Below are 70873 nucleotides of genomic sequence, written 5' to 3' on the forward strand. Positions count from 1 at the left end.
TGGCTCCCAGATACCTGCCGGTAGATCTCCCAGTGTTTCTGTTCACCAATCATAGAAATGGGGCAACTCAGTGAAGACTTTTTTATCCTAGAAATTCCCTGCCTTGGCTGTCACCTCACTGGAGGTCCAGGAAGATCACAGAAGTCTGCAGAAGACTGTGGGGCCTCCACCCTGCCCCAGCCCCCCACCACACACTCACTCACCTTCCCCAGCCACTGCTTGCATGCAAGTCCTGGGAGAGGCCACACAGAGACTGCGGGGATGGCCTGCTAAATGGTCTGTTACACTCCAAGACCCAAGCCTTCTAGCTCTGTTTCTCCAGGTGGTCTCTTCCTCAGTCTTCCTTCAAAGGCCCTGGGGCCTGGGAGGCAGCATGACCCACAGAAAGAGCAAGGGCTTGAAGCCAGCCAGAGCTTCCCCACTGAAAAGCTGTGGGACCTTGAGAAAGTTAAGTAACCTCTTTGAGCCTCAATTTGCTCATCTGTCAACTGAGGATAGTAATATTCACCTTAAGGATTGCTATGAGGATTAAGTTCTAAACGGTAGCTGTTACTTCACAGGGCGTGGCTTCTGAGCAGTACTTCCCTCTCGTGCCCTGTGTGTAGGGTGACCACACATCCTGGTTTGCCCAGGACAGTCCCAGTTGATGCCTATTGTCCCGGCATATTTATTGCCCCTTTTCACTCTCAGAAGTACCCACTTTGGATAACAATACATGGTCAGCCAACCTGTACCTCCTTCTATTCTCAACTCAGGTCCAGCCTGTGTAAACAGCACCACCCATTTCTACTCTCCCCTTTAAGAGGCTATGTCTTGGTTTGTAGTTAGGAGAATTTTTATACCCTTCTCTCTGAGCCTCAGGTTGTTATTTTTTCCAACAGGGTTAGCAATGTCTATCTGGAAGGATGATTAGAAGGATTAAATGAGATAAGGTATAACAAAGCACATGTCTGGTACAGGCCAGATGTCAGATAAACACGTTCCCTTCTATGACCTTCTCTCCCTCGTTCCTGTCATGCCAACTTACCCCCAAGAGTGGGGCTGTAGAGCTCAACTTCTCCCCTACGATGAGAGTGTTTTTCAGAAGTTCTAGGTGACATATGAGCTCCCAAGCCATGATCTCTCCCGAGAGCAAGAAACGATCTTCACCTGCATTCCCAAGCTCCACTACAGGCTCTGAGGGCGTCCCAGCCTCTCCTTCCTGCATGCATCTGTGTGTTTCTGCCTACACTGGCTGTTTCCAAGCCCATCGCTAGAGCTGGAAACCCTTCAGCCCTCACCTACCTTGCCCACATGAACAGAAGTCACCTTTGAACTCTCTCCCCTCTTCAGGAATCCAGAGGCCTGAAAAGGAGTCTGCTGGGCCTCCAATCCCCAGGGACCAGCTATCTGGGCCAGCAGGCAAACGGTAACCATGTAATCTCAGCAGACAAAGCCACCATGAGACCAACCTGTTGCAGCAAGGGGGATGACATGTTCCCAGATCACACCTGGAGAGCTGCATGTCCTCCAAAGTCCCTGAAGCTCAAATCTCCCATCTGCCTCTTGCCCTCACACCCGCCTACTCCCGGCATTCCTTTGCTGTTAGACAACTGGCAGTTCCTCTGACCTGATCCTTCCCATTGCCTTGCCCCAGGTGGTACCAAACCTGCCTTGAATACTGTAGAATATTTGGCTCCACCAGGAAGCTCTCAGTGTAAACAACCTGTCAGTCACTAGGATCTGACTCCAGGGCTCTTTGTTCAGAGGCAGCTGTGTGACGTTTCAGATTTTCGTGCTGCCCTAGAAACCACAATATATGTATGAAGGAAGCTATGGGAAGAAAAAGGTAATGAAGCAGCTACTAAATTGGGACTAAAAAAAGTGATATTTGGTGGTGGTGGTGGTATGCGGTAGATGGGATGTTTCCACGGATCCCAGGGAAGTGAATGCTAATGAGGGCAGCAGCTTGTTTGGAGGTGGCTGTAGGGCAAAAAGAGAAACTGTGGGGCCGGCCCGGTGGCACAGCGGTTAAGTTCACATGTTCCGCTTCTTGGCGGCCCGGGGTTCACCAGTTCGGACTCCGGGAGCAGACATGGCACCACTTGGCAAAAGCCATGCTGTGGTAGGTGTCCCACATATAAAGTAGAGGAAGACGGGCATGGATGTTAGCTCAGGGCTAGCCTTCCTCAGCAAAAAGAGGAGGATTGGCAGCAGTTAGCTCAGGGCTAATCTTCCTCCAAAAAAAAGAGAAACTGGCTGGGGGACCCTCACCTTCCCGTCTATAAAATGGAATTAAATATACTAGTTGACTCTATCATGAAGCTGTCCTGTTAGGAGGGTGAATTGAGATCAAAGAAACTCTTAGCAATGTAGGGAACACAACACATACACATAACCTGAATATAATCTGGGGCTCCCTATGGCTCAACCCTGCAGAGAGTCGACTCAGAGAAGCACACACTGGCAAAGAAGTTTAAAAGGAACCTCAATCTTTCTTTGGGACTCTTGAAGAACATGAAAGTGTGTCCAAGTCACAATCTTCAGCAACATTCCTCAAAATCCCTTTATTTCCCACCCTCATCTTCCTGTACCCCTTAGCAGCTCAGAGACTCTTTTAAGCCAACCCCCAAACTGTACCCCAACTCGTGGCCACCCTGCATAGCTCTGCTGCCACACCTCCAGCCAGGCTCCTCTCAGGAGTCATTAAGGAGTTAACTGAGTCTCTGCTCCGTGCTTTAATCCCTCACCCCCTTCACCCATTACCAGAATTTGCCACAACAACCCCAAAAGTAAAACTCCTTTCCTTTTTCCTCCTATCTTCTCAGTTCTGTATCTCAATCTGTTTTCTCTAATTCCACACCACAAAATGCCTGGGAACCATGAGGGAAGACTTAGCGATCCTGAGAGAAAACACTGTGGTAAGCAAAGCAAAATTCTTTTTAGTGGGTGGGACTAGGGACTGTTAATAAGTCTTGCACCAACAGGCAGGCACACAATGGTCATGAAGTTCCCATTCCCCCCACTAGCCACAAGGATAGTGGTTTTTACACTTGCTAATCATGCTGATTCTCCTTCACTTCATCCCCAACTTTTGCACCCCTCCCCTTCCAGAACCATGGGTGTGGCCAAGGCCTTCAGCACAACCTGGCTGCCCTGGCTTAGCATCTGGCTTCCTCCCTGACTCCAGCTTCTCAGTTTTCCAATCTGTCCTGCATACACCACGCAGCTGAGCTTTACCACACTCCACACTCACCGTGTGCCTCTCCTGCTGAATAGCTCCCAACTTCCCTAACACATGGAGTCTAAGTCCCCATCCAGGTGTCCCACATCAAGTGTGTGGCAGCGCGTCTTCACCCATGGTACCCACCTTTAACTGCGCTGGTCTTCCAGTAAGCACCAGCCCCAGTTCTGCTCCCTCCAAAAGCCCACCCTGACTGCCTCTCAATTCTGAACGATGGCACTTAGAGTCTGTGCTACATGGTCTCGCTTTTGATTTTCTCTTTCATTTTTTTAATTGTTTTAAATCCTTGAGTCTTATTCCCATAAGACCATTAGCTCCCTGAGATCAGGGACCTCAACGGCTTATAAGGAGCACCCAGGGGTATTCAGAAGTCATCTTCCATTACTAGCTCATGACAAGAAAAACAGACCTGTTTCTACTCCAAAGGCTTTGATGGAACTCTCCAGATGCCCCTGCCAAGTCATTTTTAAGAACCTCCGGATAAAGGGCAGAAGGAACCCTTTTAAAAATGTATGTAATTATTGCTTTTGTGGTAGATAATGTATTCATCTGGCTCAAAACATAAAATGAAGTTGGCCTCCCACCTTTGTTTCTCAACCACCCAGTTTCCCTGCCAAAAGGCAAACAGTAGACTGGTTTCTTGTTTATTTTTCAGTAGGTATTTGATGATATGCAAGCCAATATGAATACATCCTCCTTTTCTCCCCTTTTTTTATACACAAGCTAGCATGCAATACACATTATTCTGCATCTTGCATTTTCTGTTTAACAATGTGTCTCAGACATCATCCCATATCAGTTCCTAGAGAGCTTCCTCACACTGTCTTGTGGCTATGCAGTGTTCCAGCGTAGGAACAACTCTAATTTATTTAATCAACTCCTTACTGTGAGACAGTGAGGGTGTTTCCAGTCTTTTACTACCATATACAATGCCGCAACGAATAGCCTTGTTCAGACATGTCACATACATGAGTGTATTTGTGGGACAAACCCTACAAGCAGAATTGCTGGGTCAAGGGGTAGGGTGCATATGTAATTTTGAAAGACATTTCTAGATTGTTCTCCAAAGAAGTTGTATCCATTTGCACTCCCACCAGCAATGTATGAGGGTGCAGTTCCCCACACCTCGCCAATCTCCTAGGTGAAAACTTTCATTTCAGTGTAGTTTGATTTGCACTGCTCTCCTCATGAATGTGGCTTAGTAGCTTTTTATGTTTCAACGACATTTGCGTATGTGTGTGTGTGTGTGGACTGTTTTTATTCTCTGCTCATTTTTTTGTGTTCTTAGTTTTTTTCTAATCGATGTATAGGAGCTCTTTATATATGAGAGGAATCAGCTCTTTGTTGTACCAGCTGCAGATAATTTCCCATTTGTTGTTTGTCTTTTGGCCTTCCCTTTGGGCTATTGCTAGGTGGAATTGCTTATTTTTCTGTAGCCAAATTGATCAGTCTTTGCTCTTATGGCTCCCAGGTTGTGTCTTGCTCAGAAATGAGCAGGACTGCCCCCCCATACACACTTTTTAAAAATTTTGTCAGTACAAGGAGCTTGGAATGACTTGCTAGGTTTTGTGAGGAACAGGATAACTCCTGCCCCCCAGGAGATCCCAATTTTAGGGGGACACAAAGTAAACTGATGGTTACAATTCTGTGTTATAATAAATAAGAGGAGGCACAATGGGAACCTGGGCAAGGACTACCTAATCCAGCCTGGGTTGGCCAGGGAAGGCTTTCCAAAGGAGGTGGCCCCAGGTACATCAGAGGCATGAGTAGGAGTCAGCCAGGTGAAGAACGTCCTTCCCGTAAAAGTGGCAGCATGTGCAAAGGCAAGAAGCGAGAAGCAACAGGGCTCAGTCAAGGTTGTCCAGTCGGGCAAGAGGACAGGGAGCCCTGCAGGGTTGGTGTGTGGTTAGAGGTGGAGTTACAAAGGTAGGCAGGGACAGATCACAAATGCCAAGTGTGTACTGCCCAGGAGCCAGGGCCTTACCCTGAGGCAGTGAGGAGGCAGCAGAGGGACACATGAGCAGCGTGGAGGAAGAGCTGGAGACAGCCCAGTGTGGAGGCTGGGCTGGGGCTCGAAGACTTCTGCCTCTAGCCCAGCAGCAGCCACAACAGCCTAAAGAGGCTCCAGGGTGCTAAACAAGAGTGCAGATTTCAGACCCAAATGTTCTATTCTGTCAAAATTCCAGAATTCTATAAAAATCATCAGAGAAGCTAGCATCTCCTCTGAGAAACACTCCTACCCAAGATGACAACTTTAAGAGCTCTGACTCGTGGTGGGGAAGGCCATGGTTATCACTCCCACCTCAGCGCCTCTCTGGCAGATGGGGCCAGGTAAATGCTGCTCAGACACTAACTGCCTTCTCCTCTTAGCTCCAGCCTGGCTCAGGGAACAATTGGGCTCTTCAGCCCCAGACAATTCATCCAGACCCCCATTCAAAATGGGCAACAGGGATGCAGGACTGGAATGGCAGACCCCTAGGGATGGGGCCTCCAGCTGACCCTCGTCTTCGGGAACATCTCTTTCCTTCCAGCCAGCAAGGCTCAGTCCCGCCACAGCCATTTGCAGAGGTACCAGGCAGAGGCCTGTGAACTTCTCTGCCTCTGTGGCCTTTTAAACTAGGTATTTTGTAGCAGGTCTCCCGAGCAACTGTCTTCCCTAAGGTGCCCAGCACAGAGCCTTGCACACGATAAACACTCAGTAAATGGTAGCACTTTCTGTGAACACTGGAAAGCCTCACCATTCACTAGCAGTTTGCTGAGAGGAAGGGTGATGTGGACACGAGGAGGGAAGCTGGAAACCATTTAAATGGAACTTTGGGATTGTCTCTGGATTTCAGTTACCAGGCCCTCCCCATGCCTGACCCCCAACCAGCCAAAGAGGTTGGTTCTTGATGCTACTATTTTAGTTATATTTTCTTTAGTGACCTAAGGCTTTTTATCCCAAAGGATCATTTGATTAAGTCAAGTGCTGTAGAGATAAAGGCTCTTGGAGGCTGCTGGAGACCTAGGTTCCAGCAAGCAGGCTTCCTGGTGCCCCTCAAAGGCACCTCTACCCTCAGTGGTCCACAGGTATGCATGGGGTGCCCACTCACCCCTGGCCCAGAAGGCAGGAGGGCAGGAAGCCAGCTTCAACCTCAGCACCAAACAAGCAAAGAAGCCCCTCCCCACCGCAGCCACCAAACAGCAACTGGGTCAAAGGCAGGGCAGTGGAGGGTTTCTAGGGCAGAGCACGTGTCTCTCTGGAATCTACTTCCCCAGTTCACATGGGGGGAGGGGAGAGACAGACACCCAGGCCCCATCTCAGGCACAGCAAAGCTGCTGAGGACAACACCAGGAAGCAAGGGGCCTGGGTTCTAGGGCAGATTCCAACCTTGCTGGCTGGGCACCTATCACTTGCATAAAGGCCACATCAACTAGGGTCAGGATTTTATTTTTCCTAAAATGAGACAGTCTATTTCAGTAAATGTTGAGAAAGCTCACTGGTATGTATACATATCTAGCTTTAACTTCTGTTTATTTGACATCGAGGCACTCAGTGGGGTGTTAATCCTTTCAACACTCCATGAGAGTTGGATGATAACACATATGAGGAAAGTGAGGGTCTGAAAGGCTGAGCTCTGAGCCAAGGTCTCACTGCTAGTATGTGGCAGAGCTGGGACTTGAACTAGGGGCTGTCTGGCTTCAGAGTCCTTTGGCCTTAACCACCACATGACATGGGGACTAAGGAGTGCCAGTCAGTCATCAGCCCAGACCCTTCCCCAGCCATACCTAGCAATGCCTCCAATCTCTGAGACCACAGAGGGGCTATAAAGGAAGGACAGAGTCTCCTAAATGGTCACTTTATTCTCCAGTACCCCTGATCTCACAGCATGGTCTCTGGGGAATCTCAGGGACTTGCCAACTCACAGGCTTCCCTGACTCTGCATGGTACTTGGGCACCCTACCAAGGAGCTGAAGCTCCAAAGGCCTGGCCAGGGGCCCACCATGCTGGGGATCTCCAGCTTTGGCTGTTTCTAAAAGCAGCTCTTGGGCACAATGTAGAATCAAGGTTTTTCAGTCACTCCTCGGTCCCTCTCCCAGAGCACAGGGACAATACAGCAGCTTGCTCCTCTTGCTTGCTATGCCCATCCCAGGACAAGGTGGGGAGGGGCTCCAGAAAGTGAGTGTCTTCTAAGTGGGAAGGAATTGAGACCTGGGCCTTTGGTCTAGTTTAACCTGGGGCAAGTCAGACCCCTCGGGAGGCTCCAGAGCAGGCCCAGGCTGGACCCCTACTCAGCAAATGCAGGACTCTTCATCATATTTTGCCAACATCCATCTTCTTCACCAACTTGGCCTGAAAACACGCTGAGTGCAGAGGGACACACACGACAGAAATCCTGGGTTCAACTCTGCTGGAAGCCACCGTGCAGGGAGAGAATCTCTTTCACTTTGTCCACAATGGTGCCCACCTCAGCCATGGCCCCCAGACCTAGGAGCAAAGTTCTGCTGTGGCCCTGCAGACTGAGGCAGGGGATCATCCCTCCCCGACCCTGCTCAGTACTTCCCCAGTGCTCAGTGCTCCACCCAGAGCCCAGTGCCTGAGAAGGCCAGGACCGTCTCAGCCTGAGCCAGACCCATCAATTCCCCTCAGAGACACCCCCAGGACAGACCCCAGGAATACTTATAGTAGCCGTCATGAACTGTATATGGGCTGTGTGCCAGGGATGATACCAGGCACTTTACATACACTATCTCATTTAATCCTAACACCTCTAAGAGGGAGGAATTAGGACTTCTATTTCCCAGATGAGAAAGATAATATCGGAGGTAAATGGTTTTGCCCGAGGTCACAATAGGCTAGGATCTGAACCCAGAGCCGACTCCAAAGCTGAGCCCTTCCGCAGCCCTGGGCTGTGAGAACAGGCTTTGAGCCTGACCAGATGCCCACCTTGGTCTCCACACACCAGCTTCTTGGCCACACAGGGAATCTCAACATAGCCGAAGGCCTTGAGCTGGCCCACCTGCTGAGCAGTGATGGGGTGCTCCCACATGGCGGTGTTCATCGCTGGGCAGAAGAGCAGAGGCTTGCTGCGGTCCCAGGCCCGGATGACACAGGTCTGTGAAGAAGGGCCAGAGGTAGGGAATAGGTGGGTCTGCTGCTTTGCTTGCCACCCCTCCCCAGCCCTTCCAAATCCTATGCACCGTCCTCTGGGCCGTAGCCAGCCATGGGCTCGGGATGACTGCTATCTGCAGGGAGCTGTCTCATGTCCCTCAGGAGGTAGGGATGTGTCTCCTGGCCCCTCTCCACCTTCCCAAGGCTCTTGCATGGAGCCCTATACAGAGAAGATGCTCCACCAATGCGCACAATGGCCCAGCCACCTCCAAGCAGACCTTCCGTCCTGTGCAGAAAGGTCTCCTTGTGCCCAAGCATAAGGCTTCTTCACAGTGGGCCACACCTCACAGAGAAGCAACCCTGGAGAGCAGAAAGCAGGCTTTGCAGATCCTCACAAAGCTAAGGACCAGAATGCTCATCAGGTGGGGCCCATCTGCCCTGATACTGGCTCTACTTTGAGGCCAATTAAAGCTTGGCAATGAAAATAACATCTTACGCATGACAAAAACCCTCTTGCATATATTATCCCATGAACCCTCGCTGCGACCCTGTAAGCTGCACTCCCTGGAGGTAAGCAGTTATCCAAGCTCACACAGAGACAATCATCTGGGGCTTGAGGCTTTGCACACCACCCATGTGATCCTCCACCACACCGTGCAGCCTCACTACCTCCTAATTTTCAGGTCATCCACTGAGTCACAGACCAAGGCAGCTGTGAAAGGGACTGACCAGCTCACAGAGTCCTTAGTGCTGTGGGCTGTGAAATCACATAGACTGGGGTTCAAATCCCGGCTGTGCTATCTACTATTACTGGCTGTGAGAACTTGGACAAGTTATTTAATGCTTGGAGCCTCAGCTTTCTCTCTGCAAAAGCTCCTGCTCACTGGGTGGTCATGAGGACAGAGGGTAAAAATGCTTAAAGCTCGTCTCACAGGGCCTGGCACAAAATACAGCCTCCAGAAACAGTAGCCCCTGTTATGATCACAGGCATAGACTCCCTGGGCCAGGGGCTGCCATGGGGAGAAATAAACTCTGGGGTCCACAGGAGTGAGCTCCCCCGTGCTCTAACTGCTCCAGCACCTCCTCCTGGGCCGTAGGCCTCTCAGGGAGACAGTAGCTGGCACACCCCTTCCCTGACGTGGAGCCGGTCTAGGAAATGATGGGGGAGTCCAGAGAACAATGCCACAAACAGGCTAGGGCCAATGCCTCCCCTTGGTGCCCTTGCCCTCTCCTGGGGACAGGAAGGAAGCGAGACAGCACACAGCCTCAGGATCTGGCTGCTTGCGTAGTTTCAGACACCAGCGTTTATTTCCCACAAGGCCTCCTAATTTGGCAACCAGGCTATGAGTGGATGGTTTCAGTCATGCTTCCTCTTGGTCCTGTGCCACCTGCTGCTTCTGTAGAAGTCATGAGCGTACCTAGAAGAGCCCCTGGACTACGTGCGGGGTGGGGTGGGGGCTGGGTTGGGGTTTCCAAGTGTCCTCAAAGCAAAGCACACCAATTAGAGCAGAAACCCAACACATCCATGTTCTATACCTCTCTAGCTCTTCCCACCTCAGCTCAGCACTTCCTAGACAAACCACAGCTCTTCCGAACCGTCCAGCAGCAGGAGGGATGAGAGGAGGCACCAGTTCCCATGGTCACTTCTGTTTAGCCAATGTGGTGTTCAGCACCTCAGGCTCTGGCCCTGGGAATCTGCTTTGCGGAGAAAAGGCCTGGATCCCTGTGAGGAGACCAGCTCCCAACTAGACTATGACCCAGGGAAGTCACCTCCTCTTTCTGGATCTGCTTGGCTATTTGGCACAAAGAAGGGGCAGGGCCCGAGTGGGCAGAGGGCAGTGGAGATGCACATCACCTAGGCCAAGGTCCCAGAGGCTGGGTGCACAGGTTCATACCTAGCATGCTGCTCTAACTGCACCTCAAGTTCTGGACACTGGAGAGGGAAAGATCAGAAAGAGGGAGGCAGCAGGGTGAGCTTCTTTTCAGGGATATAAGCATGTTTTGAGAGAGGACAGAGCCACAAACCAAAGATGATGACAGATTAAACTTTATAAGATTTGCAATTCCTTGAAATATTTGTGCTTTCAAGTGAAACCCTTTGAGGCAAATGGCCTAGGGCCTGGTCTTGGGAACATACCCCACTGCTCAGCCGACTCAAGAGGAGGGAACCCCAAAGATTTCATGGAAGGATGGCAGCTTTGAAGAAAAAAGGGAAGCAGAGCTTTCGAGAAGGAAGGAGCCCTCAGAGAGCCGTTCCAGGCCAGGCGTCACCTCCTAGAGGTCAGTGTGCTTCGCCACATCAGCTGGCTGCTGACCAGCCAGTGGGAAGCCTGGAGGTTTGGTGAGATGGTACTGTTACACACAACTCTGACCCTCTTAGGCAACAGCGGCCAGGAGCCTCACCTGTTCCAGCTGCCCTGTCAGCCTGGTACCAGCTCCACGGGGAAGCCTTCTTGGTAACACTGCCCCAAGGCTTGCCCTTCTCTGCACTCCCTACCCTGCTCCTGACCACACAATCTGGGTGTTGCTCTCCTCCTGGTCACCTGTGCTCTTACTCAAACGATGCTTAAATCACCAGGAGACTCTTCAAGAAGTACCTTAAGCACCCATCAATAAACATACGAGGAGACTAACCTCTTATCTGACCTCCAAAAATCATGACCCCGCTTTGCTATTCACTTCTTCACCATATAAAACTCTGAAAAACTCCTGGTTGTTTGCCAAAGTCAAATTACTAATTACCTCATACACATAATAAGTATTTATTGAATGCCTACTATATGCCCAGCTCTGTGCAAGGTGGTGACTCCATTGTCAACTGGGGTCATTTAAGACTGTACCACAAACCAGAGCACATTCCCTTCTCACCTGCATGGGTGACCAAAAACCCTCCCCTTCCAGACTGTGTGTCTTGTGTGTCCCTCTGCCTGGGGCCTGGTTTAGGGTAGGTAAAAGCTCAATGAATGAGGGAAGAGGGGCGAGAGGGAGAGGGAGAGAGAAGAGAGATCATGCTTAAACCTTCCCAGGATGATCATATAAACAAAGGTTCTTTAAGGACAACAGCTCCCTAGAGGTCCCTTAGGCCTAAGACAATCCCTACTTTGTACAGCTGGACTTCTGTTCCTCTCTTCCACATCCATCAGCTTGCACCTCTCACTTTGTCTTTCTCCTCTCTTCCCCTCTAAGCTTTCCATAATATACAGGAAAACCGCATCTCAGCCTTGTGGCTAATGCTACAGGAGAGATAAGTGAGCCTGAGGGATCCATGAGGAAGTAAATACTCTTATCAGATTGTCCATGTGGATATGCAGATTCTGATGAGAGGGCAGGCAATGGGGCTGGGTAGGGAGACCAATAGAAGAGCACGTCAAGGGCAACCCATGAATGAAGGACAACGGAGGAGGAGCTGAGCGTTGTGTGGCAGGTGAGAGGCAGACACCCTCAGAGAGTATCCACAAGTCAAGTCACTCCATCAGGACCAGGTCTTCTGCCCACTTGCCAGAGCGTAGGTGAGACCAAGGTCGGGGTGGGGGCGGTCCAGGGCGACTGTGTTCTAAGCAAACCAGCCCCACTATAAAAGAATTCCAAGGTGAGAACCTTGTACAAAGGCAGTCTGTACTTTAGCAAACTGCGAGTGAGGCCGAGGGAGGGAGGAGGGCACAAGGAGTCACTCACAAGCAAGTTGTCACAGATGCCACTAGCCACCTTCCCCAGAGTATTGGCATCAAGAGGGGCCACCAGCATCAGATCTGCCCACTTCCGCAGGTCAATGTGGAGAACTGGATCAGATCGGCGTTTCCACATCTGGGAGAGAGAAGGGAAGGGGGTCACTGGGCCAGCCACTCTTTCAGTGTAGAAGGAGGAAGGGGGAGGTGGAGGGCCAACGCAGGCCAGGTACACTAAGTCAGGAACCCGAGGGTGACCCTGCATCAATCCACTTGCAGTTGCCTCTCACAGCTAAGCTGGTGAGCATTGACTGTGGAGCCAACAGCCTGAGAGAAACCAGGCCTGAGGAAACAAACGCCCCTTGTCTCTCCAAGCTATTCCCTTTATGGTTTGGTTTTCAAGAGAACTGACATCTGGCAGGGAACTCCTGGCCTGTCTGCTTGAGGCGGATGCTTGGATTGTCTAAGCCAGTGGAAGGGCTCTGGAGCGGTGAGAAATGGAGGGGGTGGGGCGAGGAAGACAAGCCAGCCAGAAATGTTCTAGGCTGAGAATGTTTAAAAATGCCTGGCAGGGCACCCCTGTGAGGCCCACACTCGATGTCTGGTGAATCGGCCCATGCCCGCCCCTCTGCGGGAGAGCAGATGCAGAGCCCAGTGGCCGTGGGAAGTGAGGCGTTCTGGACAGCCCTGACACTGGGAGCCACGTGGACAAGGGTGGTGGGAACAGAGCTCCTCTGTGGTTTCATCAGCCCAGATAAGTACAAGGACACTCAACCTCAGGCACAGGGCCAAAGCTGAGCTTCGCCTGGGGTGGGAGGAGCAGCAGGCCTCCCACAGGCCAGAAGCTAGACAGATGTTTTTCTCATCACCTCTGCCCAGAGGGCCCTGACCACTGACTTGAGCCTGGCCTATCTGCTCCCACCACCAGGACTAGAGGCTGCAGGGAGGACAGTCCTGTCCTGTTGGTAGAAACGCAATCGGACTCAGCCCTAGGGGCCCCCAACACTAACCTCCCATTCATCAGCATCGCTGTAGAGGGTGACAGGAACATCCTGGGGAGTGTAGAAATGTTTGGCTCTCTCAGTTGTCACTACTGCTACTTCCAGCTGTCACCAAGAAAAAGTGGAGGCGGGGGGAGGGAGGGAAAGAAAAACTGTTACCAGAGCCGCCGGGCTAGAGGCCACACAGGGCCAGACCAGGCAAGGGCTTTCTTCACAGCCTAGTTGTGGCTCACCCTTTGCAGCAGTGAGCCACATGTCTGCATAGCTACTTCCGCTGTCACCCAAAGGTCAGGCCCCCCAGGTGCAGCCGTTTCACTTCCCTTTTGAGGGCCTGCTGAGGAATGAGTCAACAACTGCCCAGTGCATATAAAGCTGCAGGCTCCCGCTGCTCAGGCAGAGTGAGACGAGAGACAGATGCAGGCAGGTGATGGGAAGGGAACCCAAGGCAAGAGGGCCACAGAGGCCATGGCAGGCATGAGGAGCCACCCTGAGGAGGGCAGAGGGCCTGAGTTCTGGGTCACGCTTCAGCCCTGCCCACTGCAGGCCAAGGCACTGGGGAGCTGGAGCCCTGCACGTCGTGTCTGCACTCACATCATAGCAAGAAAGCAGGCAGAATCCCTTCACGTACTTCTAGGAACAAGGCCTCATGGGCTCCAGCTGCAGACAAGCTCCAGGAAAACCAAACCTGTGTGCCCTACACTCAGGGGCAAGAATGAAGTTTACCTTCACATTGGTCATTTACTAGATAAATTAATAATACAAACAAGAAGGATGATTAAGGTGCTTAACGAATAAATGGCTGTGAGAAACAGTACCCAGTAGTGTGAATGGCTCTAGAAGGGTTGCTTTCATTTGTAAAATGAGAGGTCAGACTAACAAGCTGGCAGAGTAGAGGGTCCCAGAAGAAGTGGCTGGGAGGGGAAGGGTCTAGGAAATCACACCTTTGGGGGACATTTATCTAGGAGGGAGAAGAGTCCAGAGTGACAAGGACACAATCATTGACTAACCAGGGCAAGGGTCGTGGGTGGCAGTGTCTGGGCCAGATCCAGCCTGCAGAAGTGCCATTTGGCCTGCACGGGGTTACACACATTTTTGAGCCAATACATACAAATCAGGAGATTTCACAGAGGAAATCCAATTTCTTGGCTTCTCTTGAAAAACTGTAAGCTCTGGCACTGCTGGGCCCACATTCCCACTTGATAATGACTTGGTGGCATTGAGTAATGGCGCCTCTTTGGATGCCCTTGGATGGGGCAAACCCATGATAATTCAACCTAGTCCCTGCCCCTCCCTATCATCTCACCAAGTCCCACTCTGCTCATTTGTTTCCTGCCTTGTGTAGGACAGTGTTCTACTCTGCACCCAAGAGCAAAGCTGGGACAAGGGAGTAGAAATCTCAGAGAGGCAGACTGCAGAAGAACTGCAGATGGTCTGGCGTTCCCAGCTCTACTGGAGAGCTCCTGAACCTGTCCATTCTCCCTCTCACTCTTCCTTAGAATCTACCATCCCCAGAAGTTACATAAAATCTCAGAGACCTTTTCTTTTTTTTTTCCTAAGGAAGATTTGCCCTAAGCTAACATCCTCTATTTTTTAGTATATGGGCCACCAGCACAGCATGGCCACTAACAGAGCAGTGTAAGTCCACACCCAAGAATGAACCCAGGCCACCAAAGTGCAGCATGCTGAACTGAACCACCAGGCCACCAGGGCTGGCCCTCAGGGACCTTTTTAAAGGTCATTTAAACCAAACTCCCACTGAGTTTGTCCTAGAGGGATCCCCTCTAGGACAGCCCTGAACAAGCCTTGGTAAAAAGCCCTCCCTTCATAGAACCCAGCCCTGGAGAAATAAATCTGACTAATAATGAGTTCCAGAAAGAGAGGACAGAAAAACAGAGAGGAGAAAATTATGAAAGAAATGAAAAGAAATTTCCCAGAACTGAAGAACTCAGAGGTGGGAGCCATCGCTTCTGCCTTTAGGGGTCTAAGAAGGTGTTGTACCCTTAGGCTCAGGGCACCTGAGTACCAAGTCCCTGGCCCACTGAGTGTCTGTCAATGGAGCCTGAGCCCACATCAACTCTTCTGGAAGCCACATTCTCCTGCTGATATTATACATAGGGTTTGCAGTCAGCAAAAACTCAAAAGGGTTCTTCTCATCCATGTTGCTACTAAGCTACAAGCCCCAACTGTACCTGCCCAGTTACTTTCTGGTCCCAAATGCAGTCCCTCACACTTCCCTGGTAAATTCTACCTTTCCAGGAGTTGGTCCCTGTTTGCTTGGTCTACAGAGAGCTCCTGAGATGTCAATCCTGTTCTTCCTGGCTTGTTCTCACCCAGCACCCTGAGACATGAATCCAAATCATGAACAGAACAAGGTCATGAGCAGAGCCTCCCCATGAGGTCCACAGGCTGGATGTGGCAGGTGGGAAAGAATCAAGAATGAACCCTTTCCAAGTAGGATCTTTCACCAGTTATAAACACACTGACAACATCACCAGGTAGTCCAGGGGGGTGTCCTAAGATTCCATCAAAGGCCTCACCTAAATCTAAAATACTTTGTCTAATATCCAAAAACTAAACTAAAATTGGTATGCCTTGTTCCCAATCAAGCCCCAGTGACATCATTTTCTAAGTGCTTGCAAGCCTGGTCTACAGTAATTTGTGGAGCCCATCTCCTTTGCCTTTTGGATAAATGGACACTAGTCATCTCCAGCCTCCAGCCCCTCTGCTGTTTCCCATACATCCTGTAGGTCACCAAACACAACCTCAGTACCCCAAGACAGAACGTGCCCAGGGCAGGACATGAATCACCCAACTTCAAGTCCCTTCTACCACCATTTGTCCTACTTTTTCAAGCTCAAAAGAAAAAACGAAAACAAAATGGGACTCAAGAGTCCCTCCCACTTCTTTCTGTCCCCTCCTAATGTTACACCATTGGCCTCCAGGACAAAGCATGTTTTCATTGTTCTTTTTCCAAAGTATGTAACAGCCCCTTGGTCATCCTGAGTTTCACGGCAAGCTTCAGCTCACCCTGGTGCCTCTAACCATATTCTACCTTCCTCTGTGGTTACAAGTCCTCCTTTCCATTTAACTGCTCTCCAATTTCCTTCAACAGAGGGCTTCCCAGGTAGCCATATCAGCTCCGGTCACTGCCTTCTGTTCCTCATAGGGATTGCTTTCCTTCATTTCTAAGAGCTTCCCAACCACTTAAGAATGTCCCAGTTCATCCTCTCTCTATTCTGAAATTTAGAAGCTGCTTCCTGAAGAGCTAGTTCCCCTACTCTCCTCAACTCCTAAACTGCCTGCCAGTTTTCAAAGTGAGGACTGTGCCCAGGGCCAGCCTTCAGAAACATTGCCAGTTTGGTAATAGCCCTGTTCAGAGGCTCCCTCCTCCCTCCCAGCTCTACCTTTTCTTTCCTTCTACATCCACCTCATGGTCTCACAGCCTTCATACTGCCTCCCCTGGCCCCTGGGGAGTTCCCACCAGGGGTCCAGGTAGGCCTCCAACCCTGGGCACTAGCCCCTGCTTGAGATCTTCCCTCAAAGCTCCTCCCCCAGTCTCTCAGCCATCCCTCTCTGGCTTCTCTCCCAGGTTAGTCATTGTTAGGGCGCTTCCTGGGGTCAATGTCTTTACCTAAAGAGTAATGTAAAGAGTATGTGATGAGCCATCCTTCCTGATGCCCCTCCCCTGACCCTGATGAAGCAGCCACCTCTCCTTAGCAGTGACCCTGACCCCAGTGCTGTCTGGCAGGCCCAGGCCAGTTTTTCTGGTTTTAGAGGGATGTCACTTGATCTGATTCATCAGCCCTACGGGCTTTGTTCTTTCATTTTCATTCACTATGCCAAAAGGTCCTGGGAGCCAAGGTCTGGGCCCTGGGTTTGCATACATTATACACACACACACACACACACTATGTTGTGCTACCTTCTGACATACTAAATAACTCAGACTATTTACTCATTCACCCTGACCTTTCCCCCAGCAAATGCTAAGGAGCCCTAGTGGGGCCGAAAACTCCCGAGGGCAAGAGCCCTTCTTGGCTTTTTCTCACACCCTCCTGGGTGCTGGTAGAAGCAGGGCTGGGCATAAACAATCTCCCACACACTACAGAGTTCCTGAGAGGCAGCTCTGTGCTTGGTCCCCTGGCGAGACTCCTGCCAACAGTTTTTATATCTAATATGTTTAACCTGAACCTCTTTGAGTGATGTGATCAAGGCTTAGCCAGACCCTGTTATATAAGCTGCCTGCATTTTGCCTGGCATTTATAGAGATTCCTTCCTGAAATCAGTTAGCAAGTCTGGTTTCCTTTTCTCTGAAGATACATCAGCAATCCCATCTGGAGCTCCTGGAGAGTCGGGGGGGAAATGCAAACACAATTTGGGGTGATACCTCCACTTCTACTTTTAGTCTGACCCAGGCTGCTTCTGGGGCAGATTATCAACGGGACCTGTAGAGAAGCACTTTCACACCCACAGGATGAGACAAATCCCATGGCCTGAATTTCCACCTCCAACCCCTCTGGCCTCTACCCACTATAACCATGAGACCTGCACCCCCTCCCCACATTATGACAACCAAAAGTGTCTCTGGACATTGTCCAATGTGCCCTGAGAGGCAAAACGGCCCCAGTTGAGAACCACTACTCTAGAGAAATATCCAATAGAACTCTCTGCAGTGATAGAAATATGTCATACCTGTGTGGTCTAGTATGGCAGCCACTAGCCACACACAACTATTGAGCACTTGAGGTGTGGCTGGTGTGACCAATGAATTGAATTTTTGGTTTTATTTAATTTTAATTATTTAAATTTAAATTTGAATGTGGCTAGTGGCTACTGTATTAGATAGCACAGCTCTGGTATATACAAATAAAGAAAAGCCCCAGCTGAAACCCCCAGCTGAGTGGCCAGAAAAGAGCAAGTGTTTCTACTAGGGCGTGTGATGATGGCTCCACAGGAGACTGATGAAGATTCTAAAGAGGAAGCACCAACCATGACTCAACTTGCCACAAGGCAAGGAACCCAGAGATTTGGTGGCTCAGGCCTCTGGGCTGGCACATGCAGCAGAGGCCCCTGACATTGGTGTTGACACTGGCAGTGCCCAGGGCCTGGGGGCCAGCCAAGAAGCTGACACAAAGCTGAACATGGGGGTAAGGACTCTTGGTGCCCAGGGCAGTCAGCACGTGGGGCAGGGAGCTGTGGAGGAGGTGGCCTCATTAACGAATCCCTGAGGGAGTTCTGGTAGGCTGAGTGGGTGTCCCAATGCCTCCAAATGATGTCTCGACTCTGCAAACACTTACTGAGCGGACTATATGCACGGGGGCCAGAGCTGGTAAGACATGAACTTTGCCCTCAGTAAGGTCTCAGTCTAACAAGTAGGTGAGGTATATATGACCCTTGACCATAAAGCAAGGCAGACCAGGTAAGAGTCCACAATTTCCTGGGGATTCTGATCCTCACAGCTTTCGTTTGCTTGAGCAGAGAATGCCCATGCTCCAGATCTGAGCTCCTCAAGTTCACCTGCTGATGGGAGTCAAGAAACCTGGCCTCGAGTGCCAGTTCTGCCAACTCAAGGGCTGGGGGACCTTGGGTGAATTCCTCTTCCTCTCTGGCCCTGGTTTTCCCTTTTGAGCCATGAGCCATTTAGACTATACGGCCTCCAGGGGCCCATCCAGCTCTCTCTGAATTGGATGAGCCATCTAGCCCTGTTGTGACCCTTGCCCTTTCCCACCAGGCTCTGTAGGGGAAGTCGTTCTCTCATCTGCCTCCAAACGGGCCTCCTAGGGGAGCTGGTATTCTGGTCACATCAGCCCTTCCTGCCATTCAAGCAGCACCAAGCCGCCCATCCCTCTGTGCCCTTCCCCAGCTAGAGAAAATTCTCTAGATGGAACTAGACAGGCAGACTGCAGAGGCCCTCCATGGAGACACTGTTCTGGGCTGTCAGGGAGGGACCCTACAATACAGGACCCCTCAGTCCAGGGCTGGCTCCCTCTGACCAATGGCCTGCAGAGGTCACTCCCTGGAAGAGCAGGCCAGGGAAGGAAGGGGCCAGCCAAGCCAGCAGAGGCCCAAATAAATGCCTCAAAGCACTACAGTTGAAAAGACCAGTTTCTACAGCAGGAACACAGAGCAGGTGGGCAGCCCCGGCCCAGAAAGAAAGGAAAACCTCAAACCAGCCCTTGTTTCTCCTGCTCTCCTTTCCTCGGTGAGCATTTAAAAAAAAAAAAAAAAAAAAAAAGCACAAAGTTACACAGAATGTTCCATAATATCCCCACCAAAAGCCCCACCAACTTTAATAATAGAATAAATAGACACAGAGGTTAAAAAGTTAAAATTGAATAGAATGATACAAAATGAAAAATGCAAGCTCCTTTCCTGCCCCCATCTCTCCACAAGGGTAACTGCCTCCAGGGAGAATTGCAGGCAGTAACTCAGATATGTGAACAGACAAAAGGAATCATACCATATACCAGTAGTTGGCAAACTTTTTCTATAAAGGGCCAGGTGCTATTTTAGGCTTTGTCACAACTACTCAACTCCGTAGTAGCAAGACTGCACGGGTAGTACTTAAATGAGTGAGTGTGGTCGTGTTTCAATTAAACATTACGGACACTGAAATTTGAATTTCGTGTAATTTTATGTGTCACAAAATATTCTTCTTTTGATTCTTCTTAACCACTTAAAAACGTAAAAACAATCCTTAGCTTGCAGGCCATACAAACACAGGCAACGAGACTAGGTCTGGCCTGTGGGCTACGGTTTACTGACTCCTGCGCCTTGCTCATTTCACTTCTATCTTAACGATTGTCCCACATCAGCACACAGAGATCCATCCATTCTTCTGAACCACTGCCTCATAATCCATTGAGAGGCTGGACCACAACTGCACCACAGCTTCTCTATTGTTGGACGTTTGTTTGTTTCCAGCTTTGTTTTGAAATGATGAATAATGCTATAATGAACATCCTGGTACATATGGTGACTTTTGTACCCTACAGGGTTCAATGCTATGGGTGAATCAAGGGCTGTGAACACTTCTGATTTCTCTAGATATTGCCAAATGGTCCTCTAGAAAAACAAAATTTATTTCCTACTGCGTTTGAGTGGGGCCCTCTTTCCCTCACCCATGACAGCCCTGAACGTCCCGACAGGCATTCTAGAATCTTATCCTTCTCTAAGCCCAGGGCCTGGCAACCTCCTGAGTGGGAGATTTTCTCCACCTTTGGAAATCCCCTTCTGGCTCTCAGGCCTGCTGCCACCTGCTCTGGCAATAGCTAGAGCAGTGTCTGTCTTCTCCTCCCAAGTGAGAAGGGTGCCAACCAAAGGGCAGAAACTGAGCTGACAGCTCTGTTGTAACTGCTACCCAATTACAAGACAGTCACGGCACTGCAAAATGCCCTGAAGCTCCTGCACCCCAGGACCTTCTCCCAGGCTGCCTTCAGGTCCTGGTCCTTTTTGCCCTCACATCTAGGATCTTCCACCACTAGTGCCAAAAGAGGCCTCAGAGATGGCTCATGTGAGTACCCACCCCCCACTTCATTGCACAGATAAGAAAACTGAGGCCATAAAGAACTGACTTGCCCAGAATCCCAGCATGAGAAATCCTCTATGCTCGGCTACCTCTCTTGAGGTAGGGCTGGCCCCTGAGGTCCAACTCCCCCCACCTCACATAAAAGCTCCAAGATTTCTTTGTTGTTGGCCACTCTCCCCAACTGCTATGTGCAGCATGAAGCCAAATCCACCCCTCTCCATCACCCCCTCACAGTCCCCTGGTCTGGCTCTAGGTCAGTGGCTCTCCTGGGATGCCCAGACACACTGGTGAACCACGATTAGTTCTGAGCCAGGTCTGCAGAATCACCTAGCTCCCTGCAGCCCACACCCCAGCTGCTTGTTTGCTAGCCAAAATTCAGTATGCCTAAGGGAGCTCCGGAAAGCGCTGAGCATGTGAACCCATGACTTAGCAGGCAAAGAGCTGAGAATGACTGTTCTAGAGAACAAAGACTGCTCCTAAGGGTAAGCCAGAAAGGCAGCAACAGGGAGATCAGTACCATCAGGGAATGTGAGGAAAGGCCACTGCCTCAGGGCCAACACAAGGCAATCCAGGGATCCCTCTTGGTTACCAAACTCACAATGACCCTACCGAGGAAACCCAGTTCTTTGGTGAACTGCCTCCCTGCAGGATGAGAAGTGAGAAGGATGCGGGCCCCTCCACACGAGCAGTTGGACTGTGGCTCCATGGCTCTTTCCACAGGGGCTGTCTCGCCAACTCAACACCTCACACCACGTGGCTGGCCCAAAGGACATGACAACAAGGGGAAAGGAGAGGGTGAACGACAGGAAATAAATACCATTAAGTGCTTCCGTATGCCAGGTGCTGCACCCAGTTGTTGGTACAAGACAACAAACTGTTTCATCTGTGTCCCCTGCCCCCAGCCTTAACAAGAGCCTGAGGTGATGGGTGGCAGTAATCATACTTATTTTAAAAACGAGAAAGGCAGGCTCCCAGAGGCTAAGTCAGGGAGTCCTCTGCTCCAGGTCAGTGCCCTGTGGCTGCCTGACTTTAGGGTTCAACTGCAGCCAGGGAGGGAGAGCCAAGTCCTGTTCCAGACATGGCCTGTCCCTGCAAGAGGGGGGCTAAAAGGCCTGGGGCGGGCTGCAGAGCCTCCCTCCTTCAGGCAACCCTTTCCTCACATCCCTATAATGCTGGCTGCGTGGGACGGCAGGAAGTGGTGGAGTTGCCATTTCCCTCCGCTCTGAGGCTGCCCATCTGTTTCCTGGGATAGGACTCCCTGCCCCCACCACCCACAGTCCGGAAATTCACTTGCTCTGGGGCTATGGGAAAAGGGAACTGCCTGGCTCCCTCCCTCCCCAGGGGGCACTGGCCAAGGCTGTCCCTGCCGCAACCCCTTCCAGGCCTCCCGCCCTCACGGCTCCAGCTGGCCAGCTGCTACCAACGGTTCTGGGCACATGAGGGGTGGTAGGCCCCAGGCGCTACTGCCCCAGCAGCACCAGTGCCTAGCCTCAGAGCAGCCAGGAGACTCTCCTCCCTTTACCCTGCTGGTCTGGCTGGCATCCCTGGCTGCCTGCTTCACTGCTTGTCCTAGCCTGGGGGGTAGGGTGAGGGGGTGACTTTCTGGGTAGAAGTTTGTAGAAAGTAAAAAAATGAAAGATTTCCCGCCTCTGCCTGTAGTCTCGACATGGTCATCTGCAAGTGAGCACTGCCCCCTGCTGGACATGCTGGGAACATCCACCTGTGCTACCCTGTGTTGGGTGCTGTGCAGAAAAAAGCAAGGAAAAAGCACCGCCTGAGTCCCAGCAACTTAACAACACCCCACAAAACCAGCGTCCGACAACACAAGCAGTGTCGAAGGCAACCCATGCTTCTACATCTTGGTCAAGATTCTCTCCTTGACCAAACTCTAGTCAGGCTCCTCTGAGACACTTTGTCAACAAGGCCTCTCCTTGAACCTTGTCCTCAAGAGCAATTTCTGCTAAGTCAATTTAACCAGAATCCCCCACCCTCAATATCTGATCAGGCTGGATATCTCATCAGACTCCTCATCCCCCAGCACTCCCCAGATAGTGTCTGATCACCTGGCCTGCCTTCAGCAGGAATCCTGCCAGGACGGTTTAGCCAGAATCCCCCGACCCGTGATGTTCCCTCTGGAATTTTTCATCCGCTGACCCCTATGTGCTCCTGGCTATAAATCCCCACTTCTCCCTGTATTCGGAATTAAACTCAATTCTATCTATATGGAAGCATCTTTTCCTTTATTGCAATAGTTTTTCTGAATAAAATCTGTTTTTACCACTTCACTGTCCAGCTCCGGTTTTTCTTTAATACACCAAGTGAGTTTTAAAAGGAAGGCAGCAAGACCGCATTGGCTGAGGCAGGTCGGGAAGGCTTTTGCACGAACTGTGTGTGCAGAACTTGCAAAGGCCGAGAGAAGCAGGGAGGACAGTGCAGCCTGGCAGGGGCCCGGCCAAGCAAAGGCCATCAGGGTGGAGCATGGGGCAGTGGCAGATCGACAGACGAGTGAAGGGCTCTGGATACCAGACGAAGAAGTGGGGTTATCACCTGCTGGCTTTCACATTGTTTAAAGGCTTGAACTTTTCCTGCAAAAGAATCTGCACCAGAACCCCAATAAACACAACTGATCAAAGTTGAGGTGGTCTGGCCAAGGACAGGGGGCTAAACCCTCCACCCCAAATACACTGTGGTGGCCCATGGGCATCTCTGAACACCTGAAGAGAAAAGTCTGAAACCAGAGCTGTGGGCAACAGGGAGTCCCTGAGGTTCCCGTGCTTTTGGACTGAGAGGACAGCCACGGTGTCTAACAAGGAGGGAGACTAGAGCTGCCGTGTTCAAGATGGAGTCAAAGCAGGGGTGGTGAGCCCACGGTAGCAAGGGAATACTGAGAACTTGCTACATTTCTCCAGCCAGCCCTCTTCCCACACCAAGACCTTAGGGAATCTCAGGGTCAACATATGGGAACACAAACCCTCTATTTACCAGGGTGTTCCTTTCCCAATCTCCCTTCACACTCTGTCCACACTATCTAATCTAGCTCCTGGTTATACTGTCACACTGGTCTCTGTCTCCTGTGTCCCCCACATACCAAAGCACACAGAGGGCTTCCACAAACACTACGATTAAGAAAAAGAAAAGCCTGTGCACTACTCAAAAATGGGCTGGCCCCAGGAGCAGCAGCTGTCTAATATCAGAGGCTGCCACGTTTGTCTAGTAAGGATACTCACGCCAGGAATGTCCAAAAGCCTTGACACCAGAAGAGGCAACTTCAGAGCTGCAACACTCCCAGTGACACCCACAAGAACATGGAACTGTCTCTCCACCAAGGGTGCAGCAGCTGGACATGAGGCCCTTGCTTCCATGTGGGGTCTGGCGGCTTCAAGTTCAGGGAGCCTGCAAGGACTGGGCTCCATAAAGCTCTGTCAGGATTTAGGATCTAAAAGCAGAACAAGGTGTACCCATTTCATTCATACATTTGACTGAAATTATTGAGAACCCTGTGTTAGACCCTGGACGAGATGCTGGGATTCCTAAGTGGTCAGCAGTCCCCACTCTGGGAGCAGACCGTTTGATAAGAAGGTCAGACACCTCGTCACACACAAGTCAGTTACAATGTAATGTGGCCAGTGCTGTGAGGAAAGTCTATAACCAGGGGCTGTGGCTGCCCAGGAATAACAGTCTGAGGATATCAGATACCACAAAAATGACATATAGGTTGAGCCCTGAAGGACAAGTAAGTTTTCTAGAGAAAGAAGGAAATAACTTTGCAAAAAGGAGCAATCTTGCAAAAGTGAAGCAGCCTGAAGGAGGGTGGCAGGTTTGGGGAACTGGGAGTAGCTTAGTAGTGATGCTAAAGTGTGATGGGGGGCAGGAGGTAAGGCTGCAAAACCAGGTCAAGGGCAGAGTGTCAAGGGTGGTGAGGGCCAGGTGAGTTTTCATTTTAGAAAGATGGTGCTGGTGTTGGAGACAGTGTGGAGAGGGCCCTGGTGGTGGAGAGATTGGAGGGGGCAGGGGAAGGAGCTACTGCAGTGGGCTGGGCTGGCTGACTGACTGAAAAGAGTGGTAGGACAAAACGGGTTTCAGGGATGCCTGAGATAGAACCCTAGGCAACAAGGAGGCTTGGGTACTCCAGGGAGCTGAGAGATTTGCCTCCTTGTCTCTGTCCCTGTGGATCAGACTGGGCACCACCCTACTAATCCAAGCCCAGGAAGAGACAAGCATAAAGGGGATAGAGGCCACCCCATGAAAGCAGCTTCTTGGTTTCTTCCTCTGGACCTCAGATATTTCTAGAATGAGTGTCCATGATAATATGGCTGATGGACACACCAAAATATACACTCTGCAGGTTGGGCCAGCAAAATGTACTCATTCCATCAGCAACCACCTCTGAGGACCAATTACATCTAACCCTGGACAAAAGAATTGTGCAAGACAGCCAATGCCTTCAGGGAATCTGTAGATGAGTTGAGAAAACAAGAGTCACACCTGAAATCATCTGAGATGGGTTCTTCTCTGGGATGCACCTTTTTGGTGATTATTGATTCGATCTGTTCCTCAGCTTCCTTGCCTCTCCCTCTCCATTTCCCCAACACCATCACCACCGCCACGAACAAGCTCCCTGAATCTGTGACCAGGTCTAATCGCCAACTGCCAGGCACCTTCTAGGTCCTGAACTGCTTAATGAATAATAAACTGTACCCTCTAAAGGAGGATGGGGCAGAGGACAGAAGCCTGGCCTGTGAATCAGGAGCCCTGGACCCTGTCCATGGTTGTGCTCCTGACCTGGTGTGTGACCTTGGCCCAGGGTACTTCCCTCCCTGAACCTGTCTCTTCATCTGAAAAATGCAGAGGTAAGACCAGGTGATCTCTGAAGCTCCTTCCAGCAGAAAACTTCTGAGTCAATGCATAAAAGACAATGGCAAGGGCTCTCTGTACAAGAGGGTCCTGGAAGATGCACTCAAAATGGGCAGAATCAGCAGAGGGAGGGGACACCAAGGCAGACCCCGAGGAGGAAGTGCCTGTGAATTGCCCAATGGCTAACTCTGTGGCTGCACTCACAGAGGCCTCCTTTTCACTTCACAGACCCCTTGGTTCCCTAGGGCCTCTTTGCCCAGTATTTCCTTTAAGACTCAGGCACATACCCACATGAGCTGAGGATCATGTTGGGGTCCATTATCCCACTCCAACTTCAGTCTCCCAGAGGCCCAGACCCTTCTCAGCAGGGGTTAAGCACAGGCCAGTTCCCTAGAGCAAGACACCTCCAAAGTTCCATTTGCCAGCGATCTCAATCTCGGCTCTACATGCGGGCCTCAGCCAGGGCCGTGCTTGCCCAGAGCCGAACTGAGTCTATTCCAGGGCCTGGGAAGCCCTGTTAGCAACTGGCAAGGTCTAGAGGGCCTATTGCCAGGTTCTTCCCAGAACTAATCAGCATGCTGATCAGCGCCCACACTGGTGATGGAGGCACATTCTGGACTCTCTAGGGAAACCTACCTGCCAGATCTCAAACCTTGACCCTGCCCCACCCTAGCCAATTAGCGCTATGACAAGGAGATTCCTGCAAAACCAGAAGCTGAACTTCACCTCTGCAGCCCCTGAATCTCCTCCACATCAAGCTGATATCATTTTAAGGAACAGGTTACTTAAAGCAGTCAGTTAAACTTGGGGCAGGAATCCATGTTGGTAACTTCAACTACTTCCCTACAGTAGATAGTACAGCCCAGGATTTACTACTCAGCCTACTGAGCAAGCATTGCTAAAGGCCAAAGCCTACTTACCTTTCTAGAAAACGGTCGGTGGGTGGGGAGGCATATGTACTTGAGGAACAGAAAGGGGATAATTTAACCAACATTTGAAAGCAAGGTCAAATTGTTTCAATCAGACAGTCCCATGGAGGGTGATAGCTGGCAGGAGTTCACTATGTTTACTTTCAAAAGTGATCAAATTCTGAACTAGGAAGTCTGTTACTCTACCCAGTTCCTGTTAGAACCACCTATTTGCACAGCCAAGGTAGCTGCAGACAGCACCTCAGTTATTTCCCTGGGCTCTGCTGAACTCATAGGAACTCTTGTGCAGCAGAAAGAGTTGGCAACCAGAGAGGTTAGAGTTCTATGATTACTGAGCCTCAAGCTCCCAGGGCACCCGCCACCCAGGTAAGCCACAGCCAAAAAATGGCAGCTTCTCTCCTTTAGAAAGACAGGGCTAGATAAAGAGCCTCAGCTTGTGGCAGGCTTGTGATGAGTAAATCTTCCCTGATGAGTTTAATTAGGGTGGAGTTAAGTAAACGTTTCGGAATACTTGCCAGTCACAATATGGGCAGGTGTCGAGCAAGGGGAGAATGGGAGCTAAAAAGCGCCAGAAGTGGTATGAGCCCAGCGAAACACAGGAAGGAGGGGGGTGGAGCCTAGGACAAAGCAGAATCAAACTCCAGCACTGGGGTGGGTGTGAGGAGATGAGCAGGGATCCAGGATCCAGGATCCATTAAGAGCTTGAATCCTTTAGCCTGATGTCAAAGGCCCTCACTACAGGCCCCAGGCTTCTGCTCTGGCCTTATCTCCTACCCATCAACACAGTCTACTCTCTGCCTCAGTAATAATGAACCACTTGTAGCCTCCCAAAGTGTCACTCTGCCCCCAAACTCAAAGTCATTAAAAGGAGTCTCGTGGCCACAGGGGCACTTTAAACCCCTTCCCCCAAGGAAAGGCAAGGAACTCTTCAGGAGAGCTCAAGGCCTTGGCATTCTGCTAAGACTGCTCTCCTCTCAAACCAGAGGCAGACATGCTTGACTCTGATGCTCCTGTAATCCCAACAGGCACCCTCCCTCCTCACAGCCACATGTTGGGAATATATATATATTATATTCACACACACCGGCTACTAGCGAGGGAGTGACTGAGTACTGCCACCTCAACCACTGGGAAAGATGTAGAAAACCCCTGCTCCCAAGACACCCACCACCTCCCCAACCTGGGAATCTCTCCTGCCCATCATCTGGCACAGCCCTCCAATACTTCAAAGGTCAGTACAAAGTTTTCCTCTGACAAAATTTGGCCTCGCTAATTTTTAAATGCCGTTTAGCACATTTCAGCGGATCTAGGGGATAATTCTAGCGCTCCAGGGCTTTCCTTTTTCTATTTTACCAACTTTAAAAACATAGTTTGTACTTTGGGGAGCCCCTATTCCTTTTTGGAAGCAGACTGATGGTTTCTGTTTTTAAAAGACAAGCAGTAGGTGTGGGGAATTGACAGGGCCACCTTTTATACGAGATGAAACAGCACCGGACAGTCTCAGAGCATCACAAAGCAGGGATGGCAGCGCACAGATGCAAATCCCTCGCTTCAGGCTCCAGCAAGGAAGGGCTCCCGAATGCTCCGGCCCCACGGACACAGGTAGGAAAGGGAGGTCCCCCGCCACACACACACAAACGGTCTGGAGCAGACCACACGCACACACACACACACACAGCGGTCGACCCACAGTCGCGAGCACAGCTTCGTGGGCACACATGGGAAAGTCAGGTCACTCACACACACACACCCCAACCCACGGAAAGTGACGTCACATACACACACAGTCGGGCTGACCCAAACTCGCAAACAGTGATTCTCCAGGCTCCCTCCCGCCAGGAGGACATAGCCTAGGAGACCCCCATTGCCTCCTCACCCGCGCCAGGCGCGTCTCGGGGCGGCCCCCAAATATCGCGGTAGCTCGGTCACTCCTCCCGGTGATGCCTACTGGTACGCAACGTCACGAGAGGCTCTGGCAGCCTACGCGCTCGTGCAGCCTTCTGGGAGTTGTAGTCCATTTCTCTGCCTCCTGGTAGTTGTAGTCCACTGGGGGGAATCCTGCCGCGAACCCTGGCTTCGCGTTCTTGGTGTCTGCTGTGCTGTAGCCTGGGTCTGGTGTAATCGTGCGACCCCTCACCCTCCACCCCCATCCCACACAGACACAGTGCTCATCACTGCGGCACTTCATACTGAATATTTACTGAGCCTTTTCTATGTTTTAAGTGCACAGGATACAGAGATAAATCGGACTCTTCTCTGCTCTTGAGACAAGCAGAGACACAGAAAACTACGGACTGAGGTCCCTGAGGAAGCAGTGGGGACTATGCAACTAGAGGCAGGGAAGCACAGACTCTCAGAGAAGGAGTCACTCAAGGTGAATCTTGAAGGATGACCAGGAACTTAGAGTACCAGGACAGCACACCAAATGGAGGACAGGCATTGGGCAAAGGGAAAGCAGCAGGAGAAAGCACGTTGGGTATGCTTCCCTGCCTTCTTCATTCTTCAGCATCCACAGGCCACTGGTCCCCTTGTGTTCTGTGAGGCTACTCAATCAGCTGCCAGTCTCTATTGATGAGAGCTGAGGTGGGGCCTTCTGTGCTCTGCCCCTGCCCTTGCCTGCAGGAGCCGTCTGGGCCAAACTGACCCCCACCCACTGATCCAGCCTTCTACTTCCTCCTCAGGGAGCTCTGAACTCCTCCTCCTGATAGGCAGGAGGCCTTTGTGACAATTTCAAGGCTTACTCAGGGCTGCCTCAGAGAAAGAACCACACAGAGGTGTGTAACTTTTGGCCCCTGGGAATGACAGGCCCCAGACCCATTTGACCACTCCTACCTCCATGCCCCACAGCCCCCGGTGAAGCTCCACACAGGCCCACATGAAGACACATGACGCAGCAGGACACACAGGGCCAAATGTTCCCCTTTATTATGGTTCACTCAGTTACCACAGACAGACACACTGGCTCAGGCAGGTCAACTGCCAATTGGAGAATGGTCTGTGTCTCCCAGAAACAAGGAGGAGCAGTGGGCACCACAGAATGCAAAGGCAGGTCACTGGCTGGCTGCAGACCTGAGGATTCCCAGAACTGACCTGGGCCTTCCTCCACCCAACCCCCAAGCCAGACCATCTAGCAAAGATAAATCTGTGCCCAGTTCCTCCCCTCAAAGTGCATAGTTGCCTGGAGATGCAGCATCCCAGGGCCTGGACAAGCCAGGCCACACACAGGTAGCAGGCCTTCCCAAGGGCAGAGCCAGGGCATGGCCATATAGGTCTGAGCCAGGAAAGAGGAAAGGCAGATAGGATAGGAGATCGACTGGAAGTGGCATCCAACAGGTCGTGGATGTTGGGCTGGCAGCTGGACCACAGGCCTCCTAGAGTGACCAGACAGCAAGAGAAAGGGAGCCAGGGGTCTCTGGTGGGGGAGAGGGAAGGGGAGAAAGAGCCTAAACCTAAGATCTCTTTTCAGGTACTAAGGGCTGTAATTGCTTTCCAGAGAGAAAGTGATAGAGGAGACAGCCAATCACACTCTGGCCCAAGCCTAAGGGACCATTAAGAAGAGAACTTTCCAGAGGTCCTGGATCCTCTTACAGAAAAATGGTATGCCTGGAGCCCAAAGCTCAGGATGGCACCTGAAATTCCAGGTGTTGGGTTCCAAGCTGGAGCCAGCCCTGAGTGGCCAAGCGGGGTTTGGTTTTTCAGGCCAAACAGCCCAGGCAGAAGTTGGGGTGGGAAACAGGCAACTGCTCCTTAGGTGGGAACCCACTTCCCTACAAGCCTCAGAGAGAGCAAGGGCCTCCACCAGCAACATTCTCACAATGCTTGGCATGTAACAGCCCCCCAGACCTGAAATCGCTGTCCTGGAAGGGAAAGGGGGTTCTGACAGGATGAGGGAGGGCAAGAATCAAGTCTGGTAGGCAGAGGGAGCAAGTAATCTTCATTAAAAGAAAAAGCCAGAGAGCCTCCCCTCCCACCCTGCCTACCCTGAAATCCATCCCGGCCCTTGTGCTTGTGGATAGGATTGGGCCTGTGCTTCTTGCTAGGCCCTGAGTTCAAATGCCCAGAACTGTCCTGTGACCAAGAGCAAGCTGGGGTGGGGGTGTGGGGCATGCTCCCCTCTCACTGGGTCCTGCCTGCCTTCTCCTCTGCTTTCCCCTCCAGGCCTAGGCCTCTGAGCCTGTCCCTTCTACCAGATCCAAACAGAACAGCTACTGCTCCCAGGAATCCAATGGTCATTCAGAGACATCTAGCACCTGCCCAGTGGGCTTGGGCCAATAATTCCACCCAGGAACCAATAATTATTTACATACCCTCTGCTCCAGCTGTACCTTTATACCTGAAAATTGCCTGGACACCATCCAGCTCTTCAGGGAAGGCAGTGGAATCTACCCTTGTGGATGGCAGACACCACCTGGCACATGGAGGGGGAAGGTAGAAGGATCAGGCCACAGCAGCTGTGGGTGCAGGGAGGGACATAAGCAGAGGGGCTTGAGGGAGCTCTGGGAAGAGAAAGGGGAAGCAAGGCAGGGAAAACAGGAGCCTGCCCTGGCAGGCCAAGCTCTGAGAGTCAAGGAGACAACCCAACATTTCCATTCCCTGGGAGGCAGGTACCCAGGTGGGCTCTGTGTCTCCGGCTATGTGCCTTCCCACATCAGGGCTAAGGCTCAGCTCCCCAGCCTGCTTCCTTGATATGGGAATGGGCTCAGTCTCAGGAGCAGATACAACAGGGATACTCAGCCTTGGGGAAAACAAAGAAAAGCCACATGGGGAAGAGAGAGACCCTGGGTGAGAGAAGAGACCACAGGGAATATGAGAGCAGGAATAGAGGAGAGGAGGAGGAAGTTGAGGGGGAGCAGACCCGGATCAGAAGGAGCAAGGGAAGATCCCCTGCCTGTCCACGCCCCCCGCCAACCTACCACCCCCATGAATGCTAAATACTGTTGCTTCCCAGGAAGACCAGAAGTGGAAACAGTTTCAGTTCATAACCCTGGGGAGGGGGCCAGGCTCTCTGCTATGCCTCCCCCTATCCCATGAGGGGTCCCTGGGTCAAGGTTAGATGGGGCAGCCTGGTGGAGGATGGGGGGCTGGCTTAGTTCTAAACATACATCTAGCACCACAACAACAGAGACCTTCACTGCACACTATTTCACAAGGGGACACAGACACAGCTACTACCGCACAGGACAGCTCCCCTTGCAGCCCACAGCTCTAAGAATGCCAAGAGCAGAATCCAAAGGGTGTTTGGGGCTGGGGGTGGACATATACACACACATATATATATATATATATATAACTCTGATTCTTTGTACAAAGTTGGGGAGGAGAAAAGGGAAGGGGGAACCCTGCTTGGTCACCACAACAGACAATGTGGCTTCAGCCCCCATCCCACTGGCTCCCAGCCCTGCCTTCCAGTAGGCTCAGCTGGCTCACATCTCATTGGAGTATGTGTAGTTGGGGGTGGTGGAATACTGAGTCTGCGGCTGATTCATGGCACCCTGGGCCGCCCCCATGGCTGCATTCTGGGCTGCCTGCTGCACGTGTGGGTTCTTCCATGCCCCTGTGGTCCACTCCTCCTGAGCTTTGCTGAAACTCCCCCCACTGCCCCGGTAGAATTTATGAACCTGTAGGAGGAGGAGCACAAGGAAGGGTTAATCAAAGGGAAGAGGCAGCCCACCAAGGAAAGACATGGGAGCCAGAAACAAGTCACTGTAAAAGCCAATCCCCCCCCACCCCACCCATGCCCCGTACACCAGGAGCAAAGCCCACCAAGCCATTCCAGAGTGAGTCCTTTGGAAGACCTCTGGGTCCTCCTATAACTTGGACAGATCACAGACCCTTCCCAAAGCCACCCTCTCACCCTTGAGGTGACCACGTACCATGCTGAGGGCGATGAAGGAAAAGACAGCCACGACCGTGAACATGATGGTGGGAATGAGCATCACCACCGCTGAGCCAATGTTTGTTCCGAAGAAGGAGATGGTAGCGATCCAGCCACTGCAGGAAGAGGCCAGCTGTGGGGCTACCCACCATGGTGAGGGGTAGCTGCCCCACTAGAGCAAGGGACCATCTCATTGTCACAGGGAGGAACCATACCACTGGATGCAAAGGGACCACCTTATTGATATCCAAAGGGCCTGTGTCAGTGGTTCAGGAAGAACCCTTTCCCATGGCTCAGGAGACAAGCTCCTCAGACATAAGGCTTCTTTGCCTTAGGTTCTCTCATGATGCTTGACGCCCCTCAGTACCCCCAAAAACCACTGCAAGGTTCTCCTTCCCCTCTGATTCTATGGCTGTGTCTACTACACTATCCTGAATCCTCACACTTCCAATAACTTATGGTGTCCCCACAGGCTATACAGCTTAGCACACAGAGGTAAGCAAAAGATACAGCCAAGGTGCCACCCATGCGAGCCCTGGGTCAGACACGGACACCCCAGTTTCTTACCAGACACCCCAGCCTGGGATGCCCACAGCCTGGATGATGCTGATGACCAGCTGAGCCATAAAGGTGAAGAAGAATGCCATGAAGCTGAAGGAGCTGTCAGTCCTGCAGCAGAGGAGATGGCTCCTGTCACTGGGCAGAGAGCCAGGGCTTCCCTGCCATCAAGACTCCCAAACCCTTCCAAATTTAAGTGAGTACACAATGGACAGAAGACATTTAAAGGCCTTAACTGAGAGGCCAAAATGGGACAACGTTTGATCCTTGCAAGTTTCCACGTGGTAGTCCTGTGTGTGCATAATTACATAGGGAGAGATCTCCTCACACATGGACCACTCAGTGGTACATGGATGGTTGGTCCCACTGGCACAGAAATAGATGGGTCCATTGTGGCAGGAATAAACAATCCCATTGTCCACAGGATGGACTACCCCACTGGCACCGAAACATCTAGTTCCACAGGTACATGGATGGATGGTCCCATTGGCACAAGAATGGACACCCTATTGGCACCAAGATAATAGCCTCATTGGCACATAGATGGATTGGCAAAGACATTTAAGGCCCCATTGGCACTGGGATGGATACTCCATTGGCACCAAGACAGACAGCCTATTGGTACATGGATGAATAGTCCCATTGGCATAAAGACTGAAAATCCCATTTGACACAAGGTAGACACCCATTGGCACCAAGATAGCTAAGCCCAGTGATACATAGATGGGTAGTCCCTTTGGCACAGAGTTGTATGACCTCATTAGCACATAAATAGTGTCAGTGGTACATGGATGGCTGGTTCCACTGGCACATGGATAGATGGTCCATTTGGCACCAAATCTGCTAGCCCCACAGGTACAAAGATGGACAGTTCCATCCAGACAGGTGGTCACATTGGCAAAATTTAACATGAAGCTGCCTAGAGAAAACAAAACAAAAACAGGCCTGGTCTCTATGTTGCCCCCACCCAAAGGGAGAGTAAGGAAGGAAGGAAGTAAGAGGAAGGCTCTGACTCCCAGCCCTCTCACCCTGGCCTAGAGCTCCCAGGAAGCCCAAATCCTACCTGGCAGTCTGAGCTGAGGCTGAACAAGTGAAAGTGAGTTTGGGGAACGGAAAAAAAAAAAACAGTGAGAAAATATGTAGAGAAGAGACAGGGGAGATGGGCAGAGACAGGGTTAGGAGCCAGGGTCAGCACCAACCACTTACTTGAAGGCCTTGTAAATGGGCCGAAACCAGCAGACGTAGGAGCAGGGTGTGAAGAGGATGAGCCAGAGAAAGGCGAGGCCAAAGTTGGTGGCTCCCCCGCCTCCGATCAGCCACGCGAGACAGCCCACCAGGTTCACGGCCAGCGTGACACTGTTCACTGCAGACAGAAGCACACACAGAGACAGACACCAGACATGCACACAGACACCCAGGCCCATGCAGAGATACATAAGCACCCAGACATGGACACACACACCCATAACTCAACACAGACAAACAATCAAACACATGCAAACGGTGTAAGTGGAGAGATGCAGACACACACAGCACACATGCAAACCGCATTCATACAGATTCACGTCAACAACCCACATCAGTGAATACACACACACAGATACATGAGATACACACACACATATACACACAGAGGGAGTACAGACTGTAAGAAAGAAAGCTGGGAGCTTAGACCAACTCCCCTCCCCACACCTGCTCCTGGGGATCTGAGAAATTCAGAGAACAAAGAGTCTCCAGAGCAGGAACCCAGCCCAGTAAGCCCCGTTGAAGTGCTCCAAAGACTCAGAGTGGTAGACATGACCTTCCCCTTCTAGGAACGGCCTCCTTACATCTCTTGTGAGGTAGGGGCATGAAAAGGGGAAAGTAAAAGGCCTTGTGGAAACATCTCTTCAAGCCGTCTTACCATCTGCCCTGCAGGTAAATGGGGCAGGCAGCAGTGGCTGGGATCTCAGTCTTTATCTAATCCATTTCTTGGAAAACTATCATGCCACCTCCCCCAAGAAGTCTTTCCCTTTATTACTGCAACCTTATTCATCTCCCATCCTTGGACTGTTCTCAAGGTTCCCCAAGTACAAATCTCAGCCCATCAACCAGACTAGAAGCTCCCAAGAGCAGGACCCAGGCGCCCTCTCCTCTGTGCCCACATAATCTAGCTGAACCTCCAAATCATGGTATCACTGAGTCACAGCCAGCAGGGACCTCAAAGACTCCTCCTCTGATGCTGGCCCTAACACACACCCAGGTCTTCTGACATCACGGTACTCCCTTCCTCAAACATTAGGCTGAGTCCCTTTAAGGCTCCAAAAAGACCTGCTGAATAAACAGAGAAAGGTGGGCTCAATCTTGGCCTCAAACGGGCCGGGCATTTATGGCCTTGGCTTCTGAATAGAACCCTTAAGCATCTCAAGGGTTATACACATTTCCTTGGGAGCAAAGCATCTGGCAGGTGCCTAGTGAGGACTTAGAAGGATATATATAGCCGTTAAATCCAGCTCCTGCATGAGATCTTCTCAGGGGCAGAGTTCCCAGAGCCCAGGGTCAGGTGAAGTGCTTTCCAAGTCTGGCCGGATAACACAGTCACCTGCGCAGGTACACCCATCCCGGGGCCCCTCTTAATGAGAGTGAGCATTTCTTCCCGTGCTCTTCAGCTGTATTTCCTCCATCTCTGTTTACTGCCTCCAAATTTCCTGGAACCTTGGTGCTGTTACTGATTCTATTTGCTCTTTACACAGAACAGACATTAACCTGTTTTTACGTTGGTTCACATCTGTCTTCCCAGTCCCATCTCTCTCCAGCTCACTTGACCTAGCGCCTCTACTGCAATTATTCTGCCACCTCTTTGGAACGGACATGCATGGATTTGGCCACTTCCTCTTTAGCCATCAGTGTTTTTCTGTCTCCACTACTGTCTTTGTCCAACTTAGAGTCCACAATTCGTTACACTCATTTTCTTATTCCTTCCCCTGCCCTGTCTTCTGGTCACATTCACCCTGGAAGAACACAACTCCCATTTGTACCTGAGCTGAATGTTGCTAGGAAAAAAGGAGCCCGACAGAGAAGCCTGGCAGGACTATAAACTCATGGCAGCCAACCTCAAAAGGACCCTGTGCATGGCCCAGAAATCTTAGGGGTCATGTTTCTTTGGATAATGTCCTCACTCTCTGTCCACAAACGTGCTCTCATTCTAATCCTACTCTCCTCAAAGCTCCCATCCCCACTTCTACATCATATTTGTTGGAAAAAAATGGAAGCCATCAGAGGCAACCTCCTCATTCTCTTCTCAACATCTACAGACCTACCCACACCTGCCCCATCCTTTCCTTCTCTCATGTTAGAAGGGGAAATATCCCTTCTCTACCCATCCAAAGGCCAAGCCAGGACTTGAAACTGAGTCCATCTGTCCCCATACTCTTTCTCCCATTCCATGAAGGACCTGCTACAAAGACAGTTTTCTTTACCATGTTCCTGGCACAACCAATCATCTCCCCAGGTAAGCAGCTAAGTGCTGGCCTGACTCACGGCAACAGCACACATGTCAGACCCTGGAGATGGTCACACTGCAGGTGTCTGGGGTACCTCGGGGCCAAGACCCAGCATTGGACAGCCAGGCTACCCTCCTTGCACATGCCTAAGAGGTACCTTTGACCAGCCCGGGCTCGCTAAGTCCCATCCCTCTAAGACGACACCTTTCCCACCAACCTGCCATACACCATCAGAAACCTGAGCCTTGAAATTCCTGACTTCAAAATCTTAGAACATTAGAACTCTAGACTCTTAGAAGTGCAGACCACACAACACAGAGCTGCATGGAACCACAGCAGTCAATAAGCTAACACCTTCTTTCTACGAATGAGGAACCTGCTGCTTGGGAAGTGGAGTGACCAGCCCAGCTTGCTCCCATATCTCCCAACTCCCAGTTGAATGCTATCCTTTGTGAGCAATTTTCCAGAGAAAACAAGAAAAATGAGGCTTTGAGGGAAGTATTCCTCTCCAGAATCCTGAGGCAGTCACCAGAGATTCCCCTGAAAACTACTCCAGTGGGAAGGGGAAGGGAGAGAAAGAAGAGAGGAATTACACTGCAGGCAGAGACCTATCTAGATGTTCTGTGAATAGATGAGGAGAGGCCTGCTGATGCCCAGCTGGGGAGTCAGGCAATGAGAGGAGCCTACTAGGAGTCAGGGAGGGAAAGGCCTACTGGCCCATGCAGATGCGGCAAGTGGGGCTGAAGGACAGCTGGGCCTGCAGGTATCCCACCCCAATGCCCAGCACCCACCAGCCTTCCTCCCTCCTCCACCCCACCCACCCTGGCCCACCCCCATCCCACAGCACTCACACATCCACAGGTAGTAGAGGCGCTTGGTCATGCTCAGATGCTGGGGAGGAATGTCTGCCTCGAAGTCTTGGTAGAAACATGGCTTCAGCGGGATGAATTTGGGCAACGGTGGGAAGTTGTTCACTTTCTCTGTGGCCAAGGCACATTGCATGGTATCACTTTGAATGTTCCCCTCCCCAACAATCCAATATGATCATTCTTTCCCTGGCCTGAGCTGCCTTCTCAGCCCCTGTGGCCACAGGCTACTTTACTATCCCCACCTAGCCATCCCTGCTTCCTTGGGTCTGCTGTGAGGTTCCCAAAGTAATTAAAGGCCCTGAGGCAGTGTCACTGTCTCTCAGAAGAATAAAAACAATAAATGCTATCCATCAGGGCTGCGGAACCCTCTTCAGCTGGGAGACAGTTCCGGGCAGAGGAAGCAAGATGTGCGAGTCTGGGGGGGCTCCAGCCTGCATTCCAATATTCATGCTTTGGGCAAGTCACCACCCCTGGGACCTCAGTTTATCCACTAGGGTGGAGGCTGAGCTAGAGAGTCCCTAAAGGTCCCTCCAGCTCTGGCATTGTACACCTGAGCCTTTGGAAACCAGACAATTCAGAAACCATTAGAGAGCAATGGTGACAGAGGAGACAAGGAGTGAGCCACCCGTGCCACTCAACAGTCAGATGGAGAGTAGGACCAGGGCATCAAGATGTTCCATCCCTGGTCCCCAGGGTCAGAGGTCTGACAGAGGGCTAGATACTGTCATGGTGAGGGTCTCGGATAGACAGACCTCAGTGGGGAACCAGGGAAAACCTGGGGACTAGAGAACAGAAAGACCCTGCCCTCCAAAAACTAGGGGACATAAAAGGACCCAGAAGAGAGTCACCCACACTATGCTTACTACCATATCCTACCGACAAGACCCACCCTCTCCTTACCTGCCATGATGGCAGCAGCCGGCCCAGCAGCCTGCCTATGCCTCTTTGTCCTGAACTGGAAGGAAGGAAAAGCCAAAGAAGGATGAGGATCATGACCCAGCCCAACCCAGACTCTCTCTCATCCCCAGGTGGGCTGGAAGCTCCCTGGGGCAGGACCCACCTCATACTCCCATGGCGAGATGAACTCCGTTGAGGCAGTTCCTACTTCACAGAGCCACCATTCTACCAGCTACATCCTGCCAGGGACTCCTGCCCTTTGCCTTCAGAAAACTCCATCCAAGGGTGGGAAAGGAACCTGGGAGGGGACCTCATGCAGGGAAAGCCAAGTGACAGAGAAAGCCCAAGGGTACCATAGACCTCTGTAAGAAGAAATTTATTTCTCAACTCTGAACATGGCAGAGCCCTGGCCTCTCTCACAGGCTGGGCTCCCCTCCCCTCCTGCTTTTGCCTTCAGTCATTTGTTCACTTATTGGGGATTTATTATTTGCCAGGCAGTGTGGAGACAGCACGAGTAAGACAGATGTAGTCCCTGCCTTCTGCATGAAAGAGTCAATAACCTGTGCAGTAAATAATATAAAAGGGAAGGATGGCTGCTATTAAAACATGCACAGAATATATCAAGGTGATCTAACCCAGTCTAGGCAGTCATGGAAATTAAATGTAAGCAGTAAGTGAAAAACCTGAAGAATACAGAGGAGTTGCCTGGGGCAGGGCAGCCTTCTAGGCAGAGGGGAAAGCAGGCACAGACCCTGATGCAGGAAGGAGCTTCACACTTCTGAGTAAGGGAAAGAAAGCCACAGTGGCCAAAGCAAGGAGTGTAAATGCAGAAGCAGCTGGAGAGGAGGCTGGAGAGCTGAGGTGGGCAGGGAATGAATCTTGAGGCCCTTATAAGGCAAGTTTGAAGTGGTCCTGAGATGGATTTTGGGAGTAGGGGGAGGGAGGCCATCAAGAAGCCTCCTTGCCAACTTAAACCACTGAGTGGATGGTGGGGCTATTTACTGAGAACCCCATCGTGGGAAACACCATGAGAAGAGGCTCAGGGTCCTTGCCGAAGACAAGAAGCTGCGTTACAGACATGCCAAGTCTGAGGTGCTGTGAGACCCCCAGACAGGGCTGCAGCCGCCTTGTAGGCATTGGGAATATTCCAGTCAGGAGTTCAGTGAGAGGCCTGGGCTAAGACATACATTAAGTAATGGTTGGTGACATATGGCAAGGAAGCGAATGGGCAATCATCTTGCTAGAACGGTAACTTTGGTGTATATAAATATATGTATATGCAAAATAAAAAACAGAAGATGGTCTACAACCAAGCGCTAAAGCAATGCAACACTTATACATTGAGCAGAGATTTCTATAAAGTTTCAAACCAGGCAAAAACAACTAGAAGTCAGGAGAGTATTACCCTTGAGGGGGCAGAAGCATCTGGTAACGGTCTGTCCCTGGTCTGGGTGCTGGTTACACAGAGGTGCTGACTTTGTGAAAATTCATCAAGCATACAATTATGATGTGTGCACTTTCCGATGTGTTATACTTCAATTAAAATTTGCTTATGGGGCCGGCCCTGTGGCCGAGTGGTTAAGTTCACGTGCTCCACTATGGCAGCCCAGGGTTTCTCTGGTTCGGATCCTGGGCACGGACATGGCACTGCTCATCAGGCCACGTTGAGGAGGTGTCCCATGTACTACAACTAGAAGGACCCACAACTAAAATATACAACTATATACTGGGGGGATTTGGGGAGAAAAAGCAGAAAGAAAAAAAAAAGAAGATTGGCAACAGTTGTTAGCTCAGGTGCCAATCTTTAAAAAAAAAAAAAAAAAAGAATTTACTTAAACCGGTACAGCCACTATGGAAAACAGTATGGAGATTCCTCAAAAAATTAAGAATAGCACTAGCATACGTTCCAGCTATCCCACTGCTGGGTATTTATCCAAAGAACATGAAAACACAAAAGCATGTCAATACGCCCTCATGTTCATTGCAGCATTATTCAAAATAGCCAAGACTTGGAAGCAACCTAGGTGCCAGTCAAGGGACGAATGGATAAAGAAAATGTGGTATATATACATAGTGGAATACTACTCAGCCACAAAAAAAGGTGAAATCTTGCCATTTGCAAGAACATGGATGGATCTTGAGGGTACTATATTAAGTGAAGTCAGTCAGAGGGAGAAAGTCAAATACCATATGATCTCACTCATAAATAGAAGATAATAACAACAACAAACACACACATAGAGAATAGATGGGACTGGTGGTTACCAGAGGGGAAGAGGAGAGGGAGGAGGACAAAAGGGGTGATTAGCCTCTGGGTGCTGAAAATTATGTAATCTACACGGAAATTGAAATATAATGATGTACACCTGAAACTTATATAATGTTATAAACCAATGTTACCTCAATGAAAAAAATAATAACAGGCCGGCCCCATGGCCTAGTGGTTAAGTTCAGCACACTCCACTTCAGCAGCCCAGGTTCAGTTGCCGGGCGTGGACCTACACCACTCACTGGTGGCCATGCTGTGGCCATGTCCCACATACAAAATAGAGGCAGACTGGCACAGATATTAGCTCAGGGAGAATCTTCCCCAGCAAAAAATAATAATAATAATAAAATAAAACAAAAAACAAACAAACAAAAACCCCCAATAATTCCCCTGGGGAAAAAAAGAAAGTGTGCTTAAAAAAACCCTCCTAGAGTTCCAGTTAAATTCCATTGGAGCCATTAAAAGTCTGGGCAATTATAATCTTTGGTGGTTATAATTTTGTGATATGAAATCAAACACAGATATAAAAACCCAACAACATTTACCACAAAAGGAAAAAAGACAGGCATGACAGAGACCCACATGAAATGATATCCATACATGGTTGCATTCATTGTAGCATTGTTTGTAATACCAAAAGATTAGAGACAATCAACATGTCCATAACAGGGGACTGATTAAACAAATGTTACAATCAGACCATGGACTGCTCCAAAGCTCTTTTTAAAAATGCTCTGCAGCTATTTAAAAAAATACTGATATTGAAAGATCTCCACAACTATTAGTCATTGAAAAAAATGAAAGATGAAGAACAGTCTATATATAATATGCTACCTTTCATATTAAAAAAAGAAGGAGGGGAGAGGAGAATAAAAATATTTTTTCCTTTTGACCCAATAATCCTACTTCTGGTTACTTACTCACAAATAAGAAACAACAAATACACATTATTCAACGTGACACTATTTTGCAATAGCAAAACATTGGAAGCAACTTAAATGCAACTGTTTGAATAAACTATATGGTTTATTCAAATGGACTACTGCATAGATGCAAAAAAGAATGAAGATGATCTCTGTGAACTGCCATGGAATGATTTCCAGGATATGCTAAGTGAAAAAAACAAACTACAGATGAGTATAAATAGTATCCTACCTTTTATGTAAGAAGGAAGGAGAAACAAGAACATGCATATAAATTTGCTTATTTTTGCAAAAGAAATGCAGGAAGAGTAAACCAGAAACTAATAAAATGACTTCCTACATGATGGAAGGACTAGAATGAGTAGTGAGACTTCTCTGGGTAAAGATTTTTACATACTTCTATACATATAATATCTTACACATTCAAAAACTTACACCAGAAAGAAAAGAAAACCCTAAAAATGAAATAAACAAACAAAAAATAATAATAAAGCTCATAAAGCTTGCTGTAGAGCAAATTGGTAACAATCATACAGAGAAAGGAACTGGCCAAATAACTTGATCAGAGTACTCTGTGTTCTCCTAGAAGGATATATCTCAAGGAAAAAACTAACTGGAAAGAAATCTTAAATATTAGCAGGTTTATTGTTACTCTTGGTACTAGTATGGTGGTTCTGAAACTTTGTCACGTGTAACTGCAGGAGACAGCATATGAGTAAATGTGCTGTTTTGGGGAACCTGGGTTCTCACTGTTAGAGTTTGGAGACAGAATATGGAATGTGAGGTGAGAAAGAGCCCCTCGATGCTGAATTTGAACTGGAGGTATCTGTATGAACTCATGACTTAAAAAATATATGTGGCTGGTCCCAAGCCAGGACAAGGAAATACAAGGTTAGCCGAGAACATCTTGTGGTGCCAGAAACAAGCAGGTATTCAACTAATGGGGGCATGTCAAAAGGACACCAGTTTGAAGGGGCTACCACCAGCCATATCTAGACAATTAAGAGTACCAAAAGCAGGGGCCAGCCTGGTGGTGCAGCGGTTAAGTTCTCACGTTCTGCTTCTCAGCAGCCTGGGGTTTGCCGGTTCGGATCCCGGGTGGGGACATGGCACTGTTTGGCACACCATGCTGTGGTAGGCGTCCCACATATAAAGTAGAGGAAGATGGGCACGGATGTTAGCTCAGGGCCAGTCTTCCTCAGCAAAAAGAGGAGGATTGGCAGCAGCTAGCTCAGGACTAATCTTCCTCAAAAAGAAAAAGTATCAAAAATAATAATGACAGTGATATATTATAACATACTGAACTTAAAAAATAATCCATGAGTCTAAAGTAACAAATCTTATTTTAAAAAAGAGAAAGAGGAAGGAAGCAAGAAAGTTTTTCTTTGCAGAAGAATGCTGGCTATAAGTGTAGAAGGAGTGACAAAATTAGAAAATTTCCCAGGGCCGGCCTGGTGGCATAGCGGTTAAGTTCTTGCATTCCGTTTCAGCAGCCCGGGGTTTCCTGGTTTGGATCCCGGGTGTGGACCTATGCACTGCCTATCAAGCCATGATGTGGCAGGCGTCTGACATATAAAGTAGAGGAAGATGGGCATAGATGTTAGCTCAGGGCCAATCTTCCTAAAAAAATGAAAGAAAATTTCCCAATTTTGCAATCACTAACATAATAGCTGATTCGGGCAAGGATTGTCAAAGGCTGCTAAAACCATTGGGCGAAAGATCACTGGGGAGAAAGAGTCAGAGTGTCAAAGTACCAGCCCAAAGATGAGTTACTAATTACAAAGGGGAACAGGCACTTTTACTGTGAAGAAAGCTAGCAGACACCACCTTAACCAGGTGATCAAACTTAACCTCACCAATAATGGGACTCCCAAAGTGATGCACCAAGAGGGGCACAACATCTCCTTTGTAGCATGCCTGCCCCAAAATGTTTAACCTGAATCAAATCATGAGAAACAATCAGACAAATCCAAGTTGTGGAGCATTCTAAAAACTGGTTTAGACTGTCAAAATTTGCCAACATTCTAGGGGCTGGCCCATGGGGTAGTGGTTAAGTTTGACATGGTCTGCTTTGGCAGCCCAGGTTTGTGAGTTCAGATCCTGGGCATGGACCTACACCACTCATCAGCCATGATGTGGTGGTGACCCACGTATAAGGTGGAGGAAGACTGGCACAGATGTTAGCTCAGGGCTAATCTTCCTCAGCACACACACACACACACACACACACACAAATTGCCAACACTCTAAAAGACAAAAATATTTTAAAAATAAAAAGATAAGGGATTTTCTAAGCTAATGGAGACTAAAGATACATGGCAACCAAATCCACTATGTAAACCTTGATTGGATCCTGGTTCAAGGGGGAAACACTATAAAGAACATCACTGGGATAACAGAGCAAGCTTAAACATGGAATCTAAACTAGATAGTATTATTGCATCAAGGTTACATTTCTTGGGTGTGATAAGGGTATTGAGGTAATGCAGGAGCACGTCCTTGTTCTTGGGAAACATGTGCTCAAGTGCTGAGGGGTCAAGTGTCATGAAGTTTGAAACTTGCTTCAAACAGTTCATAAAATAAGAAATGATGGATGGATAGACACAGACAGAATCAAAGCAAATGTGGAAAATGTTAACAACCGGTGAAGCTGTATGAGTGTCTCTTGTACTATTCTTTCAACTTTAGTTTAGTGTAAAAGTTTTCAAGATAAAAAGTTGGAGAAAAACATGAATAATGTCAGTAACGAATTATAACACACTGAATGAAAAGAATGCACGAGTCCATGATGATATACAAAAGAAAGTGAGGGGAGAAAGGGGAAGCCCTAATAAATATAGAAAGAATGACAGAATTTTTTTAAATCACCATTTGCAATCCCTTTATAAGAACTGATACAGGCAAGGATCATCAGTGGCTGCCAAAACCACTGAGTGAGAGGTGGCTGGGGAAGAGGAGAGTCACACAATCTGAGTGTCACCCCCACCCCCCCCCGCCCAGATTACTTAGTAATCATAACAGAGAAAAGGAACTTCTATAATGAGAGGACCTGGCAAACCAAGTGACCAAACCCAGCATTTCTGATAATGGGATGAAAGGAAATTACGTGCCTCCTGATGAGATACACACAGAAGGACACAAGATCATCTATGTAGTATTGTTGCCAAAATGTTTAATCTGAAAATAATTATGAAAAAACAATCTGACAAATCCAGATTGTGGGAAATTCTCCAAGACAAACGTGAATGTCATGAAAGACAAAAATTGGTATGGGACTCATCTAAATTAAAGGAAACTAAAGAAACATGCAACCAAATGCAACAAGTGATCCTCTAGTGGATCCTGGATTTTTAAATCACAGCTATAAAGGACATTTTCAGGAGAAGTAGAGAAATTTGAATATGGATTGCATGGTAGATATCATTGTTCAATGTTAAATTTCCTAGGTGTTGTGGGTACACAGGAGAATATCTTTGTTTCTAGGAGATGCATGCTCAAGTATTTACAGATACTGTGTCTTGTCTGCAACTTTCAAGTGGTCCTGCAAAAAGAATTAGATAGATAAAGCAAATGTCACAAAATATTAATAATTGGTGAACCTATGTGAAGTACCCTAGTACAGGTGTCCATTGCACTTTTTTTTTAAACTTCTTTAGCGCTGAAAATTTTCAAAATAAAAAGGGGAAATATATATTTTTTTCTTTGGTAATATATACAATATACAAAGAATCTCTAGTAAGATATCAAGGAAAAAATAATTGCAAGGGCTGGCCTGGTGGCGTAGCAGTTAAGTGCGCACGTTCCACTTCGGCGGCCCGGGGTTCACCGGTTCGGATCCCAGGTGCAGACATGGCACCACTTGGCAAGCCATGTGGTAGGCGTCCCACATATAAAGTGGAGGAAGACAGGCATGGATGTTAGCTCAGCAAAAAGAGGAGGATTAGCAGCAGATGTTAGCTCAGGGCTAATCTTCCTCAAAAAAATAATAATAATAACAATAATAATAATAATAATTGTGAATCACTGCGGACAGAGAAACTGAATAAATGTGGAATAGGTGGGAGGAAAAATTTTCAATATGTATCTTTATATCATCTAATCCAAGATACCATCAATTTTAAGATAGATCATTATTTTATTTACCAAAAGACAGAAAAAACACTGCCAACTTGTAATCGTAAGATGCCAAAAATCTTAAGACAGACATTAAAATGTTTTCAGAAATATCAAAATGTTCATCTTAGAATTGATGAAATTTGGGACATCTTTTTGAATTATGAATCATGCAAATGTATTACCTATTCAAAAAAATAAATGAAAAAAGGCAGAAGAGGACGAGCTGGCAAAGAATGAGAAGGAGCAGCGAATGAGGCAGGAGGAAATCCAGGAGAGTGTGGAGTCTCCAAATCCAGGAGTAGAGAGTGGACAAATGTGACAGATGGCACTGAGCAGACCAGCATGAAAAGGGCTGGACTAAAAAGATTAATTACACTCAGCAATAGCAAGTCATCTGTGACCCCAGCAAGAATTATTTTGTTGGCCATGGAGGGGTTGGGAGGGTGGGTGGGAAGAGCAGCCAAATTAGAGCTATAATTGAGCAGGTAAGCTGAGGGCAGGTATAGACAGCTCTTTGAAGAAGCCTTCCTAGGAAGAGAATAGAGATAGGGTACTACAGGTGGGATACAGGGGGAGCTCCAGGGAGGGCTGCAGCTGAGAGTTGTTTGTTTAAGATGGAAATAAGCTAGAGATGTGAAGGATCCAGGGAACAGCTGTAATTACAATAGAGACAGAGGTTGACAGAGGAAGCCCCTGAGAAGGAGAGAAGCATGGAGTCCCATGGCAAGCAGGTGGGACAAGCCTCGATCCTAACAGGTGAGAAGCAGAACATGGATGCGAGCTGATGCAGGCAGGTTCGAGGCCTTGGAAAGGACAGAGAGAGTCCTGGGTATCTGCTTCCATTTTCTCTGTAATACAGGAGACAGGCTGGAACTGAGAGGCAGGAGGTAAGAGCAGAGGGCCCAGTTAAGTCAACAGACAATTACAACATGGCCTGAGAAGTGATCTGGGAGAAGTACAAAGAGCTGTGGGAACACAGAGGAGCACCTCCCTGGTCTGTCCGGGAGGAGCCAGGGAGGGCTCCATAGAGGAAGCAATATCGGAGCTGAATTCTGAAGGGTGAATAAGAGTTGGCCAAGAAAGAGTCAGGAAAGCAGATGTGAAGGTCAGGAAAGCAACAGCATGGCATATTCAAGGAATAGAAAGAAGCAGAGCAAGGATGAAGCTCAAAGCGGAGGGAAGAAAAGGCAAAAACAGGGCTGAAAGGTGGGACTGGCTGGGTCATCCCGGCCTTGAAGGCCGTGGGCAGGATTTGGGGTTTATCCTCAGAGCCTTGGGAACCATTGAAGGATTCTGTTCTTCTTCTTTTAAAAAATACAGCCTCAAAGTTCTGTAAAATAAAGTGAAAATATGTTGCTTTTTAGCTATGTATAAAAATACCTGCAAGCTAAAAAAATCAAAGTGCATAAAGAAGAAAATAAAAGTTCTTCCAAATGCCACCTTCTCAGAGACCACTCCTTTAAACAGTCTGACCTTCAGGTTTTTGGTTTTGATTTTTAATGTATATATAAGCATATATGACAAAAATGAGATCGTTTTATACGTGCTGTCTTATAACCTGTTTTTTTCTACTCAACAATATCTCATCAAAATTTTTCATGTCAATAAATACAGATTATCTCAATCTTTTTAATGACTGGCCAATCGGGTCAACGTCCCTAGCCATGGAGCAGTCATGTGTGACATGGGCTGATTTGGCAGTTAAGAGGTCACAGCTTCAGGGAGTGGTGGGGTAGAGGCCAGGCTGCCAAGAGATGAGGAGGAGGAAGAAGGGACAAGTCTAGCAGACTAGCCTTTCAAAAAACTTGGCTGAAATTTTAATACACACACACACACAACGACTATCAGTGACAACACTGTAACACCACACACCAAAGGATGAATTGTAGCCATCTCTTGAAAGTGAGATTATAAATTGGTTCTTTTCTTTTAGATAATTTTCTTATAATCTTAAAAAGATAATTTTCCAAAAATTTCTACAGTGGTTTTATATCCCTTTTGCAGTAAGACAAAGCCATAGTTTAAAACAGCAGCAGCTAGAGGACATGGGGTTAGAAAGGTTTTTCCAGATAGGAGACTTGAGCATATTCATAAGCTGGGAGGAAGGTATTGGAGAAGATAGTGGTGGGGCTGAAGATAAAGCAGAGGGGGAAATAGCTGATGGACATTGGAACCTCAGGAGACAGTAAGGACCAGCATTCATAGCACGGGGTGGGTGCCTTAGGTTAGGAGCGCTCCTACAGGGATTTGAGAAGTGAGGAAACATGCGTGGGTCCACCGCCCACACACCCCTCAACCACTCTCTCTGAGAGTCAAGGGCTTCGGGAGAGTAGTCCAGTTTGGAATACTCCTCCCATGGAATGGAATGGGGAGCTGATGAGAAGAGGGGAAGGGTTTCTAGAAGTGATGGAAGAACAGCTGAGGTTGGAGACCCTATTTGGAAGCAGAACCAGACTGCCCCGGTATGTGATAGCCCCCAGAAGCTTTCCACATTCTGAGGGTGGAATCCAGAATAGAGGGGTCTGCTGCTGGAGCGGGACACATAGGCAAAGTGGCATAGTCATTGAGGGCATGGGCCAGAGAATGGTGAAAATCCTGGACCATGGGGTCCAGGAAGGACAAGGAAGGTGTTATGCTCATGGGATAGAGAAAATGGAGGTGTCAGAGAACTAGACAGCTCCATGAGGTCACAAAGCAGGTAAAGTAGAAGTTTGTGGTCAGAGAAGGATACTGGAGGTTAAGATTTCAGAGGTGGCCACATGCCAATGATGACCAGACTGAGGTGTGGCTGGCAGAAAGGGTAGCTGAAGGAGGCACTGCCTCCCATGAGACAATGGATGTGAAGTGGAAGACTGTAGTCCAGCACCAAAGTTCTCCAGAAAAACAAGGAAGAGAGGTGGGGGAAGGGTAGGTAATAACTAGATTGTAGGAGCCTCAAAAGAGGAAGCTGGGTCCAGCCTGACCCCTGTTCTGGTCCCAGGCTATCTCCCAAGAGTGTGCCCATGGTTACAGAGAAGTCAAAGTGTGGGTGGTGGGAGAAACCAGAGCTCAGGGCCAGACTTGTATATGAAGGTTAGGCCAGAGGGAATTTAGGCTTGGGAGGGCTGCAGGAGGCTGAGGTCACAGGAATGGAAGCCTCCAGGCTCTGATGCTCTTATTTCAGGGCTAGCCTTTATACTTGTATGTATGTGAGAGAGAAAGGGAGAGGCAGTGAGGGAGAGGGATGGAGGCGGGGGTGGGGGGGGGAGGGCAGCGGGGGGCAGGGGAGAGCAATGACTGGCCTCTACAAACCAAAGTTCTTAGGCTGCAAAATGGGAGAATTAGCAATTTGTTCCTCAATTGAGTCTTTCATAATATTCGGGGGTTTGGGGGAGCACTACATATCCCACCAAAGATGCAGGCCTAAGGAAGCACCTCTTTAGTTATCAATAAAATAGCAAATACTACCTGAATTTTGTACCAAAAACCCAGATAAAATTTATTCCATTTCTTACTGTGAAGTTGGGAGGACGGAAGCTCCCACAGTGGAGAGAGTGAGGTCCATGGCAGAAAGAAAGGAGCCAAGCCAGGCCTCAGATCAGGACAGAGACCTGGGGTTAGTTCCAAGGCTCCCTGCTCACCAGACCTCCAACCTCCCTCGTCCCTATCATGAGCCCCTCATCCCTATCATGAGCCCCTCATCCTTGGCATAGAAATAGTCATTTTTTCCCTTCCTGCCCAGAGCAGCTATCTGGTAAGATGGAAGTTTCCCCTCTTGCTCTACCTCTGGTCCTCTAATCCCATCCCCACCCCTGAAGTCCCAGAACTATGAACCATCCTTAAAAAACAGCACTTTCCTGGCATTGCTATCACTGTCCTATGATGACTCTTCAGTAGCCCCTACTGATCTTGTGCCTGGCATTCAAGGCCTTGTGTCAATCAGCTACAAATTCCCATCTGGCACCCTTTGCTTCTGTACCATAGGATGATTTGTTTCCCACTCAACCCAGCTTCATGCAGGAGATCACATCTAGCCACCCCCTTTGCTTCCAGTGCCCCTACACCAGAGCCCTGTCAGCTCCTCTAAGTCCTACCATTTTCTCACATCCTACCTCTTCTGGGAAACCTTTCCAGCCATCCCTGCTATGCATCCCACTCATTAAATTCTGAACCAGGGGGCCAGCCCGGTGGCACAGTGGTTAAGTTAGCATGTTCTGCTTTGGCGGCCCAGGGTTTGCCAATTTGGATCCCGGGTGTGGACGTGGCACCACTTGGCACGCCATGCTGTGGTAGGCGTCCCACATATAAAGTGGAGGAGGATGGGCACGATGTTAGCTCAGGGCCAGTCTTCCTCAGCAAAAAGAAGAACGATTGGCAGCAGTTAGCTCTGGGCTAATCTTCCTCAAAAAAAAAAAAATTCTAAACCAGTTATTGGGCACCAAGTGCTCATTCATTCTCATCCAATCTCTTCCTTGCTCCCTCATGGATGGGCTTCTAGGAGGGATCCAGAACAGAGCAGGGCACAGAGCACAATGAATTGCTTTAGACTTGGACACCCTCCCAAGGGGTGGGAGTGGAGCAACTGATGCCCTCTCCCAATCAGGCTAAGCCCACAGCTTCTGTCAAGCCTGCTGTACCACACTTCCTCCAGGAAACCTTCAGAGACTCCACACTGGCAGCAAGGAAGGAAGTGCAGCCTATAGAGCAAATGCTATGGGGGGGGGGGGGGGAGAAAAGGGAGAAGGGAGCGGAGGAAAGAAAAAGGAAGAGGGAGAACGGGGAGGGATGTTCTAAACTAGAACACTCAGCTTCCTCAGGAGAAATCAGTACTTAGTCCTATTATTTCATCCTTAGAGAAAGGTGCTGGCAAAGAGACGCTCAAGAAGGGAATCAACTTGTTCAGAGATAGCCAGCCAGCCAGGGAAAGGCTTAAAGAAACAGCTACAGAGCCCAAGGGCCCTATCCAGAGCTCCCCTCCCAGGAGCCCATTCATTTTCCATGGAGTTTGCTAGACCTAAGAAGACCCTCTTGCTGTGGCCGACTCACTAGAGACAGTCCTCTCTCAGCTCTGGGGCTTCCACCTTCAGGCTCACCAAGCCTAGATCAAATCTAAACTAGCAAGACTTGTGTAGCCCAAACAAAACCTCTCTGCCAGTCATGCACCTGCAAGAACCATCTCCCTCTTTCAGAGCCCTGCTCAGCGGAGTTAGAACAGGTAGGGCACAGGCTGCAAAATTCTCCAGACTCCCCCACTCCATGACCACAGCCACGTGGCTGGGCTCACAGGCCAGGTTCTCCAATAGCTGTGCTTAACTCCCACCTCTGTGCCTTTGCCCAGACCATTCCCAGGGAATGCCCTCCCCTGCCCCTCCTCCCATGCAAATTTCACCTCCTCCAGGAAGTCTCTCATTAACTGGCTCTTGCCTCCCTTTCTCCTTGTTTCCGCAGGAAAGTCTGCCTGGCCCTCCATGAACGCCAGATCCCAGAGCTGGAGCATTACCAGTTTGAACCGCCTGAGACGGTGAATTCTCAGTCGGAGTCTCTACTTGGTTCCCCCAACCCCCAGACCAGGAGCTCCTGGAGGCAGGGACAGGGACGGTTTCCCAGACACCTCACTGTCATCCTCATGACCGACCCCTGCCAGCGCTGGAATGTGCTACATCCGGCACTGCCAACACACCACCCCAAAGTCCTGGTGGACCCCAGGCGCAAGCCAATGCACCCATCCCCTACAACCCTGAGGCGGCTCAGACCGCCGTCCAAAGGTCGGCCGTCTCCGAGAGGGGGCGGGGGTGGAGGGTGCGGGGTGGGGGGGGAGGTTGGAGCTGTACAACATGTGTCCATTTGCAGGCGCCTCTTGTGAGGAAGGACCCAAAGAAGGCCACAGTTAACCCGCCTCCAGTCGCCCCCATCCCTGTCGGCGAGCGCCATCCGCAGAAGAGGAAGCCAGTTTCCAGGGAACGCCAGGTGGGGATGGAGGGCCCAAGGCCCAGGCTCCAGCATCCAGGAGTCTGACGTCACCCAAGACCCGGGTTCCCTCTGAGGCAGCCGGGGATGGGGATGTGGGGGGTTGGGGGCCTAGGGGCACCCCGGGCGCTCTTCTCCCAGCCCAAACAGAGAAAGTTACCTCGACTCTCTACCTCTCCAGCAGCGTGGTCTGCTCCCTGCATTCAAAGGTGAAGCGTAGGGGGAACAGAGCTGGGGAGGGGGTGACCCCCCTCTGGCCCTTCGCCCATCTTCCCTGCAAAGCCCTTTTCCGGGACTTGAGGCCCGGGACTTACCCGCCGCTACCGCTCGGCTGCCGAAAGGCCGCCGCGCTGCGCTGCCCTGAGCTGCACCCAGCGTTGCAGCGCGGAGCCGGCGGCGAGCCGCTCCGGGGCTGGAGGCGGGGAGCGCGCGCGCGCACCTGCAGCCGGCTCTTCGCGTGCGCGCGCCGCCCCAGCCTGTAGCAACCGCTCTCGCGAGACTCCTGGGCCACCTCTAGGGCTTCTCTTCCTGCGCTCGCGAGAAGGAAGGCCTGGCCGCCCTCGCGCCTCACAGGAGCTGTCCGAGGTGCTACGTTCCTGGGCCCTGGCCTGATCAGGTGGCTGATGGGCACTGCTGGGACAAGAGCGCCGCGAGGACGTGGAAGAAGAGACTCAGAGATGGGAGCCTGGTGGCAACAGCCAGAGCCTCAGCTTCCAAATCTGTAAATTGGGGAGAATAACTACCCATGCGGTCCCAGGGGCCACTGGGATGTACCAGAAAGGAGTGAGAAAGAGATTTGTGAGCAGGAGAACATGGTGTTTGATGAAGATCTTTCAGATCCACAGGCCCAAAGTGACAGAGAGGGGATGGAGGATGGAAGATCAGAGATGAGACAAGAAGAGAGAGAGGAGACAGAGAGTGACATAGACACACGGATCCACGGAAAGATAGACATAGAAAGACAAGAGAGGAGAGCCACAAACATAGACATAGAAACATGGAGAGACAGAGATATGGAGACACGGAGAGATCAAGATTTGGAAAGAAAAAAACATAGAAAAAAAGAGGAGAGAGAGGGCCTGGCCCCGTGGCCAAGTGGTTAAGTTTGCACGCTCCGCTGCAGGCGGCCCAGTGTTTCGTCAGTTCGAATCCTAGGCGCAGACATGGCACTGCTCATCAAGCCACGCTGAGGCAGCGTCCCACGTGCCACAACTAGAAGGACCCAAAACTAAGAATATACAACTATGTACTGGGGGGCTTTGGGGAGAAAAAGGAAAAAAATTAAATCTTTAAAAAAAAAAAAGAGGAGAGAGAGAGAGAGAGCATGATGAAGTGAGAAAGAGATAAAAAATAGGGACCAGCAAGCTACACAAAGGAATAGAAAGACAGACTTAGAAAGAGAAAGAGACACAGAAAAAAGAATGAAAGAGATTGTGATATGCAGAGATGAACACCTAAAGAGAGTAGAGACCAGAGTAAATGTTTAAAAACCCAGGACTAATGACTGTTGAGTGAGACCCACTTGGAGAGATGGGGCTGGGAGTGAAAGATAAGCTTTTATTGTCAGTGTGTTTACATTGTAAACCTCCTGTGGGATCTTTACAGCAGGGACACCCTCTATCCTGCCAGCCAATGGCTCCTGTCCTCCACTGTGCCCTCCGCCCACACCATCCTGGGCCTGGAAGGGGGCCTAACTGGGTGGGAGACACTGCAGGGATTCTTTGCCCAGAATAAGGGCCCATTGTCTGGCTCCAGCCTGCTGGGAGTAAGGCCTCACTCCCACAGCTGGGATAGAAAGGGGGCGGGAGTGAAGAAAGACAAACAAGAACTAGCACGAGAGAGGGAAGAGAAGGGGGCAGCCACAGAGGCTGTGGAAGTTTGAGCAGGAAGCATAACCTAACCACCGGGCCAATCAGGAGTGAAGAATCAGGGACTATAGGCAGGACAACGGAGTTCTGCTGTTAGTCCTGGCCCTGGTTCACCCACATGGTCACTGCGCTCTATCCCTGCTATAATGCAAGCTTTGGCTGATTTACAGAGCTGTGGGGAGGACCCAGTGAGTTGACGAATGGGAACCTGAGGAGGTTATCAAGCATGGCTCCTATGGGAGAGATGTTGGGAGTCCATGTGGGCCTCAGGAAAGATATAGGGGTTCACACGAGCCTTCAGGAGAGGGGTCTGAGGTCCACATTAAAGTCTACAGGGGAGATGTATGGGATTCACATGGAATTTACAGGAGATATCTTGTGGTTCATGTGAGTCCTACAGGAGAAATGTTTGAGTTCCCATCTCATGACCACAGATGACTTTTCCCCCAATCCAGAGAATCAGAATGGCCTCCTATCTGGCTAACAACTGAGGCAGGAAAAGTGCCCAGGTCCAAAGTCAGAAGCCCATCTTTGTCCCAATGGATTGTGCCTTCGGAATTTGGGTAAATGGAAAAGAACAATGCTTCAGTAGTGACAGTCATTTAAATAAAGTTTTATTTAACAAGCACTTGCTGATCACCTATTATGTGAAATAGTATAGTGAAGTGGTTAAGAATATGGACCTAGAAAGCAGACTGCCTGCCCCTTCCCAGCTATGTAAGTTTGAGCAAGGTACTCATTACTAAACCTTAGTTTTCCGCATATGTAAATAAGGATGATGATAACAGGACCAATATCTTAGAGTTCCTATGAGAGTGAAATGAATTAACACATGTAGACACATGTAACACATGGGACAGTGCCTGGTACACAATAAGTATTTAATAAGTGCTAGTTCATAGTGTGTGCTAGGCTCTGAGGACATGTCTATCTCATGGTGGAGGGCAGGAGTGAGAAAGCCCAAGCCAAACCATGCAATAACACATTTAAAGCTTTTTCTCAAATGTGGTGAACATCACATGCTATTCACCAAAGCATGTCTTATGACTAAGGCATGACAGGGATACATGCTCCCTCTAGAGGATGCAAGGCATAACAAATAGTGGGGATGTTTAATCCTATTGCAGGGAGGGAGCAAGTAACTGAGAGCAGTAATCCAAATCACCCACAGGGCCAGCTCCAGGCTGTTTGTCTTTTCCTGCCCAGCTATGGCTGAATGAGGCATGTACACCCAAGGGTCTCTGGAAGAGTATATATGTTACAGGCCAGTAAACAACTGAAAAGAAAAGAGGACTAGCATTTACTGAACCCTTAGTATGTCTGAATGAGATGCTAAGCCTCATGACTATCCAATGAAGTAAGTGCTTTTATCCCCATTTTGTAGATGAGGAAAGTGTTGGAGGAGGCAATTGAGAGTATGTGACCACCGGTTGACCTGAGAACTGGACCCAGGCAATCAGAGGCTCCTCATTCACTCCTTTGTCCTTGGAATGTACTTTCTGCCTACCGTTGTGGTAACTGTTCTAAGGACATAGCCTTGAGAGATTAAAATGTTGTTGAGACCGTCTGGATAGTGTATGTGGCTGAACCCAGTTAAGATCTCTGTATAAACTTTTAAGATTCTGGTGGATGAGTGCAGAGATCTACCGGTCTTGTTGCTGCCCAAGACAGGCCTCATAAGTTCCCTTGCTTGTTAAAACTACCACCTACCAATGTGGAGTGGTCTGCCTCTTTCTTTAGTCTCTCCTTGCCCTCTGTGCACAGGGGTCAGTTTACAAACCAACAGAAAGTGAGGTTCAGAGAAGTAAAGTGATCTGCCCAAGGAAATAGAATGATGTATCCAAGAAATGGAAGAACCAGTATCTTTAGATTGGGTTTCCCTAGAAGCAGACACTGAAATAAGGATGTGAGTACAAATGGTCTATTTGAGAGATGATCCCAGGAAGCACTAGTGGAGGAGTGGAAGGAGTTAAAATAAAGAAATGAAAGGAAACCAATTCAAGGTGCAATCATGAGCAGGTTACCACTGTGGGCAATAGTGGTCAATCCTACTGGGGACCTCTGGGACACAGTGTAGAATACAATGCAGTTGTCCCACCAAAGGAAGGAGGAAACTAAGTGTTGAGGGCTGCTGCTGGCACTTCCAGAGTTCCCTGTGTGCCTTCTGAGCAGAGAAAGCCCTCAGGCAGAAAATCCCAGGGGCTTGCAGTAAGAAGCCATCAGGAATAGCTACAGGGGTATGAGGAGGGCACTATGTAGTGGCATTTACTAACAACCAAGATCAAAACCCAAGTCTGTCTGGCTCTCAAGCCACAAAATGTTGCCTCCAAGGTAACCCATTAGTCCTGTGAAAGTTTGCAATATGGAGCTTCCTTTCTTTAAAAAGAGTGTCCTGCTCCCCCAACCCCGCTCCATGCTCCTGGTCTTATGAGATGCCAAGTCCCTGACACTTAGTATGTATGACTGATTGCACAGCACTGAGTGTACAGTGACACACATTCTTGCCTGCAGAGCCATGGTGATGTTAGAGCAGCTCATCCAGTCCTCTCTCACTACCCAGGTGGGCAATCCTGAAGCTCAAAGAGTTCCTCCTAGACCTCCCTGTACAGTGCCTCTCTCCTCCACACCTCCTCCCCACCACCCCACTCTCTGTTTGTCTTCTCTCCCTAACCAGACCAGAGAACTGGAGAAAGTACTTGCAAACCATATATCTGATAAGAGACTTGCATATAGACTATATGAAGAACGCCTACAACTCAGTAAGAAAAAGGCAAATAACCCACTTTAAGGGCAAAGGATCTGAATAGAAATTTCTCCAAAGAAGATACAGAGGGCTGGCCCAGTGGCGCAGTGGTTAAGTTCGCATGTTCCACTTCGGCAGCCCGGGGTCACTGGTTCAGATCCTGGGTGTGGACATGGCACCGCTTGGCAAGTCGTGTTGTGGTACGCATCCTACATATAAAGTAGAGGAAGATGGGCACGGATGTTAGCTCAGGGCCAGTCTTCCTCAGCAAAAAGAGGAGGATTGGTGGCAGATGTTAGCTCAGGGCTAGTCTTCCTCAAAAAAAAAGAAGATACACAGATGGCCGATAAGCACAGGAAAACATACTCAACATCATTAGTCATCCAGGAAATACAAATCAAAACCACAATGGGATGCCACTTCACATCTGCTAGAATGGCTATAATCAAAAAGACAGAAAATAATAAGTATTGCTGGGGAGGTGGAGAAATTGGAACCATCATACCCTGCTGGTAGGAATGTTAAATGGTACAGTCACTTTGGAAGACAGTCTGACAGTTCCTCAAAAAGTTTAACATAGAGTTACTATTTGACCTTGCAATTCTACTTCTAGTATATACCCAAGAGAAATGAAAACATATGTTCACAAAAGTCTTACAAATCCATTGCAGCTTTATTCATAGTAGCTAAAAACTGGAAACAGCCATGAACAAGAGAATGGATAAACAAATTATCGTATATTCATACAATGAAATATGACTCAGTGATAAAAAATGAATGAGAAACCGATATATACAACAATATGGATGAATCTCAAAAATATGTTGAGCAAAATAAGCCAGACCAAAAATATATACTATATAACTCCATTTATATGAAATTCAAAAACAGGAAAATTAATATGATAGGAATCAGAACAGGGGTTGCTGGTTGGGGAGAGAGGTAGATTGACTGGAAAGGAACAGAAAAGAAATTTCTAGGGGCTGTCCCCGTGGCCAAGTGGTTGAGTTCACGCGCTCCGCTGCAGGTGGCCCAGTGTTTCGTTGGTTCGAATCCTGGGTGCGGACATGGCACTGCTCATCAAACCACGCTGAGGCAGCATCCCACATGCCACAACTAAAAGGACCCACAACGAAGAATACACAACTATGTACTGGAGGGCTTTGGGGAAAAAAAATAAAATCTTTAAAAAAAAAAAAGAAATTTCTAGGGTGATGAAAATATTCTAGATCTTGTTTTGAGTGGTAGTTAAAAGGTATAAAATTATCAAAACTTGTCAAACTGAAAACCCAAGATCTGTGTATTTGATTGCATGTAAACTATAAGTCAGTAAAGTATTGTTAGCATAAAGAAAATGAGGATTCCTGGGGCAGCTTGAGTCTAGGGAACAAGATGATTCCAGACCTCCAACCTCTTGCCTATATAGGACGCCGGGGTCAATGGCCACCCCTCACTTTCCCTTCTACTGTCAGTGCCTCCAACAGACCACTGGGCAGCACCCACGTCTGCAGTGACTTACACTGGTAAAGCTAATTCTCCACCAGTGAGGTTGCTCTGCTGGCAGCTGGAAGTGCTGGGCCCTGGGTAGCTTACTGGCCTATACACAGCTCATGGTCACCATGCCACCTCTTGCAGCCCAGCCATGAGCTCTGAACATGCACCACCCACTGCTCACTTGTCGAGTTAGAACAGGAGAGCCCACTCAAACTGGCTCTCACTAACTGTCCAGAGAGAAAAATGCCCTTCACAAGTCACAGCCTTGGGCATTGGCTGAGCCCCTGGATGCCAAATCCACAGGACACATTCCAGTCCTCACCTGCCCGACCACTTGGATGTATTGCAAAGCCAGTCTTTTACCTCCACTGTCTCCCATCCTCCTCCTCAGCCAAACACCTTCTCCCCTAGCAACCTCACCCCTCCCAAGTCCTCAGCTACCTCTGAGGTGCCTGGCGCTCCCAGAGCTCTGCTGCTGGTCCAAATTCTCTTCTGCCCTCAAGCCCCATCCTAAACTGGAACCCCAGATCCTTTCCCTATTTTTGTTCCTCCCCCTGTGACCCTGCCTCCAAAATGGCCCTGTTATCAGTAATAAGACGTATTGACATCATATACTTCCTGAAATGATTCACAGACTTCTGTGATATTCTTGCCAAAAAATGCATAACTTCAGTCTAGTCACAAGGAAACATCAGACAAACCCAAATTGAGGTTCATTCTACAAAATAACTGACCAGTACTCTTCAAAAATGATTGTGCCAACCCAGTCACCTAAGCCAGATCCCTGGAAGTTAAGTCCTATTAATTCTGCCTCCCCATATCTTTAGAACGAATCCTCCTCTTTGTATCCCCACAACCACTGCCCTATTCCATCATCTCTGCAATAGTCTCCCCAAAGACATCATCTCCTCTAGTCTCTCCCCACCTGACACCCCTCAAGCCATTCTCTTCTAAGCAGCCACAAAGATCTTAATCATGCCACTCTTCTACTTAGGGCCCTCCTGAGGCTCCCCACTGCTCCTGTTGATACATACCCTCTCCCTAGCTTGGCTCATAGCACCCCTGACCTCGCCCCTGGCCACTTCTCCAGCCTCATTTTTTGCATGCCCTCCCCTTCAGGCATTCCAGCCACTCAGAACTGCTTGCAGGTCTAAGAATTCAGATTCTCTTTCACCTCCGTGCTTTTGTACATGCTGTTCCATCCTCTCTTCCCCTCACCTAACTCCTGTCCTTATTCCTTTGCCCAGAAATTCTTACTCTTCTTAGGTCTGGGGTCCCAAAAACCCTCTCGAGTAAAAACTGCTCTTTCCTCACCCTCCAGGTATCACAGGGCCAAGAGGAGCACCCCGTGGCCTGCTGGTTTCTCTTCTGCCTGCAGGCATACCACACCCTGTGTCCCTCAACTTCCCACCTCTGTCCCTATTGTTTCTGTCAACAACTAGGCTTTGCGCACATTGTTCCTCTGGCTGGCTGATTCCCACTCATCCTTTGAGTGCCCACATGAGTCTCACATCCTCTGGATGCCTCCCTGGCCTAGATGCTCTACTTGGTGCTCAGCATCTTCCCTCTTTGCCACCCACTGCTGTGTTGTTACTTAAGTGCCTGACTCCCCATGAGGCTGTGAGTTTGGGGCAGGGATGAGGGAGCAAGCGCACATCTGTATTGCTCACCATCACCCCGCTGCCAGTCTCAAGGAAAGGAGACCCTGGTTAAGTGGTGTGTTTGGTAAATGTTTAAAAACCAGCTCTTCAGGGAAAAATGTATACATAAATGTACACATACATTTATTATAAGTTTTGCTGATATAAAGGATGTGTAACATACAACTTACACCTCACAAAATATACCATACTCTTTATTGTAAATTCCACATAGCCAATTGATTCTCACAGAATGCTTTCGTTGGTTTTTCCTTAACTCTTATATCCATAGCCACCTACAGTTACAATTGATGAATGAGTGTACATAACTAACAAAACAATAAGTCAAGTTCTTTTGTAGTGTTTGCTAATTTTTGTGATGCAAGTACTTCCGCTCTGGCTTATTTTGAGCTACCAAAACGATGTCGCCGAATGCTAAGTTGGGCAAAGATGCACCACAGCACACCATGATTTAGTATTTCCACCACACAGATGCAAGAAATGTAAAAGCTTCAAGAGTACAATAGTAAAATGTCATAAAATTATTAGAAAGTGATGAGTTTTAAATATTTATTACCTTGGTTTTAATATAAGCTACTTAGTTGCAAGTTAATATAATTAAATTTTTAATAATGGTAGTGTTTAACAACCAGAACACAACATTGAAAATTTAAGAATTGGCCCTCATGAGCCAGTATGAGCTGCTTCCAGCACATCACTAACCCTCAATTTTTTCTCCAGGCCCAATCTTTTTTTTTTTTTTTTTTTTTTTTAGATTTTATTTTTTCCTTTTTCTCCCCAAAGCCCCCCGGTACATAGTTGTGTATTCTTCGTTGTGGGTCCTTCTAGTTGTGGCATGTGGGACGCTGCCTCAGCGTGGTCTGATGAGCAGTGCCATGTCCGCGCCCAGGATTCGAACTAATGAAACACTGGGCCGCCTGCAGCGGAGCGCACGAACTTAACCACTCAGCCACGGGGCCAGCCCCACTCCAGGCCCAATCTTGCAGCCAGTCTAGGCTTTTGGGCTCCTTGGATGACCCACCCAGTGCCTTGGACTTTTGACTCCTCCTCACTCCAGTGACCTTTGTCTCTCCTTCAGCCACCCACCTGTTCCCGTGGCCTCACCATAGGCCTTGTCATCATGTGGAATGGTTTTACCCAAGAATCACACCCTACCCTCTTGCCTCTGGACTGTAGCCTTCTCTCCTTCCAGTACTCTCTGCACCCCCACACGTGTCCTTCAACCTTGAAGGACATCGTTCCCTGAGCCGTGTTTATTAGCCAAATCCTGATCCCTGGAACATTTCTCCTTTCTGCCCATCCTTCTGCTGGATCTATACTTAAGCCTTTCACTCTGGATATATAGTAACTGCACGATACAGCAATTCACATTTAATATTATTGTTTCAGTAGAATCCCTCTTATCTGATGCAATTGATACCAGAAGTTGGTCAATTAAACAAAAAACTCAGGAGTATCATAAAAAATGATACATATCTGGACATTTTGTTTTAACTTAAAACATATAAATGCGTATTAACTTGCCAATCTTTTGCTGTAATGCCAAGGCTTTTTCTTTTATGGGTCTGCTGATTGGAATTCCACATTTCTTTTCCTGCATAACAATACCCATAACGAATTGTTTAGACTTCCCGATTCTGTAAAGCGGATAAGAGCTTAAGGATACTTGCAAAGCAATCTAAGTGCAGACTATTGGTTTTCTACAGAGTTTTCTAAATCTTTTACAGTGTTCTAGCCAAGCCAAACTCAACAGCTTTTTTTTTTTGTTTAAGATTTTTTTTTTCTTTTTCTCCCGAAGTCCCCAGGTACATAATTGTGTATTTTCAGTTGTGGGTCCTTCTAGTTGTGGCATGTGGGATGCTGCCTCAGCATGGCCTGATGAGCGGTGCCATGTCATGCCCAGGATCCGAACCAGCGAAACCCTGGGCCACCAAAGCAGAGCACTCGAACTTAACCACTCAGCCACAGGGCCGGCCTCTCAACAGCTTTTTTAAAAAATACTTATTTATTTATTTATTTTAAGATTTTATTTTTTTTCCTTTTTCTCCCAAAGCCCCCCAGTACATAATTGTATATTTTTTAGTTGTGGGTACTTCTAGTTGTGGCATGTGGGATGACACCTCAGCATGGCCTGATGAGCGGTGCCATGTCCGCACCCAGGATTCGAACTGGCGAAACATCTTTTTCAAAACTTTCCAAAGCAGTAAAGTTAGTTTTCATAGAAATAACAATTTACTTTCCTTTTGCACTCATATTTCTATGGTTTAGTTACACTTAATTAAATTTTGTACTTACAATAACGAGCACAAAATGCACTAACATGTTTAGGAATGTGTTACTCAGGGTCCTCAGAGAAGCTGACACCAAGACAGGATTAAATATACACATTTATTAGGGGAAACCATCTATTAGAGAAAGTGAGGAGGGAGCCAGGAGAACCTGGTAGAGTCATCAAACCATGCTACAAGTCTGACCTGAGTGAAGGAAAGAGGGAAGGAAGGAAGTTGGGTAGAAGCATCTTAGACTGTAGTACAGTTCTAAGGAAAGTTCAGCAAGGCCACTGGGGAGACCTCCAGCCAAAGCCACCCATCCTTTGTCTGTCTCCCAGGAGTGGACTGCTTTAATATCGCACCTGCACTCATTTATTAGCTGGGAGCAGCCCATGGGAAATTTGGCCTTGGCACAAATGCAGTGATGGATTTCAGAGTGCAGCAGCTGGGTCCTTTGACTAATTATGCTCCCTGCAATAAAAAACGTGAAAAGCAGGGCCGGCCCAGTGGCACAGCAGTTAAGTTCGCAAGTTCCGCTTCAGTGGCCAGGGGTTCACCAATTTGAATCCCAGGTGCGGACCTATGCACCAATTGTCAAGCTATGCTGTGGTAGGAGTCCCACATAAAATAGGGGAAGATGGGCATGGATGTTAGCTCAGGGCCAGTCTTCCTCAGCAAAAAGAGGTGGATTGGTGGCAGATGTTAGCTCAGGGCTAATCTTCCTCAAAAAAAAGAAAAAAGTGAAAAGCCATTCTCATGGCCACCATAGGTAACAAACAGCTGCTTCTTGGTGTATTAGGTATGGATTTAGCTTGGCTACATGTAACAGAAAACTTAAATGACAGTGGCTTAAACAAGACAGGTCTTCTTCTTCTCACATAATGAGAAGTCCAGGAATAAGCGAGTTGGTTCAGTGACTTTAAGATTCAGGGTAGGGGCCAGCCTGGGAGTGTAGTGGTTAACTTCACGCACTCAGCTTCCATGGCCTAAGGTTCACAGGTTCAGATCCCAGGTGCAGACCTACACATTGCTCCTCAAGCCACGCTGTGGCAGTGTCCCACATGCAAACTGGAGGAAGACTGGCACAGATGTTAGCTCAGGGACAATCTTCCTCAAGCAAAAAGAGGAGGATTGGCAACAGACGTCAGCTCAGGACCAATCTTCCTTACTAAAAAGAAAAAAAGATTCAGGGTAGAAGTCTCTGCAATTCTCTCAGTCTTTCCCTCACACTTTTGAGATGGCTTCTCACCTGCAGCCATCATGGGTATACTGCAGGCAGCTGGAAGGAGGAAGAGCAGAGGGCCAAAGTGCATGCCAGCTGAGTCTGCACCCCCATTTAATCATCTTTCCAGAAAGCTCTATGCAGCAATTCCCATTTATCTCTCATTAGCCTCAACTGTCACACAGTCACTCCTATTTGGCAAGGAAGTGACAACGTGACACACTTTAGCTTTTTAGCTGAGCACGTTGTCTCTGCCAATAAAATCAGAGTTGTATTACTAAGGAAGAAGGGGAGAATGGCTACTGAGGAGGCTGCCAGCCTTGTCTGCCACACTTGGTGAGCACAAACACACTAGAGAGCAGCCTGCTACCAACTGAGCACATTCAGGGGACTGTGGGCTTCATTCTGCATGTTGTCTGCAGAGGCAATAGGGAGTTCAGTTCATCCGATGACTCAGTGCCGTGGAGGTAGTGATGAGCACATCTACTGGGTTATTTTTGTTTCACTAGAGTGTGAGCTCCACTGAGCAGGAACTGGTCTTGTGTTGTTCACTGCTGTATCCCTAGCACCCACAACAGTGCCTGTTACATAATAGAGATCCAATGATATTTTGAATGAATGAATGATTAATAACAGTGTTGCTTCTTTTTTCAATAAACTCTGTCACCTGACTGGAATGTGAAACCTGCAAAAGCCCTTTGGGGATAATTCTTCGTCAATATTGCCCATTCCATTCATTCTCAGCAGGTAATCTCAACTCTATCAGTGGGAAAAATTAACCAACTTCCCTGTGTATCCTTTCAAACTACTTGTCTCAGAGGAAGAGATATTGCTGTAAGCTGAATGTTTGTGTCCCCCTAAAACTCACATGTCGAAATCCTAACCCCAACGTGAAGGTATTAGGAGACGGGGCCTTTGGGGAGTGACTAGATGGCTCTGCCCTCATGAATGGGATTAGTACTCTTGTAAAAGAGACCCCACAGAGCTCCCTACCCCTTTCTGCCAAGTGAGTATACAAGGAGAAGTCTGCAGCTGGGAAGAGGGCCCTCACCCGACCATGCTGGCACCGTGATCGCAAGCCTTCAGAACCATGAAAAATAAATTTCTGTTGTTTATAAGTCACCCAGTTTGTGGTATTTTTTTTTTTAAAGATTGGCACCAGAGCTAACAACTGTTGCCAATCTTTTTTTTTTCCTGCTTTATCTCCCCAAACCCTCCCCTCCCCGTACATAGTTGTATATCTTAGTTGTGGGTCCTTCTAGTTGTGGCATGTGGGACACTGCCACAACGTGACCTGATGAGCAGTGCCATGTCCGCGCCCAGGATCTGAACCCTGCGCCGCAGCAGCGGAACATGCGAACTTAACCATTCGGCCACAGGGCCGACCCCTGTGGTATGTTTTTTATAGCAGCCCAAATTGACCAAGGCAGCTGTCTCTCCTCCCTCTCCCAAGCTAACACCAGTCCCCGAATTGTGCTCTGATTCCCACCCCTTCTTATCTCCTCAGGGAGTCTGATCCATCAGTTATCCTCTTTCCTCAGTGCTTTCAACTTCTCCTTCTTTCTTCTATTCATTCTTCCAACATCTCCCAAAATAAAAAGCAAAACCGTTATTCCTCTGTCCACAGCCCATTCAAGCTATTGTCTAACTCCCATCCCTGGATGATTTCAGCCACTTCCAGGGCAGTAAATATCCCTCGTGTGCTGAAGACTACCTGATCAGCCAACGTTTCTCAGCTGTAAGCGTGAAGAAGACAACTCTGGCTAACGTGAGCAGACAGGATATTTACTGGAAGGGTATCAGGTAAGTCATATAACTAACTCTCTTGCTCTAACTCAAGACCCATCAATCATAATTCTTGTCATTATCTGGCCTCCCTTTTTTAGGGGTGTGATTACTCAGAGGCTGTGACCGCCGGCCTCTTTACCAGTTTGTATCTGGTTTATTGATCAGACTCTTGTGAGCTAGTTTGCTATAAGACAGCCTCATTTTCATGAACTGGTAATTTTGTGGCTATTCACTATTTAATAAGAAGAAAAATACTACTTTCCCTGCTTGACTTTTAATTTTAGAAACTGAAGCAATTTGTACCAGTATTATGCTTGTCACTTTTGATTTCAAGGATCTGGCAGCTGCTTTATTCTTTTGTTACTATATGCAACTTACTACAAAAATAAAAACATTGTTATGCATATTCTCCCAAACAAATGAAATCTTTTTGGATCAATTAAAACAATAAACAGTCAATATCATACATGACTGTCCCCAGAACATTTCTGGTCTTCCCTGATCTCAGAGATTGTTGCCCTGGCCTTGTTCCTCCATGAGTGCATGGACCACTGTGACACTGGGCTCTTTTGTGCACCTCAACTCCTCCCTGGGTCCAGGCCCCTCAGCCTCCTCCTAATTCTTATCTTTCTCTGGAACTGCTGACAATCAGCTTCCCAATCCTGTAACATGGAGAACAATTTAGCCTCTCTATTTCCTACCCTCTCAAACTTCTTATTCTCAGAACTACTTTACATTCTTAAAAATTTTTAACCCCATGGAATATATATATTTCTTTTTTAGATTTTATTTTTCCTTTTTCTCCCCAAAGCCCCCTGGTACATAGTTGTACATTCTTCGTTGTGGGTCCTTCTAGCTGTGGCATGTGGGACGCTGCCTCAGCATGGTTTGATGAGCAGTGCCATGTCCACGCCCAGGATTCGAATCAACGAAACACTGGGCCGCCTGCAGCAGAGCGCGCGAACTTAACCACTCGGCCATGGGGCCAGCCCCAACCCCATGGAATATTTTAAATGCAGTTGTTTACCAATATTTACTGTATTATAAATTAAAACCAAGAAATTAAAAAAATATTTATGCATTGATTCATTTAACAATAATAAACTCATTACATGTTAACATAAAAAATATATTTTGGGGGGGCTGGCCCGGTGGCATAGTGCTTAAGTTCGTACACTCCACTTTGGCGGCCCATGGTTTGCTGGTTCGGAGCCTGGGTGTGGACCTACACACAGCTCATCAAGCCATGCTGTGGGAGCAACCAATGTACAAAAAATAGAGGGAGATTGGCACAGATGTTAGGTAGCTCAGGGACAATCTTCCTCAAACAAAGAGGGAGATTGGCAATGGATGTTAGCTCTGGGCCAATCTTCCTCACCAAAAAAGAAATATATATATACATATTAATTTAAAGCAATTATATTCTCCAAAACAAAAAACACACAAAGGGGGGCTGGCCCCGTGGCCAAGTGGTTAAGTTCGCGCGCTCTGCTGCCATGGCCCAGGGTTTCGCTGGTTTGGATCCTGGGCACGGACATGGCACTGCTCATCAGGCCACACTGAGGTGGCATCCCCCATGCCACAACTAGAAGGACTCACAACTAAAAATATACAACTATGTATGGGGGGGGGCTTTGAGGAGAAAAAGGAAAAATAAAGAAATAAAAAACACAAAAAAGTAGCGAGAAGATTGGCATTGTTTACAATTTTGCAGATCTCTTTAATAGCTGGCTTAATAGAAGACAGCTGGAGTCTCATATCTACTTCTGCATTCAATCTGTTGCAATATCACATGTCAGTGCAATCTTTGGAAAATTCCACTGTACATTCATAAGAGAATAAGAATGAAAAAGGCAAATAATGTCTTAGTATTGTTACAAAAATAGTTTTTATCTCATACAATCTCCCTCCTCAAGAAAGAGTCTTGGGGACTCCCAAAGATCCCTGGATCACACTTTAAGAACCACTGTTCTAAACCACGTCCTGGGGGTGGGTTGCTGACTCTTCACACCCAAAGAAGCCCGTCATTCATTCCCTCAACAAATATTGTGCACCTACTGAGTATCAGATACCATGCTGCAAGCTGGAGATGCAGCCAGGAACAAAACAAAGTCCTTGCCCTCATGGAGCCTCCATTCTAGTGGGAGGAGACTGGTAATAAACAATAAAAAAATACAGTTATGTCAGGTGATAATAAGTTCCACAAAGAAAAATAAACCCAGAGAAGGGAATAGAGATTAAAGGAGGGGGACTGTTATTTTAGGGTGGTCAGGGAGGCCTCTGGAGAAGGTGACATTTGAGCAGAGCCTAAAGGATATGAGGGAGAGAGCTGGGGGCACATTAGAGGGACAGAGGATATCAGTTGGCAAAAGGAGCAGCAAGTGCAAAGGCCCTGATGCAGAAGTGTGTTCATCGTGTTTCAGAAAAAGCAAAGAAGCCAGTGAGGCTTGAATGGAATGAGTGAGGGGAGGTTGGTGGGAGATGAGGTCAGAGGAGTGCTCAGATTCTGGATATACTTTGAAGGGATAATGATGATTTCACTGGATTCACGCCCCTCTTTGAGGCTGCAGCAGATTATATTCTCCAAAAAATGGCCATAGCAATATTTCTAGTCCCACATGCTCTCCCGGAACCTTGCCATTCCCCATCAAGAAATGGAATCTGCTTCCTTTCTCCTTGAACTTGGGCAGGGTTTAGTAACTTCCTTGATAAACAGAATGTGGCAGAAGTGACATTATGCGACACCCAAGGCTGGATCATAAAAGGCAATGTGGTTTATGCCTGGCTCTCTTGCTGCCATTGGATGCTTGCCCTAGAATCCAGCCACCATGCTGTGAGGAAGCCCAAACTAATCCAAGCAGAAAGATCACATGGAAAGGTCCACGTGGAGATCTGAGGCTTCCAGCTGATGGCCAGCAAGAACCAACAGACACATAAGTGAACAAACTTTCAGATTATTCCAGCCCCAGCCTTTGAGCCTTCCGGCTGGAACCGCAAATATGGCGGAGAAGAGACAAACCATCCTCGCTGTGCCCTACCTAAATTGCTGACCCACAGAATCTGTGAGCATAATAAATGATTGCTTTACACACCTAAATCCTGGATAATGTGTTATGCAGCAGTTGCTAACTGGAAGAGAGGCCTCTTAGCATCTTATGTGAGCTTTCTGAAGTACTAATCTAATCAAGACAGGCCTGACTAAAATCCTGCAATGATTTCATAGGCTAAAGTCAAACCTGGTCAGCCCACCAGGGTATTAAAAGAGATCTCAGCAATCACTTGGCCTTCTCTCCTCCAGGTTATGACTGGGTAGCTTTGGGATTCAGGCTGATGGACGGAAGTAGTCCCAAAGTAAGTTAATAAGAAGGAAATAATAGTCAGGCATGGGCAGTGCCTAGTTCCTGATGCTTTTCCTCCAATGAACAGAGTTCACATAAACCCCAGAGAAAGCCCATGGTCTCCTTCCCCTGCTACTGCCTACCCCTTCCTCCTGCCATAAAAAGTCCCTGGTCATGACAGATTTCCAGGTGAAATCCTTAAAAGTTTCACATAGAAGTTGCAACCGTGGGCCACACTGACTTGCAGATACATGTGTTTTAAAGATATGAGTTGGTTGACATACTGGACTGTCCATAGTGATGGCTGCCATCTTTCTACAGGTTCTCATGCCTATATATGCATGTCAGGCCTTCCCCCAAGAGGCAGAGTTTATTTCCCTGCATCATGAATTTGGGCTGGACATGTATCTTGGTTTGACCAATAGAATACAGAGGAAGAAATAATGTGTGACTTCTACACCTAGACCTTATGAGGCCTTGCAGCCCCCATTCTCATCTTTTTGGGATCAAGCCACTCCAAGAAATAATCTTGAACTTGTTAGAGACCACGTGGAGAGAGGCCCAGCCAGAACCCCAGCCATTTCAACAACACCAGCTAAGGCACCAGACATGTGAGTGAAGCCATCTTTGGTGTTCCAGCCCAGTAAATGAATGCAGCCCTGCATTCATTCTCAGCTGAATGCAGATGAATGAGTGATCCCAGCAGACACCACATGGAGCAGAGGAGCTGCGCAGTGGAGTCCAGTCAAACCACAGGGGCTGGATAATTTAATTAATTGGAAATAACAAATCATTGTTATTTTTAGCCATAAGGGTTTTATTTTAATTTTTTGTTTTTGATTGTTTTTGTTTTTTAAAGGTATGCTTTTTGGTGAGGAAGATTGGCCCTGAGCTAACATCTGTTGCCAATCTTCCTCTTTTTTTTTCCCCCTCCCCAAAGCCCCAGTACATTGTTGTAGATCCTAGTTGTGAGTCCTAGTTCTTCTGTGTGGGATGCTGCCACAGCATGGCTTGACGAGCTGTGCGTAGGTCCACACCCAGAATCCGAGCCAGCGAACCTGGGCCACCAAAGTGGAGCACACAAACTTAACTACTACGCCACCAGGCTGGCCCCAGCCACTAAGTTTTAAGGTGATTTGTTACCAGTAATAGGTTGCTGAAACAGTTGACAACATTTAACAACCTGAAACTGTCACAAAAACAAGAAATTATTGGCTTCTTTTTTGAAAACACTGGATCTGCATTGCTCACTTGGACTTCAGGGCAGAATCTGAGAGGTGTGCCCACGACCCACAGTGAAAATCTGTGGGTACAACAAGAAAACTGCTTCAGAGAAAGGAGGAGTTCCGCCTGCTCCCATGACCTCTCCAGGGGTGGAAAGGATGGGAACTAGTGACACCCAATCATAACTCTATTATCTTTCCTGAGGCAAGTTCACCAGGCAGATCATTAATCAGCAAGTACACACAATTTCTGGGCAGAGAGAGAGTCCTCCCAGGAGTTTTGCAAACAAAATATGCTCTTTTTCGCTTGTTGAAATATATAACTTTTATCTTCTGGGACATTATGCACAGGGCACCTTGTGATTTACTTCAGAACAATAGACGGGAGACACACTTGGCTAACTTCATCTTTTGCTCAAGAGAAGGGAAGACAATTAATTATCTGGTGGTGACAGAGGACCATCATGGCCATAAAGAGCATTTGACCAAGTAGCTCTCTGAACTGGGAAGAACCCCAATTTATTCAGCTTGATTTGGGGGCTCTGTTCTGGGCCAGCAGGTGGGGAATGGGGGTCACAGAGATGTTATGTGAAAAGAGCTGTTTCCACTCTCACCACCACGGAGAGGTGAGGAAGGCATAATTGCCAGGTAGATAGGTGACACAGGAAAAAGAGAATCATTTCCCGGCTTCTTTCCAGTGCTCCAGACCTTAGGGGCCTCTATAGCAACACAATTACATTGTTTATCATAAGCATGACTCCAGCAGGATGTGATGGGAGAAGGGCTCTATATATATGCAACACTCAAAAAAGCTGATACAATCACTCTCCATTGAAATGAAGCAGGAAATGTTAAATCACACACAAGCAAAATAAAAACCACTGGGCTGGCATTCCTGCCTGTCAACAAACAGCTAGGACCCATGAGCCCTGGGTGCACCATGGAGGTTGGCAACCTGCTCTGCCTTTCTATTTTTTTACCCTGTCCTCCAGGTTTGCCTCAAGCTATACTGCTCAGCAGCTGAGTCCTAGGGCAAGGGATTTAGCTTATATCTGCGAAGTGGCAGTGATGACCCCCATGGAGATACTAGGGGGATAACCTGAGACAATTCCAAGGAGTACTATCATCATCATCATCATCTCCATTTTACAGGAGAAGAAAGGCACAGAGAGATTCCATAGCTTGACCAAGAGCACAGCTATCAAGGAGCAGAGCTGGGACTTAAACCCAGGCAGCTGGGTTCCAGCATCTATGGACTCTTAACCACCCCACTAGCTGCTTCTGGGTATAAGATGGGCAAGTATTTTGTAAGTTTACAAAAACTCAATGCACCCCCGAAGGATAGCTATAATTCTGGGAAGGCATAAACCAAGCACCCCACCTCTACCCCAGGTCAAAGCCAGAGGAAGAGCCACTCTGGTGTCGTCCAGTGCCCCCCGCCCATCCCCCCACCCCCACCCAGGCAAGCACCTGGCCAAGCAGAACTCTACCCTGGAGTTTCAGGACTTTCGTTATGGACAGCCAGGGAGGCCTACAACTGATGGCTCTCTGCCCTGCTTCCCCTTCCTCCTGCGGGTGGTCTGGTACCATGATTAACAACAGACTCTGGAGCCAGACTGTCTGACTCTGGATCTGGCTCTACCTCACTAACGAAATGCGGTTGCACATAGTGCTTGCTGTATTAATTGAGTTAGTACATGTAAGTGCTTAGTATGTGTCTGGCACATAGTAAGTGCTGAGTAAATGTCAGCTGTAATTGGCAACTATTCCCTCACCTGATCAGCTCTATACCTTCCTCCCACCCCAAGGTTCTCAAACATCCTGACTCTTGTTTTTGATCAATTCCCACTTTGGAATTAGGAGTATGACCTTATCTTTAGATGGCAAAGCTGATCCAAAGGGGGAAAGCAATGATGGGGGATTTCAGGCATCACAGCAGGCTCTTGGGAAGTCTTTTGAGGACAAGCACTCTCCTGGGAACTCTAACTTTGTTCAGGTGGTGGCTTCTTACTATACTCGCCTCTGGAGTCTGGAAGGAA

At 48.6% G+C, this 70873-nt stretch overlaps 2 protein-coding genes across 11 annotated transcripts; both read right to left on the reverse strand.

Annotated features, from left to right (window-relative positions):
- Nucleotides 1–3853: 3853 nt before the first annotated feature.
- Nucleotides 3854–29043, reverse strand: PPCDC (phosphopantothenoylcysteine decarboxylase). 9 transcript variants are annotated; one of them, XM_070574853.1, is made up of 8 exons: nt 27760–28181; nt 26284–26322; nt 24995–25032; nt 23737–23945; nt 12991–13086; nt 11991–12119; nt 8151–8319; nt 3854–7691 (listed from the first exon to the last, which is right to left on the reverse strand). In XM_070574853.1, the coding sequence occupies exons 4-8, from the start codon at nt 23920–23922 to the stop codon at nt 7606–7608; spliced, it is 666 nt and encodes a 221-aa protein (XP_070430954.1). In that variant the 5' UTR covers nt 23923–23945; nt 24995–25032; nt 26284–26322; nt 27760–28181; the 3' UTR covers nt 3854–7605. The 9 variants fall into 9 exon arrangements, with proteins under 9 accessions (XP_070430954.1, XP_070430944.1, XP_070430933.1 ...); XM_070574843.1 differs by lacking the exon at nt 27760–28181 and adding an exon at nt 26808–26909 and having other exon boundaries at nt 24995–25182; XM_070574832.1 differs by having other exon boundaries at nt 24995–26322; nt 27760–28186.
- A 150-nt stretch (nt 29044–29193) lies between these two features.
- SCAMP5 (secretory carrier membrane protein 5) lies at nt 29194–52751 on the reverse strand. Of its 2 annotated transcripts, none has more exons than XM_070574798.1 (7): nt 51542–52751; nt 37977–38031; nt 37059–37187; nt 33932–34088; nt 32735–32836; nt 32166–32283; nt 29194–31910 (listed from the first exon to the last, which is right to left on the reverse strand). In XM_070574798.1, exons 2-7 carry the CDS (start codon nt 37981–37983, stop codon nt 31716–31718), a joined length of 708 nt encoding a protein of 235 aa, XP_070430899.1. In that variant the 5' UTR covers nt 37984–38031; nt 51542–52751; the 3' UTR covers nt 29194–31715. The 2 variants fall into 2 exon arrangements, with proteins under 2 accessions (XP_070430899.1, XP_070430908.1); XM_070574807.1 differs by lacking the exon at nt 51542–52751 and adding an exon at nt 38137–38335.
- Between the last annotated feature and the right edge of the window lie 18122 nt (nt 52752–70873).

Source organism: Equus przewalskii, chromosome 1, assembly GCF_037783145.1.
Source record: "Equus przewalskii isolate Varuska chromosome 1, EquPr2, whole genome shotgun sequence".
Lineage (NCBI taxonomy): Eukaryota > Metazoa > Chordata > Mammalia > Perissodactyla > Equidae > Equus > Equus przewalskii.

Excerpts from the sequence above, each read along its gene's own strand:
- PPCDC (XM_008522253.2), bottom strand. The coding sequence starts at position 23,922 with ATGGAGCCCAGTCCTTGCAGGCTCCCTGAACTTGAAGCCGCCAGACCC. Across the intron at positions 12,120-12,990 it reads GCGATGCTGATGAATGGGAG|ATGTGGAAACGCCGATCTGA; the intron begins GTTAGTGTTGGG and ends TCTCTCTCCCAG. Across the intron at positions 8,320-11,990 it reads GCATCTGTGACAACTTGCTT|ACCTGTGTCATCCGGGCCTG; the intron begins GTGAGTGACTCC and ends CCTTCTTCACAG.
- SCAMP5 (XM_070574798.1), bottom strand. Across the intron at positions 32,837-33,931 it reads CCCATTTACAAGGCCTTCAA|GACTGACAGCTCCTTCAGCT; the intron begins GTAAGTGGTTGG and ends CCTCTGCTGCAG. Across the intron at positions 32,284-32,734 it reads ATCCCAGGCTGGGGTGTCTG|TGGCTGGATCGCTACCATCT; the intron begins GTAAGAAACTGG and ends CTCTTCCTGCAG.